The following is a 63803-nucleotide window of genomic DNA, read 5'->3' as shown; positions in this document are numbered from 1 at the left end:
TTTGCGCTGCGTTACGACATCAATAGGTTTTAAATAGGTGAAAGGAAGGCCAGTTGAAAAATACTAATTTTGATGGTAAAATACTAATTTTGGAGGTGCTGAGTACTAATTTGTACTTCCAAAGGTTGGCAGCTCTGCTACAGTGTACCTCACTTCTGTCTCACCTTTAAAAATAAAACTTTTTATTCCTTCTATTTTCTTAGAAGGTGAAATTCCACACACAAAAAAGAAAAGAAAAGAAAAAGATACTTGAATCTTGTGATACAAAAAAAGAAGATTTTTTTTCGAAAAAACTTGAAGTACATGTAATAGCCAAAGATGTGGTTTTTATTGTTTTTATTGTTTTTTTTTGTTATAATAATACATGTATTACCTGGTAATCAGAGACATTTAAACCCCTATTCATTTGTTTTTTCTGTATTTGCTATTTATAGACAAATAGGTGCTTTCAAAATGTGTAAATGGAAAATGGTAATTAGTATGGCAGATTGCATGGAAGAAATGTAATATTCTCATGGTGGATAATTACATGTTGCTTTACATTATCATATAAGACTTCTAAAGTGGCTCATAGGGGGTATTGCGTTCAGCACACTGAACTCTGCACTACATGGAACGGGTGTCTTGTAGTCTGTGCTATTATGTTTCCCTCAGGAAGGACGGACGTTCATCATTGGCCCGTATGTTTGGAACATGCTCCTTTGGTCAACCATTTAGCCGACAAAGAGTTATAGTATACAGTATAAGAGTTATTTTACCCTTACTCTCCATTGTATTACTTTCAGGGTGAGGATTTTGCTACACAAGAAGTGACGTGACACCCGTCTCTCAGACCTAGAGGGACCTGTTGCATGATGGGAGGAATGAAGGAGCTGTAAGACAGGGATAGAGAGTGAAGAAGCTTCTCAGAAGAATGCTGGACGTTGCTTCCCCCTTCCCTGTTTGAGAAAGTTGTAAATCAAAAAAATGATTTTTCTTTTCTAAGAATGAGAAAGTATGGACTTCTTAGTCATGATGGGTTTTTTTTTTAAGGAGAGATGACCTATATTTTGTAATAACATTGTAAATCTGAGTGAAAATTATTTATAACTTGTGTTGAATGGTGTTCAGTATGAAGATTTAAAAAAAATGTGAACTAGGGTATTGATCTTGCTAGAGGATCAGGTACTTGTAAATTGAAGATAATATATATCTTACACAAAAAAAATAATGTGAAAGTCATCCATTTTTACACTTTTCTCAAGATAGTGATCATGAAGAAGAAATATATATATTATTGAATAATGTAGTTTTTTGTTTTTCCTACATTCATCATTCCTTGTTCCTTTTAAAAGATTTTTGTTTGCCCCTGTCTCTTTGTTTTCTGGTGTTTTCTCATCCTCCATGTTATATCTCTCCCTCATTTTACTCACTTTGTCCTTGTTCATGTTCCATCTTTCTCCTTCTCTATTCCACACTTCCCATTGTACACTGATTATTAAGGTGTATCTTGGTCATTTATATAGAGGTGTATAGGTTGAGTGGTTGAACACTTGACTATGGATCTTTTGATTGGACGAGTGATCTTTAGTCCAGTGGTTTAAGCGCTTCCTTTAAATTCAGTGGTCCTGGTTTGATCTCCGACATTAATCTACATTTGCCACTGAATACCCAAGAGAGAAATGAGGACACGGTAGGATGACGAAAGCATTTGTGTTAGTAGTTGCCTATGCCCTCACGATGACCATATGGTAGGAATACTCCCCAGGGAGTGGAAATGGTGCACATTGTGCGTGAATGAATCTGATGACTGGAGTAATAATTGCTGTAAAGCGCTTAAGAGACACGGTATTCCGTATTAAGTGTTATATAATCCAGATTATTATTACGGCATTATCTGAAGGTCTTGGGTTCAAGTCCTAGCAAGGCATTGATCTACATTTACCTCTCTGTATCCAGGGAGATATATGGGCCTGGTAGGATGCCGAAAGCAGAGTATGCCCTCAGTGTCCATATTCTGGAATACACCTCAGGGGACGGAGATTCATTTGTGCACCAAATGTGTGCATAAATGAATGTGATGACCAGATTAATAGTATCTTTTAAACACTATAGGCTTGTATGACTACATTAATTCTAGATTTAAGAACTACATTTATACCCCTTACTCGGGCATATGAGAAAATGTCAAAAACTAAAAATCAGACAGGGCCAATGTCTTTCTCAGTGCACGGCCAAATATCATTCCAAAGAATTATTTTTATTGTCCTCACTAGGTGCACTTATTTTTATCTCAGCCATTTTTTTGTTAGATTTACATGAAAGAATTTTTTTTAGCTTTCATGTTTGCAAGTTTGCCATGATAATGTCTTGTTTTTACATCTGTACATGATGATGTTGTTAGCATTGTGAGAATTTCAATTTTGTAAAAATAGATTTGACATATTGATGAATGGGATCACCATGTTCTAGTTCACTGACTTTCTATAAACATACAGTGTACATGTATGTAGTACCGTAGTGCAGTATTGAGAATTATTTTGCCTGTCGTTGGTTCCCAGGGAGCCCTGCATATTTCTTGTAATGGCTAAAGACACATATCTAACAGAATCCAACTTTATTTGCGATGAATTAAAACAAGAACCCAGTAAAATGTTATTCACAGAAATTTGATGGAGAATCTTAAATGGCCAAGTTTTAAAGCAAGAGATGGTTAAATTCAATCAAACTGGTCATCAATAGTAGTCTGTAGTCCCATGACACCTACATTAGTGCTAGTTGGGCTTTTCAAGCTATATTGCACATCATTGATCAGAAGGTGGAGTCAGTTATCCATTGTATACCTAGACCATGTACTCACATCTAGGTTGATTTCTGGTCAGTCTTTGCAATATTGATCACAGTTTGATAGTCTTAACAATATGAATACATAGGACTGTGTTATTCCTTGGATTATTGATTTTTCTTCTTTATCCTGTGCAATATCTTTATGCATTGTTAGTAATGAAGGATACTTGCAAGCGGTTCCTCTTAAAATGTGGTTTACTACTGGAGCTCAGGAAAACATTAAATATGCTCAAAATGATTTTCCTGTGATGCAAAGAAGATTCCAGGTGCTTTTTATAATTAGATTTCCATTAATCTTGTTTCTGTGGAATGGATTAATCATCATTATTCCTTGGAAGCTAAATGAATGCATTAGCAGTATAACATTTTGTTATGAAAGTAGAATTACTCATTTAGTTAAAATGACAAATAAGAATAATGCTTCAGGTACCACCTGCAGAGTGCAGAGGCATAGAAACTTGATTTTAAAGAAAATTGAAATGTGAAGATAATTTGAGGCTCAGTAATTAAAGCTAATACAAAGTTTTGGGAGATTTTGAAAATTGGGTGGATAGTGATTCTTTACAATTTTGATATATTTGGATGCTCCTGTGGATGTATTATAAACATTAGAAAATTTAGCCCCTAAAACACTTCTGCTTTCCAGAAAAATTGAATATAAAAATTTACCGGTGCTCCCGGTAAATTTTGATTAATTTCAAATAGTGCCTAGGACCGTACAATGGCAGCTGTGACCATGAAAATCTCAAAATATGTAGTTGTGATATATAATTTCCATCGGGAATAGCCAATTGGTCGATTTTAGTCAAGAAATATTGTTTTATAGCATAATTAATATCTTGACCTTGAGATGGAGCTATACAGCATAAAGTTTTTATTATTTACAATTTCATAACTTTAGACTCGATTTCAACCGCGACAACGATCACTGAATATTGTAGGATTGCATATACTTCCAATATGTTCATTTGAACCAAATTCATGACCCCATACCAAAACTTTGTATTACCTTTAAGAGTGTTATCATCATTCAGGTAGAATAATAAGAATAACTTCACAGAAATTCCTTGTCATTGTTGCCATCCTTTCAATCTACAGGTGTAGCATCCTATCAAATTTTGACCTTATTTTTTTTTTAAAGATTATTTTCTTCTTCAAAAGCTAATAAGTACCTTTAGGAAGTCAGCACTATCTTCTCCACAGGTGTAGTTTATCTTGTAGGAATAGAATTGTAAAAAACCCAGTGCATTTTGTACTATTGTAAAGATATCTTTCCGTGCTCAGAAATCATAGATTTAATCAATAATTCATTGGCGTTATTTTGAACCAACAAATCTGTACAGTATTATGTTCGTCTGTCCATAGTAACGCTGATGATTATTGAGTGACTCAGAATTATACAGTTGTTACAATTTCTAGAGTTCAGCCTCATGCATTTATACATGACACATAAATCACCTCCAAAAAATTGCTTGAAATTCATCATGGCAAAATACAATGACAGCATATTTGCACCACATTTCTATAGCAATATAACACACCGAGTAAGAAGAGAAAGCTTTTGTTTACGTAGATTTAAAGAATTATATTTTGTTCCGGGATAAGCTCTGCTACAATTACGGTTAGCTCTAGCTACCAAATATATGTCAACAGGTGTTATAAAACTCCTCCAACCAACTAGGGCCTTTCATTCATGCAAAACCTTTTCTTTAGCTCATTTACTATGTCACACCTGAATATGGCTAAAGACTCAAATCACATTCCATCCTGTACATTGCCTAATTATTATACTATTATTATTCATGATATGATAGCGTTTGAGTGTGTTCATGTAATCCTTCACATTTTGTATATTTTGTGCCATGTGTGTGTTTTGTTATTATCTACCTTGAAATAATTCATCTAAGTACACAAATATATATTTGTTGCTGTTTTTAGTTATTTTTTAAAAGTTTTATTACTGTTGGAAAACAGATTGTTTTGACAGCTATTGATCATGATGTGTTCAACAGACCATGTGGCTTTGTTGGGCAAGGGTTTGAAATAGTTAAAATCAATACTTGATCCAATTCTTGATACATGTGTATTTCATCTGTTGAGTGCAAAAAGGGTATTAACTCAAATCATGTTACCCAGAGTAAATACCCTAGCTTCTGACTCTCGCTAAATGATCTGTACTTGCATCGCTAGGTGTATTGACTGTTATGAGCCAGACGCTAGGGCATTCATTGTGTGTTGAATGACATTCATTGATGCCCTTTCGGCACACAATACTTTTGTTTTCATACCTCGTTTCATATTGCCTTTCAGTGTGATAACAAAATCCAAAGTCCAGATTAGTCTCTTTTAGGCATATTTGTAAACAAAATGATGTAAAGAAAAAAAAAATGTACCTCTCCATAAAATCAAGTTTGAAAACTTAATTAATTGTAATTGCAGAACAATGCAGATTTGATGGTTTGTACTGTTTTAATCACTTGGTTTGGGTTAAGTATGGTAACACACTTTTAATTTGATGCAAACCAAGCGTAAACCTTGAATGAGGTTTAAAGGGAGACGGTCGTCATTTCCATGTGCTGAAGATCATAATTCGCTGACACCAGACTTGGTGGAAATACCATTAATAGGGGTAAAAGTCTCGCACACAGCAAACCTGTGGTCCCATCAAGAACTATACCCCCTAGTCTCTCCAAGAGTATTTGTCCGAGAGAAATGTAAGATAATGACTTTACCATAAGGAGTATGGATGGAAAATGCAGACCATTACACATGCAAAAGCCTGTTGGTCATAAATCTGAAGGCTAATCCCTGTGATTGACAATGACAACACCTGCTCTTGGTTAAATTTACCCGAATGGTGTCGAATTCCCCATGAGAGCACAATACATGTAGATGTAGATGTAGATGTATGTGTCTTTAACTGCTCTTGGTTAAATTTACCCGAATGGTGTCGAATTCCCCATGAGAGCACAATACATGTAGATGTAGATGTAGATGTATGTGTCTTTAACTGCTCTTGGTTAAATTTACCCGAATGGTGTCGAATTCCCCATGAGAGACACATACATGTAGATGTATGTGTCTTTAACTTGCTGTGTAGAACATGGGACTCTCAGTTTTAACTGTTAAATTTAATTAATATCATCATTCAAAATGTTTTCTTGTTTTATTTTACAGGGTTACTTTTTAGACATTTGAGGTTGAGTCATTTTGTAATGCAAATTGTTTGTTTTGTTTTCTTTCATGCTTGTGTAATTCTGTGATTTAATTGAATTAAAATGCACATATATCATTATATTTCAGTCTCTGAATTTAAATGAATGTTAGAAAATAAAATGGACATGTAATGCTTTTTCCATGGAGGCTATTCTGTATACTTGTTCCAGATTCATAGGCCATGATTGAGAAGCCTAGTGCTTATCAGGTGTTCACCTGTTACAAGAATGTTAGTCAACTCTTTATTATGGTCAGCAAATGCAACATATATAGAACAAGTATGCATACCGGTAGCCATATGATTTGTGTTGTGTATTCCAGTCATTGTTGGTTGCACACTTGTACTATGAATAGCTATAGAAGGGTGTACGTACGTGTATGTAGAGTCAGCGCCCTTCTGGCTCTCAGCCGACATTATTACCAGAAATTAGAATGACTTACTTTTTAAAATAAATTTCATGGCAGTGCATGTATTTCAAAGTGTACTATAATTGCTTGTTTAAGTATACACATCAATATTTTTGAAAATTCTCATGTACAAAGAGACTACATGAAATTAAATGCAATGTGTGAACTGATGAAATGGTGATCTTCGTAAAGCTGGCATTTGCATTTTTGTTATTACTCATTAAGCCTCGTTCAATATGCAGCTGTAAACCGCAGCGATTATAAAAAGATGTCAGTGTGATACACTATTCACATTTCTGTATCTATTCTTATATAACACACAGCTCTGTGAAAACATGGAAAGCCTTTGTCGCATACATACAGTTGCCAACCTGCTGCGGTTTACCGTTACGTATCTGAACGAGACCTTTATACATATGATCATATGATCATAAGAAAAACATGAATATTATTAGTGGTGCCTTTTTATATTGAATTCTGATAGAAGTCATTGTTTTTTCTCTTGTGTGTGTATACAAGAAGATTTGGGAGCTGCATTTTCTACCCAAATCTTTTATCAGTAAGAAATTTGCAATGCACAGTTTTCCACACCCAATGTAAATACTGTATTCAAATATTTTACTTGTTACTAAATGTCAAAGGCCAGCTTATGCATGAAGTTGGAGTCTTTAGGTACATGTATCGGTATGTTCTGGAAATGACGAGGAGTAAACAAAAATACATCTTGGAAATTTTGCAAAACTGAATATAAAAATTAATGTTCACAATCATTTTCACTAAAGAAAAAAAATCTTAAGATGATGCTGTTCCACATATGTCTTCTTCATTAGATATTTCAGGGAATTACCAAGAATTTCATAAGGTATGAACCTTATGAAAATTATAATTTCCTAATGATTTTTAATTATTAATTAATCAGACCATTTCTATCAAAATTTCCGGAACACAAGTTTTATCCTGTAATGAGAATATATAAGAAGACAATGCTACGCAATGCATTCAAAAAGAAGTTATTTGAATTTATCTTGTGGATTAAGAGAGGATTGTTTTCTCAAATGTAAATTCTGAAAGTTTTATATTTATAAATGATTATGTGATCTAAACTAGCTACTTTATTGTTACATGAATGTGTAATCTGGTATGTGCCTTTGATGATAACCCAAAGTTACTTGAACGGAAGTAAACCCTGATATTCAGTGGGTTTTAATAAAAGCAGAAAATTGGATAAACAGATCAGTGAAAGCTAGAGCAATATCAGATAAACAATGAGGAAGTTTTAAATTTTGAAGTTGTAAGCCAACACAAATTACCAACACTGATGAACCTTGCGAGCTCCGAGAATGTCATAAATGTTCATTTTCTTGGTTCATTTATTGATGAAGAAATATATTTATGTCGTACATGGGTTTTGGAAAAGCATAGACATTTGTGAATTATATAGTACAGAGCAAATGGAAGAGGATCTCCCAAGATGCATCACAGAGTTGCCAATTTGTGTCTGAATGATTCAATTTCAAAAATGCATAACTTTATTTACTGTAAATCAGAATATTGCTCAAACTTTCACTGATCCGTTTCCCCAATACTTCAGCTTCTATTACAACCGACTTAATATCAGGGTGGACTTCCCCTTTAATAAGCTCTGATTAATTAAGTGCAGAGAAGTCTATTCTGTGAATACAATAAATATTTTGTGAAGGAAATATGTTTTTTCTCACTTCTTGCCTTAAACGTAAAATACTCTTTATTGTCCTAATTATTTTTGTATGCATGTATCTGTGATATTGAGAATGTGCAAGCAATGTTTTTATACACTTCTAATTGGACTCGATGGACTAAAGTTGCTGGAACTCCTGTCGTAATTGGCTTAGTTTTTTAAGTTGCAAGGTAGAATGAAAACTTGCATATAGGTAAAGTGTGCATTTCGTCATGGCTTTGGCATTAAAGATGAAGTTGAGTTCTGGTCATGCGATAGCATTGTGGAATCGATCAGAAAAGGTTGATCATCTAGCATATAAGTATTCGTGTGTATTGCAAGGTTCTGGAATCATCAAAATGATGAGAAATTTGGCCAAGTCTTGGTAAAGTTACAAGCACTGTACACAGAAAGGTGTATATGGGACTACACGAGCACGTGGCATAAAAATCTGTATATGAAGGCATTTGAAGAGCCATGCTTTTCAGAGAACATGTTTTATCTGTTGTTCTTCCAAACTTGCATAATAACAATGATAATGCTCACAAATAATTTTCACCTCTTCCCAGAACTTAACCTTCTCTTTAAAGGTATTACAAGGTATGGGGTCATGAATTCGGTTCAAATGAACACATTGAAAACATATGTGATTTTACAATATTCAATGACCGTCTTCGCGGTTGAAATCTAGTCTAAAGTGATGAAATTGTAGACTCTTTATGTTGTATAGCGCCCTCTCAAGACTGATATTACTTTAGCTCTAAAACATTGTTTCTTGACTAGGATCGACCAATTTGCTATTTCTTGTTGGAAATTATATATCAGAAGTGCATATTCTGAGATTTGCATGGCCGCAGCTACCATAGAATGGCCTAGGGGGCTATTTGAAATATTTGACATTTACCAGGGGCACCAGTAAATTTTATTATTCAATTTCTCGAAAGCAGAAGTGTTTTAGGGGCTGAATTTTCTAGTGCTTATAATACATCCACAGGGGCATCCAAATACATCAAAATTGTAAAGAATTACTATCAATCCAATTTTTGAAATTTCCCAAAACTTTGCATTACCTTTAACACATGTGCATGCCAAACACCAAATTTTGTGTAAGTCTCTTCTTATTCTAGTCTAACTTGTACCATTAAAAAAAAATGACAGGGATATAGACAAATAACAAATTAAAAATGGATGGTTAATAATCTTGGTTTTAAAATACGGTTTTGAAATTATGAGTAACAACCTTCGGCTCAGCGCAATAGCACGTCTGCATTACCAAAACAGGCAATGTGCTTAACAAAATACAAAACAAGAAATTAAGACTCATTTTGCAGAAGTATTTTAATACAAAATATCTACAGACATATTTACAATATTATGTAACTTTTCCCACCAATTTCACATGAAATATTGTTATTTTATTCTGAATGTTTCCAATTGTATTTTCTCAAGTCTCGATTCACATGAGGTATCAAATACGGGAATGAAAGAATGGTAGTGGTTATTTTACCCGACTGCTAAGAAAGCATAAATGCTTGTAAGCATAAATGCTTGTAAGATCAAAAGCAACATCTAAATGATTGTTCTTGTTCTGAAGCAATATTCAGGGATAAAACTTTTCAAAGAAAATATCCTTGGACATTTTAAATCGCTATTAAAGAAAGATGCATGTACATGTGTGCTTAGTACTGAATAAGCCCGTTTACACAACCCAAACACCATTTAGAACAATAGTCAATATTTTGACTGCCATTTACACTACTGGAAAAAGCCAGAAAAATGGTGGTGATTGCTCATTACACTTTCTTGGTGGTTAGTGCGCATATGCCACTTGTCGCTGCTCTGCATGTGATCACACACAAAGAAACACAGATTCGTACCGAAGTTCAAGAGCAGGCAGGTAGTTGCTGCAACTACCGAACTAACACATAGAATGTGAGAAAATTCAATGATTTTTGCTTGCAGTGTAAATGCAGCTACTGACAGTGTGAATGGGTTTTAGGTTAAGATTAGGGTCATCTTGACAAGTCCAGGGGTCATCATTAGGAATAGGTTTGGTTAACTTAGAAATTGAATGCAATGCATGTGTTATACACCCATCAAATATGGGATTTCTTTAGAGCTGCTTTCAAGGTATGGTGTATTAGCGCAGTTCTTATTTCTTGTCAAATTGATTGACATCAATTATTACAACTAAACCTAATTAAACGCAGGCTTTGAATGTGTTCAGAATGTGAAGCAACTGGGCCAAAAGCCAGGGTAATGCTCATACGTTTTTAGGCACCTTTATTTATTCTGGTCGATGTGTTTGCATAATGCATGTAACCAGTAGTATATTGAGCCTGCTAAAAAGGCTGTACTGTGTACACATTTAAATCTGAGTTGGAACAGGACAGAGATGGGCGTAGAGATGACCAAACTTATGGATACTTCGATGGACTAGACTCCTTACAACCTCAGCGTACTTGGACACCAATTCTGCCAACAGGATGAGAAATACAGAAAGAGACAATTTTAAAAATAATCCACTCTTTTGACTCATAAGCAAAGAAAACAAAAATGATTAAAGTATTTGCAAATTAGGGAGCCACGTCAAACTACATACATTATAATTTCACTTGAAATTTATTGCCCCATCTCAATTTTTGGCAAGCATTACAATCAGTTTGTGACATTTTGGAAATTTCTTTTTGACAAAAGACTAGAGGAAAATGCTTACAAATCTTAACAATATTGTATACTAAAGTGGAGTATTAAGCAAATGAGGTGATAACTAATTCATAACATTTGTTTGATGATGATTGTTTTACCCAACTGCTAAGAAAGCATGTACTGGTATATGGTTGTAAGTAAATAACCAGGGGAACAACAGCTATAAATACTCTCTGAGGGCGAGGATTTACCAAAGGGCAAGAGCACATTGACTTGGTTTGAACCCGGCAGCTCCCGGTTCGGTCCACTGCTCTACCACTGAGCCATCGCTGATAGTCCGAAGGGTATTAACTAAGTGCTGTTCATGACTTGGCTTTTAGCAGGTGAAATCACTTTTTAATTCTCTCATTTCTACTTGACCTGAATAAATCACCTGCGTAGAGAAAGGGCACCAAACCATACAAAAGTAATAAAGAGATGATTACCTTGCGGGAAAGCTCTGGAGGGTAAGCCTTGTTCATCAGTTTCAATGAAGACTTCTGCTATGGGTGGGTTATCCTACAAGGATATATATACACAAAGGGGTAAGAGCAAAATAAGTGAATCATATTCTCCTTTTTACATTTTGCTCTCAAGGATCATCTTGTGAGAAGGGGATTGGAACAAAGTTTAATACTAAACATTAACTTTTTTTGTAAAAAAAAATAAGGAAATTTATCATAGTTATCTCACAAAATTGCCACTAAAGCGATTAAAGTCGTGCTAATAACACCCCTACTAGGAAGTATTCTCTATTCTATATGGACAGCAGTTGAAGATACATGGAGTGGGGGGAGGGGGGGGGGGTCATATCCTGAGAGCAGATGCCCGAGGTACTGTCCTGTGGTTAGATGTTTGGGAGTAGATATCAAAAGATAAACATCTGAGGGGTAGTTATCTGGGGGTAATAGTAGTAAGGGGGTCAGGAGTCATGGGGATAGATGTCCTAGCATCATGCTGAAGAGCTTGGGCTGATAAGCTTACTAACCTGAAGGAATGTCCATATGTAACAGAGACGGGTGTATATACACCTTTCCAGGATGTTAATTTCTGAGGGGTAGTTCACCTAGCGGGGTAGTTGCCCAGAGGTAAGTTTCCTTAGGTAAGTTGTCCTAAAGATCAAGTTGTCGGGGTAAAATTGTCCAGGGTGTTCTTAAATTATATTAGAGAGCTCAGGCTCCTCAGTGAGGCTATACTAAACTAAGGAATGCCATATGCCAATGTCCAGGGAGGGAGGGGAGGGGGGAGGGTGTCCCAGAGTATGGGGTTGTCCTGGGGTTAGCTCTCCCAGGGAGGCAGTACGTCATACTCACCGTTAGGAATGCCCATATGTTACTGAGAAGGACGTAGACCTCTCTAGGAGTGAGTTCACTGAAGATTGGATGACACTGGTTCAGGGGTGGGGGAAGGAATCCAGCCTAAACAAAGCAAATCAAAACAAGCATTGATGAACTTCAAAAATAGAAAATGGCCCTACAAAAAAGGTTTTGCATGTTCATAAGACTGAGCTATTCATAGATATTGAAATGCACATCTGATATGCTTTTCCTAGACAAAAATCTCAAATAGGCCTATTTTAAAAGAAGCTGAAAAGTCAACCTCTAAATGCACTAGCTTTGGAGACTCTGCTCTCTTTAAATTTGGAAAAATGCAGAACTGTACTATACTCACAACAAATAAGAATTATCAATGCCTCATTATGTGGAGATGCCAACGGGTCACATCACATTATGTGTTAAAACAATGGGGCATAGTTTTGTTTTCGATAAAAAGCTTTATGAACATGATGGCAATGTGCCATCATGTTCATAAAGCTTTTTATCGAAAACAAAAAATGCTAAATTTCTGAAAAATTAGCTCTCGGCCAATCAAGTGCCATGATTTCAGTAGCTTATAACAGTTATTTTAATTTTGTATTGATAATAAGTTTTATGAAACAGTGCAAGATCATTTATCGCTATCTGAGCCTTGTGGGGGGGGGGGGTAGGACCAAAAGGATTACAATACTTCATAATATTTGTATTTTTGTCCACAATTCATTCAACTTAACTTTATCAGGAATACTTCATCGGGTCCTTTCATTTTATTAACACTTCAGTTTCTTTCTCGTTCGCTAAACTTGCAATTTTGCACAACACAATCGGCACCACGTGACGGAAGGATCATTGCTTTCTGCAACACGATGGCTTTGCAAAATTACCCATTATCGGCCTTAATCAGCTCCTTGACAATCACTTCAATCACTTAAAAAATCTAGAGGCCGTTGGCAATATCTATTCTATGATGAATACAATATGGCACAGGGATATTAATATTAGTGTGGCATATTAAGAGTGTAAACCAGAAAAGGAAATTTCTTTTGAGATTTATTCTTGGATTGACAGTTGGTGTTTGGTGTGCTTGTGAGGGTCTTACCAGGTTCATACAGTGGACAAGACGACAGGTGACCAGAAGATGACCTTTGGAATCCCCTGCAGTCTCATCACGGGATGACTCCCAGTGAGAGATGAGTGTTGCCATAACACTGTACAATAGACCAGAGCAGTAGCACAGTGCTGGCTTGGCTAAACAGAAACAAACATAAAAACATACTAATCTCCACAAAAGATACTACAGTGAAACCTGTATATAAAGACCACTTAAGTGCAACATGCATAGTGGTCTTTATAGGCAGATGGTCTTTAAGTACAGGTTCCTTTAGTACAGGTTTCAATGAGAAAACAGGACCAAGGGAAAAGAAAAATGTGTTCTTTATAGACAGGTGGTGGCTAAGGCAGGTTTGACTGCATTTAACTTATTCGGATTATCTAAAGATTTAACAGTAAAAAAACAACACTTAAAGCAATGTTTCTCTGAATAAAGATATTATCTTTACTTTATAACCATTGACATTATTGTCAAGATGCTTTTCACAAGCACAAGGTAATGGCACTCATTTCTGTACATATGTACACTGTGGGTGATTTTAATATGGATGATATATTAGACATCACAAGTCAGTCATTGATTCATACTCACCTCTTGAAATGATTTCCAGGACGTCCCACGTAAAAGGATACTCATCAACCCTCTTCTTAATACTCAAATCCCTGAACGAATTAAAGCAAAACAGGAAGGACAAACCAGTTTAAAAACTGTAGGTTGCATAGGCTTATTAACAGGCTTTTCAATTGTATATAAGAAACACTAATATTTTACAAAATAATTGTCTTTGTATAAGGTTAATAGCTTCTGATGAGGTTTGAAATGTATAAATAACATTCTACAATATGTTAGGTCTAAAGTTTTTGTTTTTAAGTAATCATTTTACCAACAGACAAGTGAGATTGACAGAGAGAGAGAGAGGGGAGAGAGAGAGAGGGGGGAGGGAGGTAGGGGGAGGGAGGTAGGGAGAGAGAGGGAGAGAGAGAAAGGGAAGAAGAGAAGTCCAAAATGTTGGCTCTATGAGATTATTTTGTAAAATATCACTGACAATTGGAGCAAACAGGAGTGTCAAGAGAGGAGGAGAGACTGAGAAAGAGGGAGGGAGGAGAAATAATGAGAGAGAGAGAGAGAGAGGAAAAGAGAATTATATAGGGGAAAGGGAGAGAAAGAGCTAGAGTGTGGGAGAGAGTGGGAGGGGGGGGGGGAGAAAGAACAAATAGCAAAGAGAGAAAGAGAGACAGAGCACAAACAAGGGAGAGAGAGAGAGGACAGAGAAAGGGTGAGCATGAGTGAAACAAACAGACAGACAGATAGACCAAGTATCCATGTATGTCAACCTTTCAATGGTATGCTTAATCATCTCCTCGTCTGGCCAGTATTCCTCTGAATGGCTCACATCAGGACACAGAATCTCCATCAGTGTCTCTGCCATGAGCTTCCCTGTAGCTCTGGCTACAGGCTGCCTGGATGCTTGCTGAATGCCCTGTGCCCTGGGGTCCAAGGGGAGCAGATGGGTGTTACCAGCCTTTATGAGGGGGCAGGGCGTGGTCTCACGTGGGCGCAGGAGGAGATGGCCTCTACCAGCAGGCGAGAGTTGGTCTGTTTCGTTTCCTACAAATTTGTAGACAGAAAAAATGACAGATGTATTACATTCGGCCTTTTTTCTATTAAATGCAAATACAAAACTGGGTCATGACTCTGGACACTCAAAGAGTATTTATAATGCTCTTCTGAGACTTACATGACATGCTTTGAAATTATCTTCTTCTTTTTTTCTCTCCCATTGGCGATTAATGCCAACTCTTCTTAAACTTATTATAAAAAAGATGATGACAATAATAACACTACAATCCCTAAAATGACGTTAAAATAATAATAATATTGTTACATGTAAAAAGTATCTAACTTACAATATCTGACACAGCTTGTCCAGGCAGCTTCTTCCTAGCCCCCTGTCCAATAATGCCTGAATGGAATGCTGTAGATGCACTTCTAGGGACTGTCAGAGACCCGGAGAACTTCTGGTTGTGTTTTAGTAGATAAGCTGATCCGAGAGAAGATTCCATCATGGAAGATTGTGAGCGGGACTGAGGGTGCTGGGCAGAGTGATTACTCGCATTGGCAAACAGTTGCGAATTATGCTGAGGGACGGGGTAAATATAAATACAAGAGTAAAATGCAGTGTGTAAGCCATCTTTAAAGGGGAAGTCCAAAGTTGGTTTTAATAGAAGCAGAAAAATGCGAGGAAGAAGTCCTTGAAAGTTTGAGCAAAATCTGATTGAAAATTAATAAAAGTTAAGGATGTTGCGATCAATTAAAGATAAATTGGCAACAAATGACTGTGACGTATCTTATTATTGGTGACGGAACAGAATTGTTTCATACAGGCGTTGTGTAGAAACATATTTGCAATGATTGTATTTAGGGTGCATGTATGATTTTAAATTTTCTTTCAGGTAAATAGACATTTCTGAATTTTTTCCAGAAAGCTCGCATAATGCGTCACATAGTTGCCAATATGTGATTGATTGATCCGACTTCAAAATTGATGTCTTTTTGATTTTTTAATGAATTTTGCTCAAACATTCACTGACCTAGACATAACTCTAAATCATAAATCTCTGTTTCCGTACCAAATACCAACACAACATGTCACAGTACTGCCCTACCAAAAGATCACAATTCAAGAGGCCATGAATGTGTTTAAAAAAGTGTCTCTGATAGCAAATGTTTTATTCCACAAGTCTTGTATTCAGGCATACAATGTCCGGATTTCTGTTTGGACTCGGAGGAAAATGGATTATCTGTCATCTTTGGTTTTAAAAACTGCCTTGTTTACTATCAATATTATTATTAAATCGGCGCCTTCAACTGCAACTCTAAGTAAACTCGTGTGAGTTTTTGGAGACGGACCTGGGATACGGTGGTGAAAAAAAAAAAAATTTAAATAAAAAATAAAATAATAAACATGGCGTCCGAGTAGTTGAATATTCGCCTGTAAGCCTGGGAGTGTACTCGAGTACCTCATTACACGGTTATGCACAGCCTTAACAAACACCTCTGAATTCAAAGACGAGTCAGCAGAGAAAAGCAAAACATTGGCACAAGAGAGATTTTGAGAAGCTCCTGGTATCACGAAGAATACCCACTGGAACATTCTCATAATAACTTTTTAAGTCCCAAGTATAAGAAGGAATAAAGCCAGTGTTCTTACCACTTGCACAGACCCGACGAGTAAGGATCTGAGAACGATGGATTGAGCAAGTATAAGAAGGAATAAAGCGAGTGTTCTTACCACTTGCACAGACCCGACGAGTAAGGATCTGAGAACGATGGATTGAGCAAGTATAAGAAGGAATAAAGCGAGTTTTCTTACCACTTGCACAGACCCGACGAGTAAGGCTCTGAGAACAATGGATTGGGCGGTGGTATGACTGCATAAGAAGGTTAAATAACTGCTGCATGTTTCCAAGGTCTTTAACCTTTCCATGGTATCTGTAAGAGTGTGGTAAGAGTCGATAAGTCAATACATATAACAAATATATAACAAATTATAGGAAACAAATAACAAATATGAAAATTTGCAAATCTGTTGTTGGCATTATTTTCATTCAAACAGGTTTATCTAATACACATTTCATTCGTCTTGACAACGTAAAGATTGAAAGAAAGATTACTCTGTACTGCTGATTCACCCAGACCTTTGGAAAAGTTCTTTAATCTGTGGGTTAACTATATGTCATAGAATTAAAAGCATCAAGCAATGTGATCTACTGCCTCAACAAACAGCCAATATTTTGGTGTGTAAAACAAATGCCTGTGCTCTTCATATGCTTTTCACACTGGTAGAATTTTGCTTATCCCCGGACTATAGGTGGGGCTAAAGGGGTTCTTAGCCCCACCTATAGTCCTGGGTTAAGCTTAGCCCACCTTCTGTTCAGACACAAATTTACCCAAGTGGGCTAGCCCCACTTAAAGGGCAAGTCCACTCCAAAAATAACTGACTTTCAATAAAAGCAGAACAATCAGACAAACCAATCAAAATAAATTTGAGCAAAATCGGATAACTAATAAGAAAGTTATGAATTCATGTAAAACTATGGAACAATGAGAATCACACAAATAGCCAAGATGGTTATCACTTTGTGACGTCATGTCCTCACAACTTATCAATTGCTTTATATAGTTTAATCCCATTAATTTCCCTTTTTATCTCCCAAAACTTGATTTCCCCATGCCTTTGCCCAGGTTATATGATTTGTATCATATTTCATGCATGACATTTCCCAAAAACTTTTATGAATTTTGAAGAATTTATACTATTTTCTGAATATTGTATTTCATAATTATTGATTTTTATATGAATAGTTTATCAAAATTCAATTTTTCATGATTTAACTGGACAAAAATTACTCTTTATTTGTGCATCCACACAAAAACACATGACTAACAACCTAACTTGGATGCTGGTGTGAAGAAATAAGATTCTTAGGGTGAAAATAGGAAATTTATATTATCAATATAAAGAAAATAATTAGTGGATAGTGAGGATCATACATCACAGACGCATGAGTGAGTTGCCAATTTGTGTAGTGATTTTCAAAGTTTTTCATGTCATTAAAAATGCATAACTTTTTTATTAGTTATCCGATTTTGCTCAAACTTGTGTTGATTGGTTTGCCTGATTTTTTTGGTTCTATTGAAAGAAAGTTATTTTTGGAGTGGACTTGGGCTTTAAAGTGATGGGTTAGTTGGGCCTGTAAAAAGAGCAGGGCTAACTATGCAATTCCGATGCCAAGCAAATGAATGAGAACGGAAACAACAAAAAAGTCTGGTACTACGCAATGGAGCGTATCTGAGCTGGCCAGAGGTGAAGCAAGAAACCCACTGTCCAATCAGAGACGACGTATCCATTATGTATATGCATTTCCTGTGAAGCACTACTGGTGCAAAATGTCATGTTGTGTACTCTTATTGTGTACTATGCAGACTTTTCACTGGAATTTTTAAAAAATATTCTTTTCGAGGCAACTTTTATTAACAGAGTGATTATGTTTAAATTATACCCTTTTTATCATTAGTGTGAGCAAGAGCGCATCTGCAGAAAAGTTCCCTCATGAATATTCACACTATACAGCTTTTCTTATCCCGGGATAGGTGCTTAGGAACGGGACTAAAATAACGTGTGTGTAAAGTCAAGAAAGTTAGTCCGGGGCTAAGCAAAGTACAGGGCTAAGCAAAACAAGTGTGAAAAGCATATCAGTATACTAATCTTTGTGTTATAAGATACTGAAAAGTGGAACAAAATTTGCCTATTTTGTTCAATTTGACCACAGTGGTGTTTAAAGAATTCTTTGTGCCTCAAGTAGGAGTGTTTTCTCTCTTACCTGCACTATGCATTGCTGCAAAGAAGAACTCCACAGACGACTGACACAAGCAGAGCAAGGTCGACATGTCAATCAGCTCGGGTAGACCAATCAGCTTCAAGAGATCCACTGTCTGACAAGCCACGCCCAGGTCGCCATGGTGAAGCTGGCTGGCAATCATCTGGAGGTGACGGGTCAAGTGGGTGCGAAGGTGAGAGGTCATCTTGCTGGAATGGGTGCTAGTCTTGAAGGACAGCAATTTGTTGAGGTTGGTCAAGAGCTGCAGTGTCTGTCAGATAGAAACAAAAGATGTCAAATTTTATGCCACATTAAAATATTTAGCATCAGAGCCTTTTTACATTATCAAAACAAAGATTATCAAAACAAAGATTATCCTTTTTTTCAAAAATTTCTGTACAATTGCATGTCATGGTTTAATGGACTATAAGCAATGAAAACAAGCAATGTATAATAAGCTAATATATATTCAAAGAGGAAAATATATTCATGTACTCTTTATATTTGGGTGTTTACCTCACTATAGATATGGCAGTAACAATAACCTCCAATATACTGTGCAACTTTGAATTCTATCACTTTAATTATGGTGCCAAATAGATAACAAAATAATCTGTTCCATTATCTTTACTTCTTTGACCCCAATTTATGGGCCTACTGGTACTCTGAATATTCAAATAATTTGTTTATTTTCCATGCAGAGGGTTTTCTACCTGCTTTGGGGTAGTTCTCTGCAGTTGATTGACTGATTTCTGGATGGCGGCAGGGAGCACTGAAGGATAACTGGTCTCAATCTCTGTCAGGATACTGATGTATAGACCGATCTGATACCAAGAAGAGAAACCACATCCAAGGTTAAAGGTGCATAGAAGTGGGCTCTCGTGGGGAATTCAACACCATTTGGGTGTTCAGTTAAAGGTACTATGTCCCTTTTGCAGCCAACCTCAAATTCTGTAGAAATTTGCAGGAATTATAAATATGTCATGTATGTCCTATCTGTGAAATTTGAACGTTAGCAGTGTCCTAATATTCAAATTATGCAAGGAAACCCGTTTACTTGATAGACTTCACTGTCAGACACTATTGAATGACTGACTGGCTTTTTTCTTCTTTGGTAATAACATACATAAAATGAGCTGTAAAAGGTACATGAGCATTTGTCTACCGGTACATCAAAAACCCACTTCTTGTGATGGCCAAAATTAAATTGATTGAATCTTTGCGCAGCATAAAATGTATGACCATTCGGTACAATGGTCTAAAAATCAAGACTATTACTTATTGGCTCTATAGCTCCTAAGTCGATTTGACAACTAATAGTCGTTACTTTCCCACTTGAAGACATTTTCAAGCCCCACCTTTTTTAGGGAAGTTCTAAATTAGTATTATCTTTCAAATGCCTTTGAAATTTCACCTTTACATTTTTTTGGCCTGCAAATGGGACATAGTACCTTTAATCACTAGGATTAGCCTTCAGTTTGATAACTGACAAGCCTTGTATGGTATGGTAAAGTCATTATCTTACATTTCATGCACCTGAAGATTCTATAGGACTACGGGTTCACTGTGTTTGCACAGACTTGTACAGACTATTAATGGTATTTCCACCAAGTGTGAGCTAGTTAGGGCCTTAACCCTCTCCCTGTAATATGCACATTGTCGACATTGAAATGGAGTAGGAGAAAGTCCACTTGCACGAGATGGCGTCGCAATAGTTCTTCACATTCCTCCTCTACATCAACATTGCTTTCATCATTATCATTACCACTCTCAAAACCCTTACCACTGTCATCATAATGATCACTATCATCATCTCAATCGTCATGATCATCACTAAAATCTTTACCATCATCATGATCACAATCATCATCCTCCTCACCATGTTCCCTCCTCAAATCATCATCACCATCATCATCATCATCATCATGTTCCATCCTCAAATCATCATCATCATTATCATCATCATCATCATCATCATCATCATCATCACCATCATCACCATCATCATCATCCCTACCTTAGCTTGGTTAGATTCATTGATAACTTTCGTCATCACCACCACCACCATCATCATCGTGATTATGATCATCATCATCATTGTCGTCGTTGTCGTCATCATCACCATCACCACTTTCATTACCATCAACCATCATTCACCATCATCATCACCATCCCTACCTTAGCTCGGTTAGATTTATTGATAACTTTCGTCATCACCACCACCACCAACATCATCATGATTATGATCATCATCATCATTGTCATCATCATCACCATCACCATCACCATCACCACTTCTATTACCATCAACCATCATTCACCATCCTCCCTACCTTTGCTGGATTAGATTCATTGATGAGTATAAAGCTAAGGATGTCTGATGCACATGACTCCCCAGACTGCACTGAGATCAGAGATAGAATCCGCTGCAACCATCCAACTCTGAAAATAACAAAGAGAATACATTATATACAGTAACAGAGAAAATTTGATAAATGTTGAAGGAAAACTGATAATATGAGAAAGCCTGAGAGCTTTTGGTAAAATCACTCATAAATATTTGACCTCGTGAACATATCACATTACTTCATTATTAATAAGCTGTATATTGATAAAATGGGCCACCCTTTTTTTTGGGGGGGGGGGGTTTGTTGGGGAGGGAGGGAGGGAGGGAGGGAGGAAGGGAGGAAGGGAGGGGAGTGAAAATATCCAAACATACTAAAGAGAAATCCTACAGCCCCACACTTTGGGATGGCTGGCAAAATTCCTGAGACGATATTCACACAAAAATTTATGGGGACATTATGCCTTTGCTCTAAACAAGCCCTCCTTGAGAGAGCCTGGAAAGAGCTGGAAACTTGGAAAGATTACCCAAATCACACTTCTCTTAAAAATTGGTGTTGGACCCCCCCCCCCCCCCCCCCCCCTCCCTCCCTCCTTTCCGACAATCCTGGGTCTGCCCTAGGTTTTTTCTTGAATCTCAAAAATCACTGATTTTAAACTAAAAATTGATGATTAGCTCTCACCTTCTTCCTTGTGAGCTTATTATGTCATCACACAACAGAGAGGTGTGCTTCTGAAGCTCATTGAGAAAGGGTATGTTACCACTCTCCTGACTGATCTGAGGACTAGCAAGAAGGGATAGGTTACCAGACTGGCTGTAGGCTGACCGCTGAAGATCCAGTAATAGGAGATCCTAGCAAAAGAATGTGAGACAGGATAAAATATTTATCTTTAATATGCAGGAAATAAATCTAAATAAGTTTCTGATGGAAAAAAAAAAATCAAAATCTACATAAGTACATAGACCAATCATGCATACAATTGTCATCAATATACCATTTTCCTATTCAGCGATAAAATTAAAATATATTACACAAATGATAGCAAATGAGTTTCTTACACAATCTCTAGTTAACAACTAGAGTGCTTTTTATTTGCCAACTAAGCATAGTAAGGATTTATGAATATGGGCCCACAAAACTATGAATATTACACAGGCAAATTGACAGACTATATAGAGGTACATTGACAAAGATCATGTCCACACCATATGTAAAAATCTGAACTAAACTCACAGCAAGTATCCTAAACAAGCAATGAACAAAAATGAAGAGCACATTTATTATCACTCACCAATACCAGAGCACATGTGTATTGGACCATTTTATTGACCTTTGACCCCTCCTTGACCTTGGTTGACCTCTGGTCATCACAGCCTGTGTCCAGGAGGAAGAGGAGGAGGTTGAATGCTCCGTTACCGGATCGACAGATGAGATGAATGACAAGAGTGAGAAGACTGTCCCTGTCTCTCTTCAGGACGGTCGAGTCACGGAACTGCTCAGAGATTCTGTTAAGGACCTCTGGGGTCACTGGATGGGATAATACACAGTCAAGAGAGGTGGAACCAGTGAGGACAATTTTGGACATGCTGATGATATAGTCCACCACTCATGCACTCTGCAGAGAAGAGCTTCATTGCATGCAATGCACCAAGGAGTTATTCCATCTATATTGACATTGCACACCACTGTGTGTGTATACACTCAATGACCGATGGCCCTTTTTCACAAGATATCGGATAGCCCGGCAGCCCGGTGCACTTTGATCAAATGAATGAGGTACTGATATCTGAATATTGGAACATTTGGGGAGTAACCTAGTATATCCAAATATGGACGTCTGATGGGGCCCTTCTGCTGCATTTGGTCCCTGGGACCAGTTGAAAAGGGCCCCTAAATGTATTCAATCAAACAAACAAGGTTCCACTTGAAACCAATTAAAACTAAATGCATGAATGCCAAAAAGTGACCTTGTCTGTCTGATGCATAACAATGTCTAAAATGTAAGGCTACAAAGACTGCATTGCCTACAGAACTCCATAGGTCATGTACTCTAGCTACATCTGACACAGCCAGAGACTGGAAAAGTTATGGTCAATTAACAAATTTATGGAATTGTGTTTAGGTGTCAAAACAGAGTCTGAACCTGCAGACCATTTTCAACCTGTGTTCAAATGTTGGGATACAAAATGGAGGAAAAGCAGTTTGAGGGACTTACAGGCTTGAACAAAATCTGTGGTGATGATCTTGAGTAGCATGGGTGACATGGTAGCAAGCTGAAGAAGAAACGGTACAGTGAAGACATCGTGGTCCTTCTTACCATCTAGGCTTTCCTGAAGAGGGAGAAAGAAAAACAAAAGGAGGCAGAAGGAATAAATAGAGAAAAGATCAATCGGAAAGGAGGAAGAAGAAATATAAATTAAGAAGAGCAAGAAAGAAAAGTAATAAGGAAATGCAGATTTCAGACATGAGTTGATTCTATGTGAGGCAAGCAGCCACCAAGCTTTAGGGTTGTCACTAGCTCCAAATGCAGTGAATTGGTCCATCGTGGATGATTCTTGTTTATGTTTATGATATTAATAGCTTTCAATAGTCATTGCAGACACTTGTTATTACCATTGCCATATCAGGCAAACATCGTGTAAGAGTTTTATTTGGGGCATATCATGCAGTTATTGCTTTTCTATGAAGACATTGGAAAGAGAGATATACTCGTTTTTACTCTCCCCCTTCATTTCAGTGAGAGAATGTGATGAGGTAAGGGGGGGGGGATATAGCCTCAAACTGCAATTTTTTTCTTCACAATTTCCATGTTTGATTTACCTAACCGAGCATGGACTTCCATGGTACTGCCCTACTCAAACACGTGTGCAAAATTAAGATCGCAATTTGGTAATCCTGCTTCTTTCTACAGCCTACATGGAATAGTATAGTATTAATGACTGCTTTGAGAGAAATAGTTGTTTTTATATGCTCAAGGGAAGGTTACAATTGTGCTATTGCCCCGAGGCGTGCCGAGGGCAATAGCCCAATTGTAACCTTCCCGAGAGCGTATAAAAACAACTATTTCTCAAATATTAAAGCAGTCATTAATACTTTTATATGCCGAAAACAAAAGAGTCAACTAATGACACCACCTTGGCCTTTCTCTAGTTTATCTGCACGGTTGTTTTTTATGAGTGTACCTTTGAGAGTAGACTAGATCTAGATTCTAGTCTAAGCAAGATATTTTTACAATTTTGGGGTGGGCCGGCCCTGTGGGGAATAGAGAGAAAAACCTGCGCTTTCATATGACACCTCACTTATTGAGTATCACCTTCAGGATCACAACAGATAAAGGTTTGAATCTCGATTTGAAAAAAAAAACTTGACTTTTTTTGCATGGATGCGCAATGCACGTAGACTGCATAGAGACTGCATTGCGTGTAATCTCTATGGGAAGAATATAGCACACAACATCCGGTGCGTGATCAGACACCCTGACAACTAGATTTATTTTAGTCTACGTCTATGCTGGTACTCCATTTTCAGCAACTAAACGAACATGTTTATGGATAATTTCACGTACCTTTTTTGTTGTTCTTGCTGTCAGCGAGTCTTGCATTTGATAAGTTGAAATCTTGGGACAGTTTCTTTAGCCATTTTTGTCTTGTTTGGAATTGTCTTGTCTTGTATGAAAATACCGACCAATTCTTCGCACACGTACGGTATCCTCGATCGCTCAAACCATTTTTTAACATGTAAACCTATGGGGGAACCATGGGGACTGAACTATTTTCCCGGTAACCATGGTTACTGGGATTTTAGAACTGTTTTAACCATGGTTACTGGGAATTTTACAGAAATAGTTAAAGTTTATGAATGCAATTTCGACCAATCAGATTTCTGGATTTCTTAAGTGAGGTATAATACTGGTTAATTGAAAACTTGTGACAAAATTTCTGTAGCGATTGAGAATGTTTTCTTTTGTACGGTATACCTGGAACAAATCGAGCAAGGCTTTACGGATGTCCTGAGAATGCTGAGAAGTCAGGTGACCAAGGATACCAACCACCGATGCAACCTTTGGAACCTTGGTTTCCGTGGCAATGAGCTGTCCCTCAGATGATTGGCTAGAGCAAAAGTCTTTGAGTCCACATGAGAGCACACGGGTGATGATTGTTGTTGGGAAGCAGGACCTGGGAACAGAATATTAGTCAAATAGACACCAAGGATTATACTGTTTTATACAACACCTACGTGGATCCCTGTCATTTGATTGGAGGATTGTTGGTCACATGATATTCAATAGATGGTATATTGCACGGTCGTGCATATTTGGTTATATGCGCCGTGCATTTTTGGTTATATGCAGATTGCGTACCTCTCTGCCGTGCGCGCGCGTATCCCTGCGTATATCTGACGCAAAGGCAATCTGAATGTAATCGAGAAGGCTTGAATCCAACTTGAATTTATCTTTAATATAAGGAGTAAAGCATAATTTGTTGATTAACGTTCTATTAGATCTTCTTCGATGTTGTATAAAACAAGTAATGAATGTTTTTCATTCGTTCAATGGTGCGAATATTTTCATTCGTTGAAAGATTAACATTAATTCTATTCAACTTGGCTGACGCCTCGTTGAATAGAATGTTAATCTTTCAACTCATGAAAATATTCGCACTATTGAACTCATAACCATTCATTATTTGTATAATATTATAAGATGCAAACTTTGGGAGGTTTTATGCTTCACAGAGCATGAGCAACCAAAGGTCAATGAGTGTTCAGTGAGGTTTGGGAGAACAACTTTTTTGCTAAACTGCACTCCTAGGAGCCTAAATTAGTAATAATAATAATAATAATGGTGTCTGGTATCATCTCTGGCACATTGCCACTCCTGGCACTCAATTATTAATACCCTGGCAGGCTTTAACATGGCTGTCATTACAGGCATTGAGCATTTCAAGGAACTAATTCCTGCCAGATACCCATTTACCTCACCTTGGTGGAGTGTGGCAAATGTCAACTAATGTGTTGCCAAAGGACAAAAGCGCTGCAACAGATATTTGGAAGTCTTTGGTAGGCATTACATAAGACATTACATGAACACATCACACCGATCATTCGTTCTCTACACTGACTCCCCCTCCAACAACGTATCAAATTCAAGATTCTCATGCTGACATACAAGGCCTTTCACAAACTTGCTCCCTCATATCTCTAGGCACTCATCACTCCTAAAACCCGTACTTCATCTATGCGTCTCCGATCATCATCCACAGCACATCTTCATCTGGCCCCAGGCCCTCGCACCCACACCTGTTATGGAAATCGTGCCTTTTCTGTCTGTGCCCCCCAACTTTGGAACAATCTTCCCCATGAAATATGCGAGTCTCCAACGTTAGAAACATTCAAGAGTAAACTTAAGACTTATCTGTTCAATATGTAATGTAATGTAATCATATTTTGTTTGTGAAACTATAAAGCGTTATGTAAATATTAACTATTATATACCTCACTTAAGAAATCCAGCCATCTGATTGGTCGAAATTGCATTCATAAACTTTAACTATTTCTGTAAAATTCCCAGTAACCATGGTTAAAACAGTTCTAAAATTCCAGTAACCATGGTTACCGGGAAAATAGTTCAGTCTCCATGGTTACCCCATAGGTTTACATGTTAAAAAATGGTTTGAGCGATCGAGGATACCGTACGTGTGCGAAGAATTGGTCGGTATTTTCATACAAGACAATTCCAAACAAGACGAAAATGGCTGAAGAAACTGTCCCAAGATTTCAACTTATCAAATGCAAGACTCGCTGACAGCAAGAACAACAAAAAAGGTACGTGAAATTATCCATAAACATGTTCGTTTAGTTGCTGAAAATGGAGTACCAGCATAGACGTAGACTAAAATAGATCTAGTTGTCAGGGTGTCTGATCGCGCATCCGATGTTGTGTGCTATATTCTTCCCATAGAGATTACATGCAATGCAGTCTCTATGCAGTCTACGTGCATTGCGCAACCATGCAAAAAAAGTCAAGTTTTTTTTTTCAATTCGAGATTCAAACCTTTATCTGTTGTGATCCTGAAGTTGATACTCAATAAGTGAGGTGTCATATGAAAGCGCAGGTTTTTCTCCATATTCTCCACAGGGCCGGCCCACCCCCAAAATTGTAAAAATATCTTGCTTAGACTAGAATCTAGATCTAGTCTATATACTCTCAAAGATACACTCATAAAAAAACTAGATGGAATTTTGACTGCGCGCAGTCGAAAATGATGCCTCCGCCATAGAGCAATTTAAACAAGTTTGGAGTTTAAATCTCCAGTGGTTCTTGAGATATCATGATAACAATCTCAATGTATGGAATTTCATAAGTTGACCTCTGTGACCCTTGACCTTTGACCTACGTGCTCCAAAATCTAATCAGATTGTCTTCCTATGGTGATACACACTATCATTAAGTTTGAAGTTTAAATCTCCAGTGGTTCTTGAGATATTATGATATGGTGATACATACTATCATTAAGTTTGAAGTGAAAATTCTCCAGTGGTTCTTGAGATATCGCGATAACGATCTCAATGTATGGAATTTCATAAGTTGACCTCTGTGACCCTTGACCTTTGACCTATGTGCTCCAAAATCTAATCAGATTGTCTTCCTATGGTGATACACACTATCATTAAGTTTGAAGTTTAAATCTCCAGTGGTTCTTGAGATATTATGATAACAATCTCAATGTATGGAATTTCATAAGTTGACCTCTGTGACCCTTGACCTTTGACCTACGTGCTCCAAAATCTAATCAGATCGTCTTCCTATGGTGATACATACTATCCTTAAGTTTGAAGTTTTTACATCTCCAGTGGTTCTTGAGATATCATGATAACAATCTCAATGTATGGAATTTCATAAGTTGACCTCTACGACCCTTGACCTTTGACATACGTGCTCCAAAATCTAATCAGATCGTCTTCCTATGGTGATACATACTATCCTTAAGTTTGAAGTTTAAATCTCAAATGGTTCTTGAGATATCGCGCTAACAAACTCAATACAAGGAATTTCATAAGTTGACCTCTGTGACCTTTGACCTACGTACTCCAAAATCTAATCAGATCGTCTTCCTATGGTGATAAATACTATTCCCGAGTCTTAAGTTTAAATCTTAAATGGTTCTTGAGATATTGTGATAACGGTCAAACGGGACGGACGTACGGACGGACAACCCGAAAACATGATGCCTCCGGCACCACCTTCGGTGGCGGAGGCATAACAACCGTGCAGATAAACTAGAGAAAGGCCAAGGTGGTGTCATAGGTTGACTTTTTTTTTGGCATATAAAAGTATTAATGACTGCTTTATTATTTGAGAAATAGTTGTTTTTATACGCTCTCGGGAAGGTTACAATTGGGCTATTGCCCTCGGCACGCCTCGGGGCAATAGCACAATTGTAACCTTCCCTTGAGCGTATAAAAACAACTATTTCTCTCAAAGCAGTCATTTATACTATATTATTATTGTATGATTGTTATTAGGAATTTGTTATTATAATTATGTATTATAATTATTTGTTATTATAATACATGAGTATTATATTGTTGTAATTTGTAGGTTAACATTACTTTAATTTTATTTTTTGTTAAGCGCTTAGAAACTTTGTATTAAGCTCTATATAAATGTAATTTATTATTATTATTATTATTATTGATCATAAAACAAAACTGAAGGAGAAAAGATTTTGCCACCTCTTGAACTCAACAGATGGTGTGATTTCTCTGGTAGAATTCACTATGATTTTACCGTAACAAAATTTGATATGCTCTAGCAGTTTAAAAATAAGCCCCGGCATCAATAGTTCTCCCGTTTGTCAGACCAGGGCAGCGTTTCACGAAACCATCAATAGTACAAGTTCACAGACAACTTATTTCTTGAAACGATGTCGATATCTTCTTTCAGACTTTTTTGGTCATGATATATGATGATTTCAACATGCTAAACTTGTACCTTTTGTAGCTTGTGAACTTACCCTATATGTGCTACAACCCAATCAAAATGAGGTGAGTGTTGTACAGAGGTGTTGAGGAGAGCATCTACACATGGATCTGGGCAGGAAGAGCTCATTGCTGCTATACAGTGTGTTGCTAGATCCATGATGGTTCTTGTGGCTGAAAGAATAACGACAAAGAGAATGTTTATTTATTTAAACAAAATTTAAGATGTTTTCACAAAACATGAAATCTTTTGATAATGACAACAAAATTTATGGCCTGCAATACGAGAGAAAGGAAGACCAAAGAGTTCATGGAAAGACATGGGGAAGAAAGAAAGCAGAAAGGTTGGTCTAAATGAGGAGGATGCTTGGACAGAGGGAGTGTCATCATTACACAGAAGACAGTGACCCCACGAAAGAGGTAAAATGCTGACTTTGATAAATGATAAAAATAATGTCTTGTTTACGAAGGATAGCCACATCACTATTAATACTGTCTCTCCGAGGGCCCTGCAATCATATTATTACCCCAACATGATGATGATGATGATGCATTCAACATGTACACCCCTTACTCAGAGACGTATAATGGCTCAGTGGTAGAGCAGTGGTCTTTTACCCAAGAGGTCCAAGGTTCTAAAAGCTATTTTTCATCACTGACATTATCATGATGTTAAATTCTGATATGACATATCATTAATTTACTTGACACTTTGTTCTTTTTCCCCCAAACATATCAACCTTTATTTTCATAAACAATTGAACTCTTAGCTTAATTGCATTTTGTCAATAAGTCCGAGTTCTATCACATGCGTTAACTCGTTGCCTACAGGGTGGTCCCTGTATTAGGCCTATGGAAATTAGGGAATTCAGAACAGAGTCAACAGAGTTAACTTCAATCTAAACAGATGAAATATTATACAAGTTGACATTCAAGTAACATGAAAAATGGATGGAAAGAGTTTTGGCGAGAGCTTGATATCTTTACCTTTGCATGTCATCCAGAGCTGTAGAAGCTCATTGAGGTTAGATGGATGTGGTACACCTCTGCGACTGGCATAATTACTACTGATCTGTCCTAGCAGAGCAATGGACCACTGTAAATAGAATAGGAGGGGAGGAAAAGATAAGGAAATAATTCTAGAATCCTTCTGTACCAAAAGAAGTGCAAGCAGTTATCCTTATTGACCTTGCAAGAGTGGAAGTCTGAGTTTCAAATCATTGTTTGATGGTTAAATCTGGCCATTTTATCTGCTTTTTATAATTCAGGAGAAAACAAATAGCTATTTTGCACCATATCTACAGTAAAATGTTAATATCCTTGGGCTGGATTTGTTGCCAACAGCACGAAAGGGGTTAAGATACCCAGGCTGGTGTTCAATCTAATAGTTGGATTAGTTCAATATTTTCTGAGCATGATGCGTTGCTCAGTAAAATGGCTTCAGTCATATTCAGAACAAAGAAAACAAAGAAGAGTTTTGTAGTTTTAGTAAGCCAAATTGGACTCTGCTCTCTCGGAAGATATGAGCTGTATTATTTTAGGTGATTTCAATTGTGATTGTATGCCACACCAACTTGATCTGAATGCTGAAAAGTTAATGTTTTATACAAATATGTACGGGTTAAGTCAGCTAATTGATACTGCCACAAGAGTTACAAATACCTCTTCTACTTTAATTGATTTGATATTTGTATCAGACAAGGAACTTTACAATGAATGGGGAATATTTGAAACTAGCATAAGTGATCATTATTTGGTGTATACGGTTCGCGATTTTAGTGCAAAGATCCATAACAAATCCGAATACGCAGAATTTCGCTCGTTTAAAAATCTTGACGAGGAGAAATTTTACAGTGAATTGAGAAGTACTCCTTGGCAGGTCATAAAAGATATAGATAATGTTGATGTTGCGTGGGATATGTGGTTGACTCTATTCAATAATATAATCAACAAGCACATACCAGTATGTAAAAAGCGGATAAGAAAAAAGGCATGTCCATGGATATCTGACGAGATTGTTAAGCTTATGACGGAACGTGATAAAGTTCTCAAAGCTGCTAAAGCTAACAAAAGTGATGATCTTTGGGACACCTACAAATATCTAAAGAATACAGTTATTCATCTCATGAGGAAAAGAAAAAGAGAATATAATGCAGACCAGATCTCGCAAAATCATAACAATAGTAAGCAAATGTGGAGATGTTTGAGAAACCTTGTGCCTAAGTCATTACCTATATCTCCCAATAGCATAAATGTTGATGGTGCTAATGTGTCAGACAATGCAAATATTGCTGAAGCTTTTAATGACTTTTTCATTTCTAATGCTACTAAGATTACAAAGGACCTGCGAAGGAATAAGTCTCAACTGATAGTAGACGAGGACAATAATATTGGTCCAACTCATTCGCAATTTAATTTGAATTTGATTACTGAGGATTTTGTATTGAAACAGATTGATAATCTGAGTATAGATAAAGCAACTGGTGAAGATCACATCAGCTGTAAACTTTTAAAGATGACGAAGAATGTTATCGCAGAGTCTCTTTGTGATATCATTAACAAATCCCTGTCTACAGGAGTTGTTCCACGTGAATGGAAAAAGGCTCGGGTAGTACCAATATTCAAATCTGGAGATATTTCTTCTTTGAATAATTACCGTCCCATTTCGATATTACCTATCGTGAGTAAAATTATAGAAAGGGCCGTCCACCAACAACTCAGTGAATTCTTGGACGTGAATAAATTATTACACCCTAATCAGTCTGGTTTTAGACCTAAACATTCAACAGCTACTGCCCTTGCAAAACTTGTAAATCAATGGTCGTTGAATATTGATAACAAAGAAATTTCTGGAGTTGCCTTCATAGATCTTCGTAAGGCTTTTGATACTGTTGACCATGAGCTACTTCTACATAAACTAGCTTGTATAGGTTGTAGTAATAGGACTATTTATTGGTTCAAATCATATTTAGGGGATCGACAACAAGTGACCCAATTCAAAGGAGCCAAGTCGCATCCATCAACCATCAAATTAGGTGTGCCACAAGGTTCAATTCTTGGTCCCCTTTTATTTTCAATATATGTTAATAGTCTACCTGAATGTACTCCTGAAGGTATCATAGATATGTATGCTGACGATACGACACTTACCGTCAGTGCAAATGATGCAACTGTTGTGGAAGAAAAATTAACTGTTGCGTTAAACAGAGTCATGGCATGGGTTAAGGAAAATCGTCTTGTTCTTAACACTGAAAAAACTTGTGTCATGTTAATAGGCTCTCCTGCTAATCTCAAGAAAATTGAATCTTTCACCATTTCATTAAACGGCAATTTGATCAAAAGAGTTCAATTCACCAAATGCCTAGGACTTTTGATAGATGAAGAATTGAAATGGTCTAAACAAATCGAAAACGTAAGTAAACTTACCCAGAAAAACATTAGCATGATAAAGAGAGCAAAGAGTTTTTTGCCTCAAAAATCCTTAAAGTTACTTTATAACAGTCTAGTGTTGCCACGATTAGATTACTGCTCTGTTGTATGGTCGAACCGATTTCATTCTCATACAACTAAGCTGCAAAAAATTCAAAAGAGGGCCGCAAGAATAATATTGAACAAGACATATGACACACCGTCGGCTGATTTGTTCACAAGTCTTAAATGGATGACACTAGACAAGCGGTTTGAGTTAAGTCGCGTTATGATGATATATAAATGCGTTCATAACTTAGCTCCCTCTTACCTTCAGGTAGGCTTAATCAATCCTAATGATGTACATGAGCATCATACAAGGCAAATAGACAGTGGATGTTTACGTGTGCCTAGATTTCACACTGATTGTTATAAGTGTAGCCCAATTGTTTCTTCCATATTTGAATGGAATAAGCTAGATAATTCGTTGAGAACGGCTTCCTCTGTCAATTCATTTAAGAGATTGTTTAAACAAAGTTGTAATTTGTGAATGGCTCAGCCGTACATACACTACGTGCATGTTCTGTAATATTTACATGTCTTATTCACATAATTGCGACTTAATTAATATTTTCCTATTGACATTACTGCTTACTAGGTTAATGATATATGTTAATTTTGCAAACGAGTATTATTTTTGTAACTGTTCTGTATAAATGTTATAAACGATGTAAATATGTTCATTCAGGGCCCCATGGAAGACCACTACTTGCTGGTGAATGGGCTACCCTGTCAAAAGATCAGAAATAAATAAATAAATAAATAAATAAATTAATCCAATAAAACCTAGCCTTTATCTAACATGGCCTCTATCTTTTATTAAAACATCTATCACATTGTCAGGCCTTAAATTTCAATATTTTTAGGGCAAGGCCACTTTTCTGTAGGGCACATTCCTATATTACAGCACAAACAGGAAGAATTGGAAAGGGCACAAAAAATCTCCAAGTTCAATGAGAGGGGCATTGAGGCCAGTCAAAGGGCCATGGCCTTGGTCGCCTTGGATTAATTTAAGCCCTGCATTGTGTAATTAACAATACTATTGGATTCATCTCCCATAGAAACGTTTCCCCATTTTTGGCTGCTACCTACTTTGAAATACTTCATTTTAGAATCTGTATCATACAGTCAAAATTTTGTTTGTTTTCCTGCAATATGAGTGAGAATTTACATCATTTTTAAATGCAACAATTGTTTTATTTATTTATTGTTGCCATATGCAATAAATTTGAAATTGAAATAAAAACTAAATCTTACAGCAGAGAGGATGGGAGACCAGGCTGTAGGACTATCTTCTATCAATTTCTTGAGCACCTTGTAGATATCTTCTATCAGTTCATCTAGGTGAAGTCCCATGCTTGCTATAAAGGTCAATTGAGATAAACAGATACGGAAAGATAGTGAGGGAAAAAAAGGGGGGGGGGGGATTCAATTTTATTTTTTTATTAACTACATCAGTTAGATTTCCATGGTTCTCATACCTAATATTGTAGGAACCTATCATCAACCCCTCCCAGGCTCAACAATACACAATTCCTAAAGGGCACGTGTTTGCTCCTTGCATGCCTAAAATGAACTGTCTGAGGGTCTTGTACTTTTCTCAAACTCAGTTGCATATTTTGCAAATGAGTTTATTTCAACAAGTTTGCAATGACAGGAGGCATATAAATATGTAGGTACAAAGATTTCAATCAAATGAGTTACAATGAGTTCTTCTTAACACTCAAAAAGATATTACTTTATCCAATAATTTAGTTTCTCTATAATCAATATTTCTTGTCACAATTTCATCACAATGTTAAGACGAGGAAAATGAAGAGGAAGAGAAAGAGGAAGCGAAAGAGGAAGAGGAAGAAGAGAAAAAGGAGGAGGAGGAGGAGGAGGAGGAGGAGGAGGAGAAGAAGGAGAAGGAGGAGAAGAAGAAGGAGAAGAAGAAGAAAAGGAAGGAGAAAAAGAAGAAGAAAAAGAAGAAGGAGAATAAGAAAGAGAAGAAGAAAGAAAAGAAGAAACATACATGCCCCTTCTCCTTCCAGCTCATACAGGTACAAGTTGACACTCTCATCAAAGACATGGCAAAGAAAATCCAGGACGGCTGTGCGGGCAGCTGGTAGGGTCTGGAGAAGATGGAGGGCGCAACGTGCATGTTCTTCACTAGAGAGCTTCCGTCCATTACGGATGTCGACGCCTTTCACAAAAGTGCGAACGTTGAACAGGATCTCCTGCAGATAAAAGAGAGCATTGAAAGTAATAGAAACATCGATACACATAATACACCAGGGCTTAAATTAATCCAAGGCCACCAAGGCCATGGCCGTGGATGCCCCGTTGATTGGCCTCAATACCCCTCTCATTGGCCTGGGAGATTTTGCTTGCCCTTTCCAATTCTTCCTATTAGTACTGTAATATAGGAATGTGCCCTACAGAAAAGTGGCCTTGCCCTAAAAATATTGAAATTTAAAGCCTGATACACCTAAAACTAAAAGGTTCAACTTTATTTCGAGGGAGGCAATTACTTCCTTCAAGGCTATTGAGGAGCTGCTTAGCTCCTCCACCTGTGCTTGATCAAGGAGAGGTCCTAGATGACTAGAAGAGTGCAAATGTTGCTTATGTCTTGAAGTAGTGTGAATGGTGCAAACTAGACAACTACAGACCAATCTCACTAAAATTAAGAGCATGTAATATCCTGGAGCACATTTTTCATGTCATGGAGTCATGGAGTTGGACCATCTCAAAGATCATGACATACTCTCTGATGTAACCCTGTAAGTTGGGGCTCTGATCGGATCGGAAGATCAGAGCGACACCCTCGCACCTTTGATCAGTATCGGATCGGAAGATCGACCAAAAATTGGATGATTTTTTTTTTGTTAATGACGAAAATTTTCAAGTTTTTGGCTATCAAATGCTTTAAAAAAAATTCATAGCTGGGATTATTTTGTCATGTGGAGTTGTTGTAGACCATGTTTGTTGATATTTAATGCCTTTTCATGGCTTTGAAATTAATAATATTGGTCTAAGAGAAGAGGCAAAACATGCAGGCCGCCATCTTGGATCATAATGTAGGCATGCATTATAATCCAAGATGGCGGCCCGCATGTTTTGCCTCTTCTCTTAGACCAATATTATTAATTTCAAAGCCATGAAAAGGCATTAAATATCAACAAACATGGTCTACAACAACTCCACATGACAAAATAATCCCAGCTATAAATTTTTTTTAAAGCATTTGATAGCCAAAAACTTGAAAAAATTTGACATTAGAAAAAAAAAAAAAAAAAAAAAAAAAAAATTCTGCTGATTTTTTTTTGGATCATTTTTATTGATCGGCCATCGAAAATTAATATCCGATCATCCCTGATCGGCTCAAGATCGGCCCCCAATTCGATCATCTGTTACAGGCCTACTCTGATGCCCAACATGGATTTCTTAAAAGCGATCTTGTGTCCTGGACCTTACTCTTGCCAAGATCTTGCCAAGGGCATAGACAATAGGAATCAACTCGATGTCATTCTGCAAGATTACAAGGCTTCTTCATATGCTTGACTGATACGACATACAAAACTCTACCCATGCATGGATAGCTGACTTTTTTGTGATTGTACACAGCAGGTAATCCTTGAATGAACTGTCTCTACCAAGTCCCAAGTGATACCTGCAGAGACGCCAAATTCAAAGATCCGCAATGTGTGACATTTTCATTATTCGGCGCGTGCGAGGGTATAACACACGAATAAGGTATAGTGTTTTTTTTAAATCTAACACGCACGTCGTGCGTGAGAGCGTTTTCAGACCCTCAAAATGTGTGATGTCACGCCTAATGCGTGACACTTGGTAGCTCTGTATCTGGAGTTTCGCATGGTGGTGTCATCGGCCCAATATCATTTCTGCTGTTCATTAATGACCTGCCAGAGTGCCTGTCTCGTGACACAACTTCTTCTTTTTCTTCTTCTTCTTCTTCCTTTTGAGTACCGGTACAGACCTCTAGATACAGAGTATTATCGTACTATACTAGGGGTGTGTGCAGGTGGACCACAACACCGGGGTTTCCCCCTACTTTTATACGAATAGTGCAGTGGGTTCTTCACGTGCAAAGGTAGTGACTTTTCTCTACACGGGGCCTCCATTTAACGTCCTATCCGAGGGACGGAGTGTTTTTCACTTGACATAACCTGCGTCTATGAAGAAGAGAAGGGGCACGTTAACACACAACGCAGACTTCAGTCATCCGCCTGGGTGGGAGTCGAACCCGGGATCTTTGGTCGACAGACGGACGCTTTACCGACTGAGCAAACTCGCCTCTTCCAAGGAAAGTGCTGCTTCAAGGCCTTCGGCATCGGAGCTCCCTGGAGTTGTATACACCAGCACAACACCTACATCAATACGAGAATACACACCGATGGTGGCCTGTAGACCTACTCATATATAGCGTAGGAAGAAGAAGATCAACATCATGAATACTGTCTGTAATGATATAGTGTAGTTGGTAATCTGCATAATTTCATTATTCTTTTAGTTTTAGTTTATATGCAGACACAGTTTTCATTGCTATTTGCGCTTTTGTCATTATTCTAGCTATTCATTTTAAACAGTATTACTGTAATTTATACAGTAGATAGACATCAGATCATGATGTTAATGTTGGACTGTTCAGTGTTTAGTTTTTGTCTTTTAAAATAGTCTACTGTTTGATAATGGAAATGAATGACAAATTGACAAGTCACAAGTCCATTAAAATTCTCTCAAGTCTCATGTACTAAAGTAGCATTCAGTCACAAAACCAACTCAAAAGGGAGTCGTTTCCCAGTCAACATAGTATATTAAAGCGAGTTGGCTCAGTCAGTAAAGCGTCCGTCTGTCGAACCAAAGATCCCGGGTTCGACTCCCACCCAGGCGGATGACTGAAGCCTGCGTTGTGTGTTAACATGCCTCTTCCCTTGTTCATAGATGCAGGTTATGTCAAGTGGAAAACACTCCGTCCTTCGGACAGGACGTTAAAGGTACTATGTCCCATTTGCAGGCAAAAATAATGAAACGGTTAAATTCCAACGGCATTTGAAAGATAATACTAATTTAGAACTTTCCTAACAAAGTTGGGGCTTGAAAATGTCTTCAAGTGGGAAAATAACGACTACCGGTATTAGGTATCAAATCGACTTAGGAGCTATAGAGCCAATAAGTAATAGTCTTGATTTTCAGACCATTGTACTGAATGGTCGTACGTTTTATGCTGCGCAAAGATTCAATCAGTTTAATTTTGGCCATCACAAGAAGTGGGTTATTGATGTAGACAAATGCTCATGTACCCTTTACAGCTCATGTTATTACCAAAGAAGAAAAATGCCAGTCAGTCACTCAATAGTGTCTGACCAGTGAAGTCTAGCAAGTAAACAGATTTCCTTGCATAATTTGAATATTAGGACACCGCTAGTGTTTCAATTCAATTCAATTCAATTTTATTTCGCAATATAAAAATAAAAATATACAAAGTAACAGTAAATTTTAACTATGTTTACAAAGGTTATATGTGGGGCTTTCCATGAAGGTTGCGAGAACCTGTGAAGTTGGACATATTACATGACATATTCATAATTCCTGCAAAGTTCTACAGAATTTGAGGTTGGCTGCAAAAGGGACATAGATCTAGTACCTTTAAATGGAGGCCCCGTGTAGAGAAGAGCCACCTTTGCACGTTAAGAATTATTAGTCGACCGAATTTTCTGTCTCTTTCGTTCGTTAAGCCTCTTATTTGGGTAGGGTAGGCTCCTCTCTTTAGAGACGGAAACCGACCATCGGCATTCTCTTTCAAACACCATGGCCATTTAATTACGGCCATATTTTTATGCCCCGTGGCTTAATTAACGAAAGAGACAGGAAATTTGGTCTAGTTAAGAACCAGGGGCGGTATTCTGAACATTGTTGTAAGTTTTGTGTTATCTTTTCTTGTATCTTCCAGAGATTGTTGTAAGTTGGTATTCTGAACATTGAAGGACCGCCTCTATTTTATCTTTGACCATTGATGACACGCCCATTTTTATGGACCCTTCCAATCAAAACCTATTTTATAGATAGAGTATACGTGCTAAGATGCAACCATTTTCCATCTTGGTTCATCAACACAACCCTGACATAGTCATTGGTACAGAGTCCTGGTTGTCTGATGGCATCAACAGCAATGAAGTATTCCTTGATGAGCAATACAGCATCCTACGTAGGGATCGTTCAAATGACCCACATGGAGGGGTGTTTATTGCCACCAAGACTGATTTGATCGTTACAAGAGAGGAAGAACTGGAGACTGACTGTGAGATACTGTGGTGTCGTATTGAAATGGCAGGGAGCAAAACACTTCATGTTGCAGCTTACTATCGACCAAAAGAAGATGATGAAGTCAGCCTCGCTGAGCTGCAACGGTCTCTTTCCAGGTTAGATAGAAGACACCTGGTTGTACTCGCAGGAGATTTCAACCTACCTGGATGGAAGTGGGATGGCCCTTATGTCGGTCCCTGTGCTTACCCTGCCCTTCATCATCAGTTTGGGGAAATTATAAACGATCACGGTCTTACCCAACTTGTCAAAGAGCCTACTCGACAAGCGAACACTCTTGACTTGATACTTATCAGCAATCCAACCTTGGTCAACTCTGTGAAGGTAGTGCCTGGTATCTCGGACCACAACTGTCCAGTTGCTGATATAGACATGTCACCCCCACGAAGATACCAGCCAAAGAGGAAAGTTCCTATGTACAAGAAAGCAGACTGGGAGGGCTTCGCAGAACTCATGCAACATGTGGCAGACTACATATGTAGCAAGTCATCCAGTGCATCAGTCCATGACCTGCGGCAACTCTTCAAGAGTGGAATTGAAGGGGGTATTCAATCATTCGTCCCCCACAAGATGCTCAAACAGAAACAAGACTTGCCGTGGATTACTAGCGGTATCCGTAAACTCATCTATAAGAGAGATAGGTTACACAAGCAAGTGACCAGGCTCAGGAAACAGAACATGCTGGTCCCTTTCCCGCTTGAGACAGAATTGCAGCATTTGAAACGCCTCATCCAAGCAGAATCAAGAAAGGCATATTGGAGCCATCTTGAGTCAATCTTCACTGCTGATGGACCCAATGAGTACGAGGGAATGAAGAGGTTCTGGAAGTTTGTGAAGAACAATCGTACTGACCGCTGTGGGATACATACTCTGAAAACTGATGAGCATACTATCACTAGCCCCCAGGACAAGGCTGAAGCACTGAACAAACAATTCAAGATGGCTTTCACCAATGAAACTGATGTTCCCGCTGATCTCCTTCCTGAAACATCTCCGTATGACTCCATGCCAGACATCCACATCTCAACCGAAGGCATTGTTAAGATGTTAAAGAAGTTGAAAGTCCGGAAAGCCCCGGGACCAGATGGAATACCAGCATTGGTACTCCGCAAGCTTTCAAGAGTGGTAGCTCCATCTCTGCGTGCCATCTTTGATGTCTCATACAGGACCAGTGAAGTTCCAGATGATTGGCACCTTGCGAACGTGGTCCCCATCTACAAGAAGGGAGATAAAACAGATCCTGAGAATTACCGCCCAATCTCTCTCACAAGTATCATCTGCAAAATGATGGAGCACATATTTGCAAGTAACATCATGGGTCATGCGCGCAGAAACAGTATCCTCTGCCCACTTCAACATGGTTTCCAAGCTAAGAAGTCGTGTGAACTCCAACTGACTGGCTTTGTCACCGACCTCTTGAACAACATGGAGGACAACAATCAGACGGACATAGTAATCACAGACTTCAGTAAAGCCTTCGACAAGGTTGGTCACCAGAGGCTTCTGAAGAAGATGGAATACTATGGTGTGAGAGGCCACAACATTGACTGGATATCCAGTTTTCTCTCCAACCGTAAGCAGCAAGTTGTTCTAGATGGTCATACGTCATCAACGGTAGAGGTCCAGTCAGGTGTGCCTCAAGGGTCAGTACTCGGACCCTGCCTCTTCCTTTTCTACATAAATGACCTGCCAAACCAACTTTCAACGAAAGTCAGACTCTTCGCCGATGACACGGTTTTGTACCATACCATCCAGACACCTGAGGATGCAGACTTGCTACAGCAGGATCTTGATCAACTTTGTAGGTGGTCCAGCAAGTGGATGATGGCACTAAATCCAAAGAAATGCCAGGTCATAACTGTCTCCAGGAAGAAGACCAAGTATGTCCATCGTTATTCACTCAACGGAGAAATCTTGGAGTCTGTGTCAGCTGCCAAATACCTTGGCATTACTCTCACTGCTGACCTCAACTGGACACAGCATGTATCTGCCACTTGCAAGAAGGCAAACAACACCCTAGCCTTTCTTAGAAGGAACCTGCGTGTCAACTCCACTCGGCTTAAGACTACTGCATACCAGGCTCTCGTTCGCCCTCTTCTTGAGTACGGGAGTGCTGTTTGGGATCCACACACCATCAGATGTGTAAACCAGTTGGAGATGGTCCAGAGACGAGCAGCGAGATATGTTCTCAACCGCTATCATCATACATCTAGCGTCTCTGATATGCTGAGTCAACTTGGATGGACCTCCCTCCAGAAGAGAAGAGAGCATCAACGTCTCACTTTACTGTACAAGATGCACTACTCTTTGGTTGACTTTGACATCCACCACTACATCCAACCGGCAACAGTCGTAAGAACTACAAGATCGTCTCGTCCTTACTGTTATCGTGTCATGCAGTCACGAACAGAGCAACATATTCACTCCTTCTTTCCTCGCACTGTTCGACAGTGGAACGCTCTCCCTCTTGAGGTTGTCCTGGCTCCATCAGTGGAAGCCTTCCAGCGACAACTAAAGACCGGGGGGAAGTAAATTCCGGCAATGTTTTTTTACTGGCACTATGTATATATACACCTCTCACCTGCACACCTGGACATCCCCATGTCGCAACACACATGCACTCGCACACATCTGCAAGAATCTTCAGCAGTGAAGGAGGCAGATTATTTTGAAGAAGAAGAAGAAGGTTATATAAGTATGATAAGTAGGTCAACCAATAGGAATACTTTATGCCATATCTGAAGATGCGCCAAGCGCATACTAATCTTGGGCGTAATTAGTTATTTGAGCACTTAATACGCGCGTCATCATTATGCGCTGTTGAATGTGGATCATGAAGACAAATCACGCTTTCACTGTATTGGTTAAGATGAGAGCATTAAAATCGTCATATCCTAGCATGTAATATCTTAGAAAGTTCTCATCTGTGATGTTTCCGGTCAACACACAATCTTCTTCTAACTCGTCCATTGGCACGAAGTTGGTTCTGGGCAAAAAATATTGCCGCCATTATATCACCACGAAAGATACAACAACCCCGTACCTGTTGTAAATATTGTTGTAAATACCATGCAAGATAAGATAAGATAAAAGATACAACAACTTTCAGAATACTAATTATCTCGACATATCATCTTCCGTGCGCATATGCAAATGAGGATTAAATGCCATTTTATTAATAATACGCACAATTACAAGCGCACCAAAGTATGAGCGTAGGCGCGGCCAATAAGATGAGAGAAAAGATACAACAAAAGATAACACGAAAGTTACAACAATGTTCAGAATACCAACTTTATCTTATCTTCAAAGATACAACAATATTATAGATAACACAGGGTTCAGAATACCGCCCCAAGCCCACTGCACTATTCGTATAGTGGTCCACCTGCACACAACCCCAGTAGGCCTATAGATCTAGTACGATAATACTCTGTAAAGAGGTCTGTACTCAAGGAAGAAGAAGAAGAACATGGTCAATTGTTAGAAAAGACCTTGCTTTTGCATACCCGTGCTTCCTCCGAGTCCATCGCTGAGAATTCAATAGTAAATGAGCTAGAGATGAGATCAACTTAAAAGATCTATCTGGCTGGAATACAGTAAGAGTTGAGAGCACTAACCGAGAGTTGTCTCTTTCCAACTTCCAAGATCCACTACGGTTCTAATTCTGACTTGAAGTAGTCGCTGAGCTGAATTTGGCGACCGATAGTACGCGACCAAAGGTCAGTGTACGTTCGTGCTCCATATACGTACGTACGTGGTTAAAACCAAAGACGGTTAAAACCTAGATAAAGAATAGTGCGTACGGTTTACGCACAATAGTCCCATCAGTATACTTTTCTGCGGGTTTAAGATACGGTACTGTACAAATACTGCATGCTGTGGCTTTCGTCTCGCAACTAGAAGAAAGTTACCCTCCTCCCTACTTTTCGCTGACAATCCTTTTTCTTAATTATTTACCTGGTGGTGATAGGGGAGATAGTGCATGAGCACCCCATATATGTCCAGCTCTGGAACACTCTTCTCTCAAAATTTGTCAGATTGATTTAAAGTTTGCGATAATTTCAGAATTTTTAGGAAATGATCACCGCCTTGGTGGTTAGTGGTCGCGGGGTAAAAGGAGAACTTCACCCCCCCCCCTACCTTACGCCGACATTTTTGTTTCTTAGTTATTTACACCAGGAGATAGCGGAGATTGTGCACAAGAACCCCATATGTGTCGAGTTCTGAAACACTCTCCTTAAAATTTGTCAGATTGATTCAAATTTTGGAATAATTTCAGAATTTTTAAGAAATGATCACCGCCTTGGTGGTTAATGGTCGCGGGTTAGCGCCTTAATGGTATTCTGTATTCTTTGTATTATTAAGCTATGTTTGTATTCTTTATTATGTATCATTATCATGACATGTACATGTGTTGTACTCTCATACCCCAGAAGGGGGTCGAATGAGTCAATAAATTCTATTCTATTCTATTCTATTCTAATGGTAGCGGCATTTCTGTTTCATAGTTATTTACACCAGGAGATAGCGGAGATTGTGCACAAGAACCCCATATTTATGTCCAGCTCTGGAACACTCTTCTCAAAATTTGTCAAATTGATTTAAAGTTTGGGATATGATTGAAAAAAAACGAGGTAGAAAGGCATAGCCGGGAATCGAATCGAGTACATTTGCATTGTGAAGCGATGTCTTATCCACATGACCTCCGTGCTTCACTGATATTAACTTGTTCGGTTCAAGATGTTAACACTTTCTGATGTTAATGACTTTAAAAACATATGTGCTGATAAACTACTTGTACTCCTTTGTTGAGGAGGAGGGGGTGTCCCCTAAACAATGAAAAAGAGAAGGACAAACCAATATGAACAAAAAAATGATTGAAAAAAAAACGAGGTAGAAAGGCATAGCCGGGAATCGAACCGAGTACATCTGCATTGTAAAGCAATGTCTTATCCACATGCAGTGGCGGATCCAGGGGGGGGGGGGGGGGTCCGGGCCCCCCCCCCCTTGAGAAAAAAATCATGTAAAATCACGTGATTTTTACCTTTTTGGGGGTTGGGCCCCCCCCCCTGGATCCGCCACTGCATGTGGATAAGACATTGCTTTGCAAATTGAATTTTTTTTGAGGATCAACAAAAAAAAATTGTGCTCTGTACTCCCCCCCCCCCCCCCCCCCCCACTGAGCGACTTTTCGGCCGGCGCGATTTTCAAATTTTCGGGAGCAAAAAAAAAAAAGTTGGGCCCCCTCCCCTAAGAAATCCTGGATCCGCGCCTGTCCACATGAGCACTGTGCTTCACTGATATTAACTTGTTCAGTTCAAAATGTTAACACTTTCTGATGTTAAAGACTTTAAAAAATTTATGCTGATAAACTAGTTGTACTCCTTTGTTTAGGAAGAAAGGCTGTCCCCTAAAAGAAAAAAAGTGAAGGACAAATCAATATGAAAAAAAAAATGATTAAAAAAAAAAAAAGGGAGAAAGGCATAGCCGGGAATCGAACCAAGGACATCTGCATTGTGAAGCGATGTCTTATCCACATGACCACTGTGCTTCACTGATATTAACTGGTTCGGTTCAAGATGTTAACACTTTCTGATGTTAATGACTTTAAAAAATATGCTGATAAACTACTTGTACTCCTTTGTTGAGGAGGAGGATGTGTCCCCTAAACAACAAAAAAGAGATTAAAAATGAAAACGCAAGGTAAAAAGGAGTAGCTGGGAATCGAACCGAGAACATTTGCGTTGTGAAGCAATGTCTTATCCACATGACCACTGTGTTTCACTGATATAAACTTGTTCGGTTCAAGATGTTAACACTTTCTGATGTTAATGACTTCAAAAAATATGCTGATAAACTACTTGGACTCCTTTGATGAGGAGGAAGGGGTGTCCCCTAAACAAAACAAAAAAGATGAAGAAAAAAAAACGCCAGGTTAAAAGGCGTAGCTGGGAATCGAACCGATTACATCTGCGTTGTGAAGCGATGTCTTATCCACATGACCACTGTGCTTCACTGATATAAACTAGTTCGGTTAAAAATGTTAACACTTTCTGATGTTAATGACTTTAAAAAATATGCTGATAAACTACTTGTACTCCTTTGTGAGGAGGAGGGGGTGTCCCCTAAACAAAAAAGAGAGATGAAAAAAAATGCAAGGTAGAAAGGCGTAACTGGGAATCGAACCGAGTACATCTGCGTTGTGAAGCGATGTCTTATCCACATGACCACTGTGTTTCACTGATATTAACTTGTTCGGTTCAAGATGTTAACACCTCCTGATGTTAATGACTTTAAAAAAATGTGCTGATAAACTACTTGTACTCCTTTGTTGAGGAAGAGGGGGTGTCCCCTAAACAAAAAAAGAAAAGGACAAATCAATATGAAGAAAAAAATGATTGAAAAAACGAGGTAGAAAGGTATAGCCGGGAATCGAACCGAGAACATCTGCGTTGTGGAGCGATGTCTTATCCACATGACCACTGTGCTTCCCTGATATCAACTAGTTCGGTTCAAAATGTTAACACTTTCTGATGTAAATGACTTTAAAAAATATGCTGATAAACTACTTGTACTCCTTTGTTGAGGAGGAGGGGGTGTCCCCTAAACAAAAAAGAGAGATGAAAAAAAAACGCGAGGTAGAAAGGCGTAGCTGGGAATCGAACCGAGAACATCTGCATTGTGAAGCAATGTCTTATCCACATGACCACTGTGCTTCACTGATATTAACTTGTTCGGTTCAAGATGTTAAAACTTTCTGATGTTAAAGACTTTAAAAATTATGCTGATAAACTGATTGATTGATTTTTATTCGACAAGCTTCCAATATACAACAATATACAATAATAACAGATCAAAAATAAGTCAGCTTGAACAGGATAACCCACGAAAGCTCGAGAGCTTATTTCCAGTGGGGTCCCTTACAGACATGTATACAATTAATAAATTAAAATAGTAATATTTACAGACAGATAAGAAAATTAAAAGAACTACTTATTAAAGATAATAATAACAACATTAAACTGATGATAGAAATGATATTAAGTACAAGAAGAAAAAGAAGAAGGAGAAGAAGAAAAAGAGGAGAAGGAAGAAGAGGAAAATAATGATGAATTTGTAGAATTTCTATAACGTACGAAAACATAAGTATATACAACATGAAAAAGTATGAACCGACAGAAGAATAACAATTTCAATCATATAACATGTCATTCACTTCTCTTCTCTGACTGTCAAGTATTAGGTATTCCTTTAATTTCCTCTTAAAATGATCATAGTTTCCTATTTCTTTTACACCATTGGGAAGGGAATTCCAATGTTTTATGGCATTGTAATAAAACGAATTTCCAATACTACCTACTCTTTCTGGTAAGTTAAAGTTGAATCGTCTATTTCTTGTATTATAATCATGTACGTCAGTAACAAGATCGAAGTTGGATCGAATATAATGATTCGCCCTAGTATGATATATTTTATGCACGTGATGCAATGCGAGTTGTTTTGATCTTTGGTCGACTTCAAGAAAACCAGCTTTAGAAAGTTCGCTATAGCCAACATGAGTTCTTGGACCAGAACAGTTGATAAATCTCACCATTTTGTTCTGTATAATCTTCAACTTCTTTTGATCTGACTTGTTTATGTTACTGTACCATGCAGGGTTAGCATAGTCAAATAAACATTGAATAAGAGCAAAACAGAGTGTACGTCTTGCTTTTAAATCCATACAACTTTGATATCTGTACAAAAATTTCAGACGAGAATTTGCTTTTTTTACAACTGATTCTACTAAAGATGAAAATGAAATTGCGCTAGCCAACTCAATGCCTAAATACTTCACAGACTCTTTTCTCTTGATTGCTTGATTATTGTGTGTCACTTTGAATTCAAATGACTTTTTAGAACTACTTTTAGAACAAAATAAAATGCTTTCTGTTTTTCCCAAGTGTAAAGAAAGCTTATTATCAGTCATCCAATCGTACTTGTACTCCTTTGTTGAGGAAGAGGGGGTGTCCCCTAAACAAAAAAAAAGAAAAGGACAAATCAATATGAAGAAAAAAATGATTGAAAAAACGAGGTAGAAAGGTATAGCCGGGAATCGAACCGAGAACATCTGCATTGTGAAGCGATGTCTTATCCACATGACCACTGTGCTTCACTGATATTAACTTGTTCGGTTCAAGATGTTAACACTTTCTGATGTTAATGACTTTAAAAAATATGCTGATAAACTACTTGTACTCCTTTGTTGAGGAGGAGGGGGTGTCCCCTAAACAAAAAAAAAGAGATGAAAAATAAAAACGCGAGGTAGAAAGGCGTAGCTGGGAATCGAACCGAGTACATCTGCGTTGTGAAGCGATTTCTTATCCACATGACCACTGTGCTTCACTGATATTAACTTCTTCGGTTCAAGATGTTCACACTTTCTGATGTTAATGACTTTAAAAAATATGCTGATAAACTACTTGTACTCCTTTGTTGAGGAAGAGGGGGTGTCCCCTAAAAAAAAAAAATAGAAGGACAAATCATTACACTGAAAACGTAAGTTGGTCATTCTTCTGACAAAATTAGTCCAGTAAATCAAAATAATTAGTCTTCTTTTAAATACGGTACTGGACTAGTTTCATGAGATTGTCGACTAATTATGTCATTAAATGGACTAATCATATTTTGACCATATACTAATGCACGACGAGTGATAATCTTTGACTAATTTTAGTAGCGATGATTGACGAATGCACTTCATCATTACGACAACTTTTGACGAATCATCATGCACTCGACTAATTGGATGACTAATTAATTGGTGAAATACTAATTTTACATAGATCTACCGGTAGTTACCGTATCCGCACAACGGGTTTCCAACTGTATAGCATGGACTGAATTTAAGGTTGCCGCGCCTTGAATTGAACTTTGAAGAGGAATGTGCTGAGCTGAGGTAAGCTGTAAATGTCTTCTTTTTTAAGTTAAATCTACCAGACAAGCCTACATATTTACACTATAATAATTTTTGTAAAGGTTGAATTAGTGTCATTCATGAACATGTGTAATTTTATTTAATTTGCATTCGTGGTCCTGCACTAGAATTCTAACTTAGGTGACGATCGAAATTGAAATGCACGGTATGGTCGGGGGTCCTAGGCCTAAAGCTACGCGGGTCCGGTCTTGAAGCTCACGCACTGCGGCATACCGGTACGCGCAAAATTGTATGGAGCCCAAACTATCAGCATTCACTTAATACAGGCGCCGTGACTACACAGAAGGTTTTAGTTCAAATTTCAAAATCCCTTTGTTTTACGGCTAAAAGCAGAAGCAAGGTGTCAAAAGGTAGAATTTTATTAATCTATATCATACAATTTTATAATTAATCACGAAAATTTGGAAGAAAACAAATAACTAGAAGTGTTAAATCAAACTTTAAATAGATCTAGGCCTAGACCTAGATCTAGGCCTAGAGGGTAACTTTAGCTTTGCCTTTAACACACACAGAGTGCACAATTGTTTGTAATTTGCATTGGGCTCTGTGGAGCAGTGGGGGGAGGGTATTTTGAAATGCATTCCGACACTTGATCTCATAGGATAGGTCAAAAATGAGCATTATAGAATCTAATCGGATTTGCCATGATCAATACCATAAAACCTGAAAACTGCAGAAAATATATGGGACTTTTAAAAATCTGTTTTGGATGCCCCTCAAACATTGTGGTAGTGACTTAATGGCCTCATATTTTTTCTAATAGAGCATTAAATTTTCTTTTGTTTGGTACCAAATATACATTAAAATTGAAATTGAATAATGGGATCACATGTCGGAAATGCGTCAAACTTTGATTTTCCCCTCAAAACCATGACCATTTTTGCGTGTGTGAGTGTGAGGCAAAAGGACGAACTTTTAGCTGTGTATGCAGTCACCCTATCTATACTCAGACTCTAGACCTCTAGATCTAGACTCTAGATCTAGTCTAACGTTAGACCCTGCTACAAAAGCAGCTGTGGAGGTCTTAATGAAAGCCTACTAAAAGTCTATGATGATAACTTCATATTAATAATGGTAGGCGTCACAGTTCAAAGGTTGTCTGTCTAACTTATCTAGACTAGAGTACAGATTTTAGTTTTAGTTGTTATGTATACTCGTATGTGCAAACGGCATAATGTTAAGGTGGAAAATTAGACATGTTTTGTTTTTTGGTTTCAGCTTCTTGCAGAATTTCAAAGAATTCATGGAGGAGCAGGGGTGGTGGAGCTCCTGGAAAAAGGGCTAGCTAAATATGCCCAAGGCTTATCAGAGTGCTTTAAGGGGAGCAAGGTTAGCAAAGGTGAAGTGCACCTGGCAGCAACTTGGAAGGATGAAAACAAAGGCAAGTGCATGTTTAGATAAAACTGTAGATCCATGCATGTACTTGATGTCTTATAACTTGATCCCACTGGACTCAAATTTATACGTTTTCAGGTGCACAACTTTTAGGTGTACTCTTTACATAGTGCTTTTGATTAGTGTTATTTTGACTCGGATGATTTCAATGAAATTCACAACTCTCCTCCAGTTTGTCAAGTCTGTTTTGGGAAACCGTCCTGAAAGTAGCCATATTCTTTCCTGTACTGTTGATAGGTCATGGATCCACTTTGTTCACTGTCTTCCTCTTCTCTGGACCCCTCTGTCCTACCAAGCATTAAGTCCTTTCTAATACCAACTTTGTTCCCCAGTCCTTCACTAATTAATCTTTTGGGTAACCATGCTTGTGTGTAAGGTTACAAAAAAGGGGCGTTTTTGACAACAAATTTCGGAAATTTTGTTGTTTCATGAAATCACCAAAAAAAAGGTTACATTTTCACATAGACAATGATAGAGATATATTAAAAAAACTAGAGTGCGCAGTCCCAATTGACGCGTGCGTAATTAAGGCTCTGTGAATGCATGGAGGATGGTTCGCCATTGTTTTGTCGGGCAACAATTGCATTGCAATGCATGTATACATGGGCAATTCCCACTCTGTCCTGTCTGCCCCATAACAAGTTCATCATGGAATTAAATTGGTTTTTAAAAAAGCAGAAAAATAAAAGACAAATATGAGCGAAGGCTCTGTGAATGCATGGAGGATGGTCCGACATTGTTTTGTCGGGCAGCAATTGCATTGCAATGCATGTATAAATGGGCAATTCCCACTCTGTCCTGTCTGCCCCATAACAAGTTCATCATGGAATTAAATTGGTTTTTAAAAAAGCAGAAAAATAAAAGACAAATATGAGCGAAGGTTTTAAGAAAATTCACCAAAGAATAACAAAGTTATGGATGTTTAAAGCCTTAATTTTGTGACGTCACTTGCGAGCTGCTCTTTATAATGGGGAGCAGCTCGCAAGTGACGAGCTGCTCCCCCATTATAAGGAAGAGCGGCTTGCAAGTTATGTCACAATATAAAAACCTTAAACATCTATAACATCCAATTGCCTTATTTTTCAGGAAAATGCTAATTATTTCACATATGCTGTCTAAATAGGCCTATCATCAAACATATGTTAATATACATGCCCCTACGAAATTAATATATTCCCTTATCAAGAACCACAAAAAAATAGAAATTTATGGAAATTACGTAAACAGCGAATGGGGGAGCAGCTCGTAAGTAACGTCACAAAATTAGGGCTTTAAATATCCATTTGCCAATCGTTTTTTTTTTCAAGTTTGTAGGCTTGTTATTGATCATGCAACCATGTGCTGCCTAATTTGGTCATCACATGCACAGGTGCTTCTTGGAATGAATACCGGACTGATTTACATTAATAATAATAATTCATGTTAAATCAATGTTTCATATTACAGATGGTCTGGAATATGCCGCGGTAAAATTGCCGACCTTGTTGAAAGAAGACCCGAAAGACATGTGGACTTTCAAGGTAAACATCTTCTAGCTAAATTGCAGTGATCATTCACACTATGGGCACTTGTAATCCCAGGGGTTCTTATATTTGACTTGGGTACAGGTTTCCAGCTGAAACTTTTGATTACTACGTGATAGCCAAATTTGAGAAGATCCAAATTTGCAACCCAGACTCCAAGCCAATATTTCATGTAAGAGGCTGTTTGTTCAACCAATTGAACTCTAAAGTGGGATTTATTAGTTAATTTTCGCAACCAAAAAATAAACCAACAGAGAGAGAATCATAAAATATTTGCCTGTTTCCAAAAATGCAACCAATATCCAAACCAAATTTTTCAACAAAAAAAAGAGGGGTCATTCATTTACCTGGGTTGAAATTGCTACCTTTCTCAAGATAACTAAAGAAACTTTGACATCATGCACTTTATAATGATTTTTTTTTTTGGTCCCCCCCCCCCCCCATTTCCAGGATGATGAGACCCCAAACCCAAACTCTGTGTTCATCAAAATGAACAACAAAGAAGTCTCTGAATCAACTTGCTTTGAAGTTGTAGCCGAGGATATGTCAATCTGCAATACAGACCAAATTCATACTGCACTTAGCTGCTACATAGCAACATTCTACGTCTTCAATCTGGCCTATATACCACGACTTCAAAAGACGATCTCTTTCATCCAGAATTTCCTCCTTGGCATTAAAGATGGAACCAGCTTGGAGAAACCAGTGCTTACCCTCGCATCTAGATTGGCCAAAAAGTCACAGCATTAAACACATTAGTCACCCAGCTGCCTGACTACATGTTCATCTCTTGGTTTCAGGTTCATGTCAAAACTTTACAGATTTAGAGTCATAATTTGAGAACTGTCACTGTCACCCTTCTACTGAGTGATTAAAAAAAATAAATAAACACTTAGAAAATTGTCATTAAAAAGAAAACCAATTTATGAACCCCAAATTATTATTATACATACTTTGAAAGAGTAACTTCTCCCGCATCTTCGGTATCATTTTTGTGTGGTATGTGTTTACGCTTGGATGAACACTGCGCATTGTTTTCGAGAATGTAAAAAGCGAATTGTGCCAAAGTGGGGGTGAAGTCAAAACAACAAAAGCTTACAAAAAAGCAACTCCATCGTGATTAAAATAGCATAACTTTTTAACGAAAAGGTTTTGAGCAAAATAAGATGGCACAGGTGTTGTTACACCTATCGACTACATTCTGTGTAAAAATGAGATAGATCTGTACAGTCAAGCTTGAGTGAGCACACGTCAAAGACAAAATGATCACTTTTCAAAAGTATTAAGAGTCCTTTTTAGGTCTGTAAGTGACCATTTGCTCTTTGATGTGTGCTCACTCATGGATTACTTGATAAATCAATCTCATTTTTACACAGAATCTAGTCGATAGGTGTAACAACAATCTTGCTAAGTTATTTTGCTCAAAACCTTTTCACTAAAAAGTTACGTCAGTTTAATCAGGATGAAGTTGCTTTTTTGTTGTTTTGATCTCACCCCCACTTTGGCACAAGTCGCTTTTTACATTCTTGTAAACAATGCGCCGTGTTCATCCAAGCGTAAACACATATACCACACAAAAATGATACCGAAGTGTTTAGTTGTTTTTTTATACTCACTCGGTAGTTTGAAATATGAACTTACTCTTTCATAATCAAATGTATTGAATTTCTAATCTTGGATTCAAACTTCTTCTCCAGCTATCAAACAAGAGATAAACAATTTATCTGAAAGCTAGCCCCCCATCTTGCCAAATTTAATCTCTATTTTGTACTTGACTACTTTCAAACCTATTAAAACAGAGCTTGGTTGCTGGTTGCATTGCAAGTTGTTGTACTTTGGTCAAATATACTAAATCCAGCACAGTTTCAGCAACCCCAAATCCTTGCTTTAATTACAATATGGCTGCTGAATAAGAGCCTGGATAAGAGCTCCCAGTTATGATTATCCAAGTGAAACAATTAGTCAAAAATGTGTAAATTGCATATTAATTCAAGCAAAACACTAGAGTTAAAAAGTTGAACTGAATTTGTTCGGTTTCTGAATTATCAATGTAAGTGGAAATTTGAATTAGTGAAAGTTGAACTGAATTTTTTGGGGTTTATGAAATATTGAAGTAAATGGAAATTTCAATTTAATAATCTGTGAATTTCAATTTAATAATCTGTGAATTCAGTTAATAAAAACAAATGCCATGTGCAAAAAGCATATTCAAACTTAAGCAATTTTTGTTATGAAACTTTCTCGAATGTGAGATATTTAGAAGGTGAAGTCTGTCTACATTGCAATTGAATTGTAGTGTGGTGTATATTTAGTGATGTATCAGTTACATTTGTTGCAAGTTATTTTACTTTCAAATTAATCTATTTTATTTATGAACAATTAAATGCATATCTGCAGTGTTACACAAAGCAGGTGTAGTGCAGATATAAATTGACATAGTATAAGGAGGCCTTTACATTATAGAAGTTGGCTGTACCAGGTTTTAAAATACTTATTGTTTATGAATGAATTTCACACTGTATTACCCTCAAATGATTTAAATATACTGCTATTTTTGTCAATGACACTACAAAAATCGTTATTCTTTGACAGATATGTTTTTGATTTTGGTTTTCTCCCATTTTCAGGACTCTGGTTACTGCAAACAAACACAATTTTCTTAGGCCTAAGTTTTACTCAACAAAATTTTAAGGGATTAAGGGAACCCTGTATGTGTAAAGTTACAATGAGTGAGCGAGTTGGTGAACTGGGTCTCATGAATTTGTAAATAATTTTGATTTGGGTAAGGGTAAGGACTTGCCCCTGCAAAGGATAAAGGGGCAGCAACTGAAGAAAGTGACCTATCTATATACTATCACTGCCCATGTTTTGATCAAACTTTGAGTAGAGGTAATAATATTTTCCTAGGTATTCTCAGATATTTTTAATGATAAATTGCAGATGATAGAATTGTCATCAATTAGACAAATATGGGGAAAGACAAAACAAAAATGCAAATACCATTTTTTTTTTTTTTTTTGTAGTACCATGCTTGGGTCATATAGATATACCAAAAATAGGACCCATGTTGGTGGCATGTTGTTATATGTATCCCATCTTCATAAGAATCGGAACTAAATTCTATGTGGAAGCTGCTGTTAATTGCTTATTCAAGTTTTAAAGAGTTTATTGTGAAATGTTAGTGTTAGTGTAAGAATGATTGCAATTTTTTATGTAAGGATTATTATATTACAGGGTTTCTAGTTGTAATGATTATTACAATTGTTACAGGGAAACCTGCGTACGACAAAAATTGCAAATAACTTGTCAGATAAGCTGTGTTTGTTGTGCAAGTTGTATAATTGCTTATTCAAAATTTTCAAGAATTTATTGTGAAATGTTAAGTGTAAGAATGATTGCAATTTTTAATGTAAGGATTATATTAATAATTACAGTGTTTTTGATGTTGATAATTGGATTATTACAATTAAGCCAAGGGAAACCTGTCAGAGACAGAAATTTCAAATATACTTGTAGTGTCAGATAGCTGCGTTTGTAACACATACATATGTACATAGCGGAATCGAAACTTACTTTCCGCCTAGCATGAAATATAGCTCAAAATCCAGTAGGATCAAGCACCCAGCCGGGACTTCTGTAATATAGAGTATAAGGATAATTTAATTTTTGATTAAAAACTGTAATATTGATGATAGTCACTGTAACATTTCAGGCCGCTAATGAACAAAATATGTCACATTTTTGCTTTTACCTTTGCCGAGTAAGTGTATGAAGAAGGAAAGGTTTTGTTTAATAAAACCTGGGATATGGCCCTACATTGGAGTGCTATTATAATTGTTGTTACTTGAAATAATGTAAATGGGTGATTTAATGCTGTACATTTTATTGTTGTATTGCAGAGTTCTCATTAAAAGAAGTTTATTTGAATTTTATGTATGTTATCCCAAAGTGTTTCATTCAGCCATTTTTAGCGAAAGACTAATCGTGTCATCTTTAACTAGGGAATAATTAGTAGAAAGGCTAATATAAGACTAACTTATTTTAGTGTAGGACTAATTACGGACTAATTCTATTTCATGCAATACTAATTATTTCTCGGATTAGTCAAATAAGACATAATTTGATTAGTCAATATATTAGTCAAAATATTAGTCAATTTAGGCACCAATGACTTATTATTTCTTAGTCAAATAAGACATAGTGAATGACTAATTTTTTTTTGTCATTTGACCAACTTTCGTTTTCAGTGTATGAAGAAAAAAATGATTGAAAAAAACGAGGTAGAAAGGTATAGCCGGGAATCGAACCGAGAACATCTGCATTGTGAAGCAATGTCTTATCCACATGACCACTGTGCTTCACTGATATTATCTTATTCGGTCCAAGATGTTAACACTTTCTTTTGTTAATGACTCTAAAAAAATGTGCTGATAAACTTCTTGTACTCCTTTGTTGAGGAAGAGGGGGTGTCCCCTAAACAAAAAAAGAAAGAAAACGACAAATCAATATGAAGAAAAAAATGATTGAAAAAACGAGGTAGAAAGGTATAGCCGGGAATCGAACCGAGAACATCTGCATTGTGAAGCGATGTTTTATCCACATGACCACTGTGCTTCACTGATATTAACTTGTTCGGTTCAAGATGTTAACACTTTCTGATGTTAATGACTTCAAAAAATATGCTGATAAACTAGTTGTACTCCTTTGTTGAGGAAGAGGGGCTGTCCCCTAAACAAAAAAGTGAAGGACAAATCAATATGAAGAAAAAAATGATTGAAAAAACGAGGTAGAAAGGTAAAGCCGGGAATCGAACCGAGAACATCTGCATTGTGAAGCGATGTCTTATCCACATGACCACTGTGCTTCACTGATATTAACTTGTTCGGTTCAAGATGTTAACACTTTCTGATGTTAATGACTTTAAAAAATATGCTGATAAACTACTTGTACTCCTTTGTTGAGGAGGATGGGGTGTCCCCTAAACAAAAAAGAGAGATGAAAAAAAAAAAAAAACGTGAGGTAGAAAGGTGTAGCTGGGAATCGAACCGAGAACATCTTCATTGTGAAGCAATGTCTTATCCACATGACCACTCTGCTTCACTGATATTAACTTGTTCGGTTCAAGATGTTAACACTTTCTGATGTTAATGACTTTAAAACATATGGTGATAAACTACTTGTACTCCTTTGTTGAGGAGGAGGGGGTGTCCCCTAAACAACAAAAAAGAGATGAAAAATAAAAACGCGAGGTAGAAAGGCGTAGCTGGGAATCGAACCGAGTACATCTGCGTTGTGAAGCGATGTCTTATCCACATGACCACTGTGCTTCACTGATATTAACTTGTTCGGTTCAAGATGTTAACACTTTCTGATGTTAATGACTTTAAAAAATATGCTGATAAACTACTTGTACTCCTTTGTTGAGGAGGAGGATGTGTCCCCTAAACAAAAAAAAGAGATTAAAAATGAAAACGCAAGGTAAAAAGGAGTAGCTGGGAATCGAACCGAGAACATTTGCGTTGTGAAGCAATGTCTTATCCACATGACCACTGTGTTTCACTGATATAAACTTGTTCGGTTCAAGATGTTAACACTTTCTGATGTTAATGACTTCAAAAAATATGCTGATAAACTACTTGGACTCCTTTGATGAGGAGGAAGGGGTGTCCCCTAAACAAAACAAAAAAGATGAAGAAAAAAAAACGCCAGGTTAAAAGGCGTAGCTGGGAATCGAACCGATTACATCTGCGTTGTGAAGCGATGTCTTATCCACATGACCACTGTGCTTCACTGATATAAACTAGTTCGGTTAAAAATGTTAACACTTTCTGATGTTAATGACTTTAAAAAATATGCTGATAAACTACTTGTACTCCTTTGTGAGGAGGAGGGGGTGTCCCCTAAACAAAAAAGAGAGATGAAAAAAAATGCAAGGTAGAAAGGCGTAACTGGGAATCGAACCGAGTACATCTGCGTTGTGAAGCGATGTCTTATCCACATGACCACTGTGTTTCACTGATATTAACTTGTTCGGTTCAAGATGTTAACACCTCCTGATGTTAATGACTTTAAAAAAATGTGCTGATAAACTACTTGTACTCCTTTGTTGAGGAAGAGGGGGTGTCCCCTAAACAAAAAAAGAAAAGGACAAATCAATATGAAGAAAAAAATGATTGAAAAAACGAGGTAGAAAGGTATAGCCGGGAATCGAACCGAGAACATCTGCGTTGTGGAGCGATGTCTTATCCACATGACCACTGTGCTTCCCTGATATCAACTAGTTCGGTTCAAAATGTTAACACTTTCTGATGTAAATGACTTTAAAAAATATGCTGATAAACTACTTGTACTCCTTTGTTGAGGAGGAGGGGGTGTCCCCTAAACAAAAAAGAGAGATGAAAAAAAAAACGCGAGGTAGAAAGGCGTAGCTGGGAATCGAACCGAGAACATCTGCATTGTGAAGCAATGTCTTATCCACATGACCACTGTGCTTCACTGATATTAACTTGTTCGGTTCAAGATGTTAAAACTTTCTGATGTTAAAGACTTTAAAAATTATGCTGATAAACTACTTGTACTCCTTTGTTGAGGAAGAGGGGTGTCCCCTAAACAAAAAAAAAAAAAGGACAAATCAATATGAAGAAAAAAATGATTGAAAAAACGAGGTAGAAAGGTATAGCCGGGAATCGAACCGAGAACATCTGCATTGTGAAGCGATGTCTTATCCACATGACCACTGTGCTTCACTGATATTAACTTGTTCGGTTCAAGATGTTAACACTTTCTGATGTTAATGACTTTAAAAAATATGCTGATAAACTACTTGTACTCCTTTGTTGAGGAGGAGGGGGTGTCCCCTAAACAAAAAAAAAGAGATGAAAAATAAAAACGCGAGGTAGAAAGGCGTAGCTGGGAATCGAACCGAGTACATCTGCGTTGTGAAGCGATTTCTTATCCACATGACCACTGTGCTTCACTGATATTAACTTCTTCGGTTCAAGATGTTCACACTTTCTGATGTTAATGACTTTAAAAAATATGCTGATAAACTACTTGTACTCCTTTGTTGAGGAAGAGGGGGTGTCCCCTAAAAAAAAAAAAATAGAAGGACAAATCATTATGAAGAAAAAAATGATTGAAAAAAACGAGGTAGAAAGGTATAGCCGGGAATCGAACCGAGAACATCTGCATTGTGAAGCAATGTCTTATCCACATGACCACTGTGCTTCACTGATATTAACTTATTCGGTCCAAGATGTTAACACTTTCTTTTGTTAATGACTCTAAAAAAATGTGCTGATAAACTTCTTGTACTCCTTTGTTGAGGAAGAGGGGGTGTCCCCTAAACAAAAAAAGAAAGAAAACGACAAATCAATATGAAGAAAAAAATGATTGAAAAAACGAGGTAGAAAGGTATAGCCGGGAATCGAACCGAGAACATCTGCATTGTGAAGCGATGTTTTATCCACATGACCACTGTGCTTCACTGATATTAACTTGTTCGGTTCAAGATGTTAACACTTTCTGATGTTAATGACTTTAAAAAATATGCTGATAAACTACTTGTAATCCTTTGTTGAGGAGGAGGGGGTGTCCCCTAAACAAAAAAAAAAGAGATGAAAAATAAAAACGCGAGGTAGAAAGGCGTAGCTGGGAATCGAACCGAGTACATCTGCGTTGTGAAGCGATGTCTTATCCACATGACAACTGTGCTTCACTGATATTAACTTGTTCGGTTCAAGATGTTCACACTTTCTGATGTTAATGACTTTAAAAAATATGCTGATAAACTACTTGTACTCCTTTGTTGAGGAAGAGGGGGTGTCCCCTAAAAAAAAAAATAGAAGGACAAATCATTATGTAGAAAAAAATGATTGAAAAAAACGAGGTAGAAAGGTATAGCCGGGAATCGAACCGAGAACATCTGCATTGTGAAGCAATGTCTTATCCACATGACCAATGTGCTTCACTGATAATACCTTGTTCGGTTCAAGATGTTAACACTTTCTGATGTTAAAGACTTCAAAAATTATGCTGATAAACTACTTGCAATCCTTTGTTGAGGAAGAGGGGGTGTCCCCTAAACAAAAAAAGAAAAGGACAAATCAATATGAAGAAAAAAAATGATTGAAAAAAACGAGGTAGAAAGGTATAGCCGGGAATCGAACCGAGAACATCTGCATTGTGAAGCGATGTCTTATCCACATGACCACTGTGCTTCACTGATATTAACTTCTTCGGTTCAAGATGTTCACACTTTCTGATGTTAATGACTTTAAAAATATGCTGATAAACTACTTGTACTCCTTTGTGAGGAGGAGGGGGTGTCCCCTAAACAAAAAAGAGAGATGAAAAAAATGCAAGGTAGAAAGGCGTAACTGGGAATCGAACCGAGTACATCTGCGTTGTGAAGCGATGTCTTATCCACATGACCACTGTGTTTCACTGATATTAACTTGTTCGGTTCAAGATGTTAACACCTCCTGATGTTAATGACTTTAAAAAAATGTGCTGATAAACTACTTGTACTCCTTTGTTGAGGAAGAGGGGGTGTCCCCTAAACAAAAAAAGAAAAGGACAAATCAATATGAAGAAAAAAATGATTGAAAAAACGAGGTAGAAAGGTATAGCCGGGAATCGAACCGAGAACATCTGCGTTGTGGAGCGATGTCTTATCCACATGACCACTGTGCTTCCCTGATATCAACTAGTTCGGTTCAAAATGTTAACACTTTCTGATGTAAATGACTTTAAAAAATATGCTGATAAACTACTTGTACTCCTTTGTTGAGGAGGAGGGGGTGTCCCCTAAACAAAAAAGAGAGATGAAAAAAAAAACGCGAGGTAGAAAGGCGTAGCTGGGAATCGAACCGAGAACATCTGCATTGTGAAGCAATGTCTTATCCACATGACCACTGTGCTTCACTGATATTAACTTGTTCGGTTCAAGATGTTAAAACTTTCTGATGTTAAAGACTTTAAAAATTATGCTGATAAACTACTTGTACTCCTTTGTTGAGGAAGAGGGGGTGTCCCCTAAACAAAAAAAAGAAAAGGACAAATCAATATGAAGAAAAAAATGATTGAAAAAACGAGGTAGAAAGGTATAGCCGGGAATCGAACCGAGAACATCTGCATTGTGAAGCGATGTCTTATCCACATGACCACTGTGCTTCACTGATATTAACTTGTTCGGTTCAAGATGTTAACACTTTCTGATGTTAATGACTTTAAAAAATATGCTGATAAACTACTTGTACTCCTTTGTTGAGGAGGAGGGGGTGTCCCCTAAACAAAAAAAAAGAGATGAAAAATAAAAACGCGAGGTAAAAAGGCGTAGCTGGGAATCGAACCGAGTACATCTGCGTTGTGAAGCGATTTCTTATCCACATGACCACTGTGCTTCACTGATATTAACTTCTTCGGTTCAAGATGTTCACACTTTCTGATGTTAATGACTTTAAAAAATATGCTGATAAACTACTTGTACTCCTTTGTTGAGGAAGAGGGGGTGTCCCCTAAAAAAAAAAAATAGAAGGACAAATCATTATGAAGAAAAAAATGATTGAAAAAAACGAGGTAGAAAGGTATAGCCGGGAATCGAACCGAGAACATCTGCATTGTGAAGCAATGTCTTATCCACATGACCACTGTGCTTCACTGATATTAACTTATTCGGTCCAAGATGTTAACACTTTCTTTTGTTAATGACTCTAAAAAAATGTGCTGATAAACTTCTTGTACTCCTTTGTTGAGGAAGAGGGGGTGTCCCCTAAACAAAAAAAGAAAGAAAACGACAAATCAATATGAAGAAAAAAATGATTGAAAAAACGAGGTAGAAAGGTATAGCCGGGAATCGAACCGAGAACATCTGCATTGTGAAGCGATGTTTTATCCACATGACCACTGTGCTTCACTGATATTAACTTGTTCGGTTCAAGATGTTAACACTTTCTGATGTTAATGACTTTAAAAAATATGCTGATAAACTACTTGTAATCCTTTGTTGAGGAGGAGGGGGTGTCCCCTAAACAAACAAAAAAGAGATGAAAATAAAAACGCGAGGTAGAAAGGCGTAGCTGGGAATCGAACCGAGTACATCTGCGTTGTGAAGCGATTTCTTATCCACATGACCACTGTGCTTCACTGATATTAACTTGTTCGGTTCAAGATGTTCACACTTTCTGATGTTAATGACTTTAAAAAATATGCTGATAAACTACTTGTACTCCTTTGTTGAGGAAGAGGGGGTGTCCCCTAAAAAAAAAAATAGAAGGACAAATCATTATGTAGAAAAAAATGATTGAAAAAAACGAGGTAGAAAGGTATAGCCGGGAATCGAACCGAGAACATCTGCATTGTGAAGCAATGTCTTATCCACATGACCAATGTGCTTCACTGATAATACCTTGTTCGGTTCAAGATGTTAACACTTTCTGATGTTAAAGACTTCAAAAATTATGCTGATAAACTACTTGCAATCCTTTGTTGAGGAAGAGGGGGTGTCCCCTAAACAAAAAAAAGAAAAGGACAAATCAATATGAAGAAAAAAAATGATTGAAAAAAACGAGGTAGAAAGGTATAGCCGGGAATCGAACCGAGAACATCTGCATTGTGAAGCGATGTCTTATCCACATGACCACTGTGCTTCACTGATATTAACTTGTTCGGTTCAAAATGTTAACACTTTCTGATGTTAATGACTTTAAAAAATATGTGCTGATAAACTAGTTGTACTCCTTTGTTGAGGAAGAGGGGCTGTCCCCTAAACAAAAAAAGTGAAGGACAAATCAATATGAAGAAAAAAATGATTGAAAAAACGAGGTAGAAAGGTAAAGCCGGGAATCGAACCGAGAACATCTGCATTGTGAAGCGATGTCTTATCCACATGACCACTGTGCTTCACTGATATTAACTTGTTCGGTTCAAGATGTTAACACTTTCTGATGTTAATGACTTTAAAAAATATGCTGATAAACTACTTGTACTCCTTTGTTGAGGAGGATGGGGTGTCCCCTAAACAAAAAAGAGAGATGAAAAAAAAAAAAAAAAAACGCGAGGTAGAAAGGTGTAGCTGGGAATCGAACCGAGAACATCTTCATTGTGAAGCAATGTCTTATCCACATGACCACTCTGCTTCACTGATATTAACTTGTTCGGTTCAAGATGTTAACACTTTCTGATGTTAATGACTTTAAAACATATGGTGATAAACTACTTGTACTCCTTTGTTGAGGAGGAGGGGGTGTCCCCTAAACAAAAAAAAAGAGATGAAAAATAAAAACGCGAGGTAGAAAGGCGTAGCTGGGAATCGAACCGAGTACATCTGCGTTGTGAAGCGATGTCTTATCCACATGACCACTGTGCTTCACTGATATTAACTTGTTCGGTTCAAGATGTTCACACTTTCTGATGTTAAAGACTTTAAAAAATATGCTGATAAACTACTTGTACTCCTTTGTTGAGGAAGAGGGGGTGTCCCCTAAACAAACAAAAAGAAAAGGACAAATCAATATGAAGAAAAAAATGATTGAAAAAAACGAGGTAGAAAGGTATAGCCGGGAATCGAACCGAGAACATCTGCATTGTGAAGCAATGTCTTATCCACATGACCACTGTGTTTCACTGATATTAACTTGTTCGGTTTAAGATGTTAACACCTCCTGATGTTAATGACTTTAAAAAAATGTGCTGATAAACTACTTGTACTCCTTTGTTGAGGAAGAGGGGGTGTCCCCTAAACAAAAAAAGAAAAGGACAAATCAATATGAAGAAAAAAATGATTGAAAAAACGAGGTAGAAAGGTATAGCCGGGAATCGAACCGAGAACATCTGCGTTGTGGAGCGATGTCTTATCCACATGACCACTGTGCTTCCCTGATATCAACTAGTTCGGTTCAAAATGTTAACACTTTCTGATGTAAATGACTTTAAAAAATATGCTGATAAACTACTTGTACTCCTTTGTTGAGGAGGAGGGGTGTCCCCTAAACAAAAAGAGAGATGAAAAAAAAAACGCGAGGTAGAAAGGCGTAGCTGGGAATCGAACCGAGAACATCTGCATTGTGAAGCAATGTCTTATCCACATGACCACTGTGCTTCACTGATATTAACTTGTTCGGTTCAAGATGTTAAAACTTTCTGATGTTAAAGACTTTAAAAATTATGCTGATAAACTACTTGTACTCCTTTGTTGAGGAAGAGGGGGTGTCCCCTAAACAAAAAAAAGAAAAGGACAAATCAATATGAAGAAAAAAATGATTGAAAAAACGAGGTAGAAAGGTATAGCCGGGAATCGAACCGAGAACATCTGCATTGTGAAGCGATGTCTTATCCACATGACCACTGTGCTTCACTGATATTAACTTGTTCGGTTCAAGATGTTAACACTTTCTGATGTTAATGACTTTAAAAAATATGCTGATAAACTACTTGTACTCCTTTGTTGAGGAGGAGGGGTGTCCCCTAAACAAAAAAAAAGAGATGAAAAATAAAAACGCGAGGTAGAAAGGCGTAGCTGGGAATCGAACCGAGTACATCTGCGTTGTGAAGCGATTTCTTATCCACATGACCACTGTGCTTCACTGATATTAACTTCTTCGGTTCAAGATGTTCACACTTTCTGATGTTAATGACTTTAAAAAATATGCTGATAAACTACTTGTACTCCTTTGTTGAGGAAGAGGGGGTGTCCCCTAAAAAAAAAAAAATAGAAGGACAAATCATTATGAAGAAAAAAATGATTGAAAAAAACGAGGTAGAAAGGTATAGCCGGGAATCGAACCGAGAACATCTGCATTGTGAAGCAATGTCTTATCCACATGACCACTGTGCTTCACTGATATTAACTTATTCGGTCCAAGATGTTAACACTTTCTTTTGTTAATGACTCTAAAAAAATGTGCTGATAAACTTCTTGTACTCCTTTGTTGAGGAAGAGGGGGTGTCCCCTAAACAAAAAAAGAAAGAAAACGACAAATCAATATGAAGAAAAAAATGATTGAAAAAACGAGGTAGAAAGGTATAGCCGGGAATCGAACCGAGAACATCTGCATTGTGAAGCGATGTTTTATCCACATGACCACTGTGCTTCACTGATATTAACTTGTTCGGTTCAAGATGTTAACACTTTCTGATGTTAATGAC

General features: G+C 37.5%; 1 protein-coding gene across 1 annotated transcript; it reads right to left on the bottom strand.

Annotated features, from left to right (window-relative positions):
- Positions 1-9433: 9433 nt before the first annotated feature.
- On the bottom strand, positions 9434-42460 carry LOC105443362 (integrator complex subunit 5). Its single transcript, XM_030997987.1, has 20 exons — positions 42269-42460; positions 34450-34654; positions 33693-33796; positions 29955-30063; positions 29003-29141; positions 24964-25162; positions 23203-23317; positions 22279-22514; positions 21669-21838; positions 20976-21084; positions 19356-19466; positions 18646-18913; positions 16635-16753; positions 15165-15399; positions 14596-14869; positions 13853-13923; positions 13250-13398; positions 12148-12252; positions 11281-11353; positions 9434-10621 (listed from the first exon to the last, which is right to left on the bottom strand). The coding sequence occupies exons 1-20, from the start codon at positions 42287-42289 to the stop codon at positions 10515-10517; spliced, it is 2919 nt and encodes a 972-aa protein (XP_030853847.1). The 5' UTR covers positions 42290-42460; the 3' UTR covers positions 9434-10514.
- Positions 42461-63803: the final 21343 nt, after the last annotated feature.

Source organism: Strongylocentrotus purpuratus, unplaced genomic scaffold (assembly GCF_000002235.5).
Source record: "Strongylocentrotus purpuratus isolate Spur 01 unplaced genomic scaffold, Spur_5.0 spur5_scaffold_4, whole genome shotgun sequence".
NCBI classification, from domain to species: Eukaryota; Metazoa; Echinodermata; class Echinoidea; order Camarodonta; family Strongylocentrotidae; genus Strongylocentrotus; species Strongylocentrotus purpuratus.
The sequence above is the reverse complement of the archived record's forward strand: the minus strand, read 5'-3'. Positions and strand labels throughout refer to the sequence as shown.

Bases quoted from the DNA above. Each gene is read 5' to 3' on its own strand.
- LOC105443362 (XM_030997987.1), bottom strand. From the start codon at position 42,289: ATGGACTCGGAGGAAGCACGG. The intron at 23,318-24,963 runs GTATACCGTACA...CTCCCTCTTCAG, and splicing joins CCTTGCTCGATTTGTTCCAG to GAAAGCCTAGATGGTAAGAA. The intron at 13,924-14,595 runs GTTGACATACAT...TAATTCGTTCAG, and splicing joins ATTAAGCATACCATTGAAAG to GGATTTGAGTATTAAGAAGA.